General features: G+C 39.3%; 1 protein-coding gene across 1 annotated transcript; it reads right to left on the bottom strand.

The window, feature by feature from the left end:
* Nucleotides 1-35,696: 35,696 nt before the first annotated feature.
* On the bottom strand, nucleotides 35,697-67,820 carry DCT (dopachrome tautomerase; the record flags this gene model as incomplete). The annotated part of the gene is made up of 8 exons (XM_080661110.1): nucleotides 67,511-67,820; nucleotides 61,019-61,318; nucleotides 58,624-58,724; nucleotides 58,319-58,485; nucleotides 55,454-55,633; nucleotides 53,776-53,911; nucleotides 39,442-39,643; nucleotides 35,697-35,869 (listed from the first exon to the last, which is right to left on the bottom strand). The coding sequence occupies exons 1-8, from the start codon at nucleotides 67,803-67,805 to the stop codon at nucleotides 35,697-35,699; spliced, it is 1,554 nt and encodes a 517-aa protein (XP_080517236.1). The 5' UTR covers nucleotides 67,806-67,820.
* Between the last annotated feature and the right edge of the window lie 4,269 nt (nucleotides 67,821-72,089).

Genomic DNA, 72,089 nt, shown 5'->3' with positions numbered 1-72,089 from the left:
ACACTTGAGAAAATGTCCTAACACAAGAGGCCAATTTAGAGCCACAGCCTAACTGGTCCACTCAAGTGGGCCAAAGCTAGGCCCTGTGCTCCCCTGACAGAGAGAAGCAAAATAAACCAAACAGGGGCTTTATGAATACATTGACTATCCATGTGTTTCTTGGTTTTTTTGATGCATCTGGGGTTGGGAAAAGTAATGTTTTAAGACACCATAGTACACCAGTCACTGTTAATTAACCCATTGACAGTAATGACATGTAAATGGTATTTTTCAATCCCCTTCCTCATCAAAATTATAATTAGTTATTGATTTAGTCATCGCATTTAAGTAGAGCATATGCGGCACAATAGTATTAAGTATAATTGAGCACTTTTGCAAAACTGAAAGTATTTAGAAGCATCTATTGCTATAGTATGCCTAATGAAATATGAAACGTAGAATTCTGAGAGACTTTGTGGCATCTTTTCATTAACATTTTTATGAAATTAACATTTAACCTAATTCAGCGTTACATACTTCTAGAAAAACATTTCACTGCCAAACTTTGGCTTTCAGTCACCAATTTCACATAAAATATCTCTACAAAGGACCAATTTATGTTGCTCACGTCATTGTATGTTCAGAAATCAGTATTGTCTTTCTCTGAATAATTAAGGTGCAATACAAATTAAATCAACCTTGGTTTGACAGAATTTTGAGTAATAATTTGTTTTTATGGCTTTAAACTTCAAGTCTTTCCTTTTTTAAATGTGTCTGCATTGTCGTCTATGAAATAGATCAGAATACCTTGTTTTCCCTGTGTTTTTACCCAAAATGGTTTTGTGCATGTGTATGAGTACACATTATATTAATGAATTTGAACCCATGTTCTGTACACACTAAACACAGAGATAACATATAAACACCTGCTTCATTTATTTCAACACCTTAGTTATTAATAGTATTCATAATGGTTAGATGTAGTGATCTATCTGAGCCAGGCAGAGAGCTGAAATGACTATCAGTTAATGATGCCACAATATTAGTCACCTGCATGAATGTGGTCAAAATTATTCAAATTGTACTTTCTGGTTTTTATCATCATTCTAATATTTTATATGATTTCAGACTAATTTAACATGAGATTTAATCTAGTTACTCCATTTCAGAAGAACTTTGGAACCTCATCTCATCCCACCCCACCTCTGACCAAATTAATTTCTCTCATTTAAGCATTGTGATAGGGGAAGCAATGATGCTGCATTATTTTTCATGACCTGACTTCTTGGCTTTGATGTCTCCTAAGTTCTGTAATGACATCATAACCTCTGTTACAAGTAGAGAGGGATGGGCTCACTGAAGTCGGAACTAGAACTTATTGGGTGATGCTCATAACTGCAAACACTTAGCTTATTGAAGTGCCTCTATTTACATGTTTAGTTATAATATGTATTTTTCTAACAGAAATACACATCTGTAATTGGTGTATATTATACTTTGTATATGTTACAACAAAAGCTAAACAGAGGCTAAAGTCTTTAGCAGAGAAGAATGAATTACGAATTCATGAATTAGAGCTCTGCTATGGTTCTGTACTGAAGGACAGCCATGACAACCTTCTGTCATCTTAATGAAGGTCAAGTTGGCCCTTTGATTGTAGCCTTCCTCGAGCAACCTTAGCAATAGCAATCTGACTCCCTTACAGTGACTTACCCAGATAAGTATCTTGTATGACCTATTTTAATTGTAAGGGATAGAAAATACTACTTGTCTACACTGAGAAACACTATTATTCATTGACAAGCTGTATTAATTATAAAAGTAACATTCTATAACTCAAACTGAAAATATTATTGGTCTCAGAACCCTGATATTTAATTTATATTCCCTGCTGCAGACATTAGCCTACTTTAATACTTTAGCCATTATATACATGTTTTGGCTACACACTGAACACCAACTAAAGTCCCCAAGGAGGAATAAAACCTTAGCAAATTCCTGAGTTGTGATTCTTTTGTTACTTCTATTTGCAAGGCTAATTGTCAAGTGGTTTGATTAAAGGTGGAAGTGTTAGCAAATGCAAGTTTTGACTTATCTACAACTTGCAGAAATTCAAACTCATTTTCATTTACTTACAGTCACTAACAGACCTGACTTTTAACAAGACAAACAAACAAACAAATGGTAGTTTAGCTTTGCCAGCAGAGGAGTAAAGGAGACCATAACTTATAAATTTGCAATGTGTTCCTCCTCCGTGGAGACATTAGCCAGTGTTTAGTTTTAGGCCAAATTATACAAATAGAGTATTGATTTGTATGCATTCTAGAGCCTTGCTATATCATGATTTGCTACAACATGAGAACTCAGCCTAGCATGGGACCATGTGAATTTCATTCAAAGTTGAATAGTTCCTGGAACCTTTGACCTTGCCTTGCAAGGAGGTATGTCCATGAAAATAAACCTAATGATGGCTAATAGTGAGGTCTCTGCGTGCATATGCGTAATATATATGCAGGATAAATGTGTGCACCAATCAAACCTAAAATTTTATGTGACTGTCAAATGAATATTATTTGGGTTAAGATTTTTCATTTCTGATTTGGATAGAAAATTGCTATTAATCTTGTATTAAAATAGTTTTTAAAAATCTACCAGTGCCCTTTCTGCATTTTCTTAATTATTGTCATAGTCTAAATTACATAGCTTTTGAATTTTTTTTATTTGAGACCTTTCTAGAAGCTGTAATATTACAAAAGAAAAGAAGAGAAAAAGAACAAAGATTAAATCAGCACCGCTCACCTAAGTATACTTGGCATGTAAAATCATGAACTTTTAAAACTTTAGAATATTTACGGTTTGCCAAACATGTGAAAGATACTATATCTGTCTTCTTTTCTATTGGTTTCTTCTCTAAGGTAAATTTAGTGGCTTGAGAACTGATGTCAATACTTTATGAGGCCAGAAAAATTAGATAAAATTGAAAGAACCAACAGTAACATGTTAAAGAGTGATTTAACAAGTATTTATTAAACTCTGCACTAAACCTGCTCCAGGTGCTGATCCATGATTATCAAAACCACCAGCTGAAAATTATTCATTTTTACTACAGTTAACCATAATTATTATAGATACATCACTCATTTCAAGATGGTCTTTTAAATAAAGGAAACCATATAAATAAAGTTATTGAGAATACAACGTTTAACTGTAAGCAATATTATAATTTATGCACATTATGACTATGTTGGGCTTTATTGAGAAAAGTGATGTCTACAAAATAATTAAGGAATTTTAGGATAATTTCATCTATAAAAGCAGAATATACCATACTCCATTTGGAAATAAAATAAAAGAAACTTCATAGAAAGGAGAACCATCCAAATGGTTTTTTTTTTTTTAAAAAAAATAATAAAACCACAGACATTTTTTATCAGGTAACAACAATATTATTTTAATTTGCTCTTTGGATAAGTGGCTGAGATATACACAAAACATTTGCACAATTATGAAGATGAACATAGTACTGAAAGTGCTAGCCATAGCAATTAGACAATAAGAAGAAATAAAAGGTATCCAAATGGAAAAGAAGACATAAAATTGTCATTATTCGCAGATGACATGATACGGTACATAGCAAATCCTAAAGACTCCATCAAAAAATTATTAGACTTAATAAATGAATTCGGCAATGTAGCAGGATACAAAATTAATGCCAAGAAATCTATGGCATTTTTATATACCAATAGTGAACTTACAGAAAGATATATTAAAAACACAATCCCATTTACCATCACACCAAAAAAAGTAAAATACTTAGGAATAAACTTAAGGAGGTAAAAGACCTATACGCGGAAAACTACAGGACACTGAAAAAAGAGATAGAGGAAAACATAAACAGATGGAAGAATCAACATCATTAAAATGTCGATACTACCCAAAGCAATCTATAGATTCAATGCACTTCCCATTAAAATACCAATGGCATATTTCACAAACCTAGAACGAACTCTCCAAAAATTCATCTGGAATAAAAAAAGACCCCAAATAGCTGCAGCAATCCTGAGAAAGAAGAACAATGTAGGAGGGATCTCAATACCAGATATCAAGCTGTATTACAAAGCCACGGTTCTCAAAACTGCCTGGTAATGGCACAAGAACAAACATATCGACCAATAGAATAGAATAGAGAACCCAGAAATTGACCCAAACCACCATGCTCAATTAATATTTGACAAAGGAGGCAAGAACATACAATGGAGTCAAGATAGTCTCTTCAATAAATGGCATTGGGAAAATTGGACAGATACATGCAAAAAAATGAAACTAGACCACCAACATACACCATACACAAAAATAAAATCAAAATGGATACAGGACTTAAACATAAGATGGGAAACCATAAAAATATTAGAGGAATTCACAGGCAGCAAAATCTCAGACATATGCCAAAGTAATATCTTCACCGATACAGCTCCTAGGGCAATGGAAACTGAAGATAAAATAAACAAATGGGACCACATCAAAACAAAAAGCTTCTGCACAGCAAAAGAAACCATCAACAAAACAACAAAAAAGCCTACTACATGGGAGAACATATTTGCCAATGTTATCACTGATAAGGGTTTAATCTCCAACATTTACAGAGAACTCATACAACTTAACAAAAGGAAGATAAACAACCCAATCAAAAAATGGGCAACAGACCTAAATAGATACTTTTTGAAAGAGGACATAAGGAAGGCCAAGGAGAAACCAAGATGGTGGCGTGGGTAAACACCTAAACTGCTGCCTCACACAATAATTTCAAAACTACAACTAAAAAATAAAACGGACATCATCCAGAACCACAATTCTACAACGAGAAGAAAATAGAAAAGCACACTGAGACTCAGAGGAGCTGCAGAAGGCAGAGGTACCGAGGCGCGCGCGTGGAGAGGGCTGGCAACTGAGTACGCAGCTGGCTTTCTCAACCGGGAGGGAGACAAAAGCTCACGATGGCTCTGAACTCCAGTTCTGGTTGAGACTCTGGGGACCCAGACTCATTCGGGGAGAAACTGGACGGTCTGGCAGTGGGCGAAACTCAAGGGTGGCTTTCTCTCAGAGGTGCTTGCAGCGATTACCACAAGACACTGAGACCCAGGGGCCTCTTAGGGCAGGGCTGATGGGAAGCCATTGCTGTCTGCTCCACCCTGAGACTCCGCCCCATCCAAGCTGAGCACAGAGGCTTTTGCAAGTCTTGTCTCATAAGGGTGTCTCCAGCACAGAAGTTCTCCCAGCATAGACACAGCTGATCTTCACAGCCAATTGGCCTGGAGGTCAATTCCTCCCAGTGATACCAACAACAATCAAGGCTTAACTACAACAAGACTGTGCACACAGCCCACAAAGGGGTGCACCAAGAGTGTCCACCTCAGGTAACTGGGGAGGCTTGAGCCACTGGGCCCTACAGGACACCTAGCACACAAAGCCACTCTATCAACTCAGGGAAGCAGCCAAAATGCACAGACAAAGAAACAGGTCACAAATGAAAGAAATGGAGGAAAGCAAACAACAGGATATAGAGTTCAAAACCAGTTATAAGGTTTTTCAAGATTTTTCTAGAAAAGGCTGATAAATTTAGCGATACACTCAAGGATATGAAAAAGGACCAACTAGAAATTAAGCATACACTGACTGAAATAAAAAATAACATACAGAGATCCAACAGCAGACTAGAGGAACCCAAGAATCAAGTCAAAGATTTGAAATACAAAGAAGCAAAAAACACTCAACCGGAAAAGCAAAAAGAAAAAAGAATCCAAAAATATGAAGACAGTGTAAGGAGCCCCTGGGACAACTTCAAGCTTACCAACATCAGAATTATGGGGGTGCCAGAAGAAGAGAGAGAGCAAGATACTGAAAACCTATTTGAAGAAATAATGACAGAAAACTTCCCCCACCTGGTGAAAGAAATAGACTTACAAGTCCAGAAAGCACAGAGAACCCCAAACAAAAGGAATCCAAAGAGGACCACACCAAGACACATCATAATTAAAATGCCAAGAGCAAAAGACAGAGAGAATATTAAAAGCAGCAAGAGAAAATCAGTTAGTTACCTACAAGGGAGCACCCAAACGATTGTCAGCTGATTTCTCAACAGAAACTATGCGGGCCAGACGGGAGTGGCAAGAAATTTTCAAAGTGATGAATAGCAAGAACCTACAACCAAGATTACTCTACCCAGCAAAGCTATCATTCAGAATTGAAGGTCAGATAAAGAGCTTCACAGATAAGAAAAAGTTAAAGGAGTTCATCACCACCAAACCAGTATTATATGAAATGCTGAAAGGTATTCTTTAAGAAGAGGAAGAAGAAAAAGGTAAAGATAAAAATTATGAACAACAAATACATATCTATCAACAAGTGAATCTAAAAATCAAGTGAATAAAACATCTGATGAACACAATAAACTGGTGAATATAATAGAATCAGGGGCATAGAAAAGGAGTGGACTGACAATTCTCAGGGGGGAAAGGGGTGTGGGGGGTGCGGGAAGAGACTGGACAAAAATCTTACACCTATGGATGAGGACAGTGGGGTGGATGTAAGGGCAGAGGGTGGGGTGGGAACCGGGTAGAGGGGAGCTATGGGGCGGGGAAAGAGGAACAATTGTAATCTGAACAATAAAGATTTATTAAAAAAAAAAAAAGGAAGGCCAAGAGACATATGAAAACATGTTCAATGTCACTAATCATCCAAGAGATGCAAATCTAAATGACAATGCGGTACCATCTCACACCTGTCAGAATGGCTATCATCAACAAATCTACAAATGACAAGTGCTGGTGAGGATACAGAGAAAAAGGAACCCTCGTGCACTGCTGGTGGGAATGCAGACTGGTACAGCCACTGTGGAGAATAGTATGAAGTTTCCTCAAAAAACTAAAAATGGAACTCCCACTTGACCCAGTGATCCCACTTCTAGGAATATATCCCAAGAAACTAGAAACACCAATCAGAAAGGATATATGCACCCCTATGTTCATAGCAGCAAAATTTACAATAGCTAAGGTTTGAAAACAGCCTAAGTGCCCATCAGCAGATGAGTGGATTAAAAAACTGTGGTACATCTACGCAATTGAATACTATGCTGCTGTAAAAAAGAAGGAACTCTTACCATTTGCAACAGCATGGATGGAACTGCAGAGTATTATGCTAAGCAAAATAAGCCAGTCAGAGAAAGTTAAATATCACATGATCTCACTCATTTGTGGAATATAATGAACATAAACTGATGAACAAAAACAGATCCAGAGACAGAGAAGCATCGCTCAGACCATCAAACCTCAGAGGGAAGGTAGGGGAGGGTGAGAGGTCAACCAAAGGACTTGTATGCATACATATGAGCCTAACCAATGGACACAGACACCAGGAGGGTGAGGCCATGAGTGGGGGCGGGTGGGGAAAAATGGGGGGGGGTGATAAGGACACATATGTAATACCTTAATCAATAAAGAGAGAAAAAAAAATTTTTAAATAGAAGATGACCTTATGGTTTGATTCCTGGTCAGGGCACATACCCAGGTTGCAGGCTCAATCCCCAGTGTGGGACTTGCAGGAGGCAGCCAATCAATGATTCTCTCTCATCATTAATGTTTCTATCTCTCTCTTCTTCTCCCCTCCTCTCTGAAATCAATAAAAAATATATATTTAAAAAAATATGACCTTGATTTTTAAAATACCAAATTGTAAAATAGTGGTGATTAGACAGGAAGTGTTGTTTCACTCCCTGAGAGCTAAAAAGGTATAGGCACAAGTTTGTCTATTTTAATAGGAATTTGCAATTCATTTAGTGCAGATACATTTCCATTCCACAGACACATTTGCTAATATAAACATGTGGCCAAACATATCTTGTTGGCTCATAAATGGGGTGTATAACATAGCCAGGAGGAATTAAATGCCTGCCTTTGCAGCTTGCTTTAAGGGCTCATACTCTTGCTTCCCTTAAATCATAAAGAGCAAGAAGATGGGTATTTTATCTTGTGAGAGCTCAAGTCTGGAGAGGAACTGAAGGAAGACTAACAAACAGTATTCAGGGCAAACGGAAGAATATTTACCTTGCATAAAGCTGTTTGCTCTTCAATAAGGACAAGTGTCTGTGGATTTTTAAATATAAGTTTGACCTAGGCAATAATAGTCACATAGTCTTTCAAAAGATATAGTAATGAGCCATTAATCACGTCTAAACACAGTCTGGGCAGCAGAGCAAGACACCAAGATTCCTCTTCTCAGACAACTTCCATCCTAATAGGGGAGAGACAGACAACGCCAAGTCAGTAATAAGCAAACTGCTTTTGTTAGAAGAAGTCAAGAATCATATGACTTCACTCATATGTGGGATATAAAACTGAAAACAGCAAATGAACAAACAAAAATCAAGAACTCATAGACAGACAACAGTATGTCATTACTAGAAGGAAGTGGGGGGGTGGGGGGGTGCGGGGATGGGGACGGTCAGGGGAGTAGTGAAGAGTAGAGGAGATCCAGTGTATGGTGACAGAAGGAGATTTGACTTTGGGTGGTGGACACACAATGCAATATACAGATGATGCATCATAGAATTGTATACTTGAAACCTATATTATTATGTTGATTAATGTCAGCCCAATAAATTTAATAAAAATAAAACAAGCTGTCCAGCCCGTGTGGCTCAGTGTTTGAATGTCAACCCATGAACCTGGAGGTCATGGTTCGAGTCCCTGTCAGGGCACATGCCCATGTTGCGGGCTCGATCCCCAGTAGGGGATGTGCAGGTCGCAGCTAATCAATGATTCTCTCTCTCCCTCTCCCTTCTTCTCTGAAGTCAATAAAAAATACAATAAAATAAATAAAAATTACACAAGCTGATTTCAAAAAATAGGAGGTGCCATGAGGGAACTGAAACAGGAAATGGGATAAAGACAAAGGAGACTCTTTTGTTCTGTTTTCAATTCACTCATTTATGTCATTGTCCATGTAGTCAATAACTATTTTGAGAGCCAGTTTTAGAAGGCCTTATTTTAGAAGACCCTGGAGATTCATAAGAGAACAATGCGAGTGGCCCCCCACGTCCCACATGGTTCAGGGTTCAGGTTCAGGATTCGGGCTCTGGAGGATGCCGCACGCAAAAGAAAGAGACTAGACAAGAAAATACTAATTTGGGAATTGGGGGCCAGGTGGAAGCCCAAGAGAGGACTTCGCTTTGCTCTGGCCTTGCGATCCCTTTTATTCAGGTTTGGGATCCACCTATAGCCCTTAGGCAGGCAATTTCCAGTAACAGGCAAACTATTTTATCAGTAAGGATTTACATGAGACTAAAAGGTGGAAGTTGCTTCAGACAGTGGATGTATGGCTCTGACCCTTGCCAGAGCCTCAAGGTTGACCAGCCTTCGGGACTCCTTGTCCACCTCTTTCTGCTAGTGAAGGCAATGGGCAGCTTCCAACAGAACAAGACATGGAGTATCGCTGCTGCTGTTAGACTTACATTCTTTTTTTTTTTAATTTCTTTATTGATTAAGGTATCACATATTTGTCCTCATCCCACCATTCCCATCCCAAACCCCTCCCCACGCATGCCCCCACCCCCTTGTTGTCCGTGACCTCTGGTTAGGCTTATATGCATGCATACAAGTCCTTTGGTTGATCTCTCCCCCTTACCCCCACCCTCCCCTACCTTCCCTCTGAGGTTTGACAGTCTGATCGATGCTTCCCTGTCTCCGGGTCTGTTTTTGTTCATCAGTTTATGTTGTTCATTATTTCACCTAGATGAGTGAGATCATGTGATACTAGAAATACACTTATAAGAACCAAAAATGAGACAAGCAATAATGGTTATGCTGGGAGGCAAATGAAGCAGTCTGTAGTGAGTTTTTTTCTGGGCCAACAGTTCTTTTGAGTCCCAATTTCAATGTCAAACAGTTCCTTATGTGTACATGTCAGCAATGGTATTTCAGTTCTGTATGGTGGACAAATGGTGGTAATGCAGGTCCAACCCTCTCTGGTTTGGTCCTGAGCAACCTGCAGCGACGCACAGCTGCTGACTGCTAGTATGGCAAGGCGTCGTCAGCATCTTCCATCTCTGAACTGTTTCTCTTATGTCTTCATGGCTGGAGCAGTCCTGTCAATTCCTCTCTGTTGCAGGAATCCACATGGTCTTGGAGTTGTTTTCTGAAAATATACAAACATATTCTCGACCGTAAGTTAATAAAGGAATCTTTTCTATAAATTTGACTTGGGATCCTTTTTCATTTTTTGCCCAAACAATATTCCTTTGGCTTGTTTAGACACCATGTGTGTTTTTCATGGGTGTCTGCTGTTAGCATTACAAATGAAAGTTAATTTTCTAAAGTAAAAATTTTCTAGATGTAATTTTCTTACAGAATATTTTTCCTTACATGATATTCTTCTACTATCCCCTCAAGAAGGCAAAAAATACTTTCCACTAATATTTACAGGGTAAAATAAGATTGTTGTTAGAGTATTAAATTTGACAGTAAAATAGTAGTCAAGTTCTCAGACTAATTTAAATTGGCTAAGTGAAATAAGCGAATATTCTAGAAAAATTAATGGTACTGGACAAAAAGCTGTTCCTAAAGTGTTAACTAACATTTTTATTGGTAGTTCATCTCATGATAAAATTGCGTAACATGTAATGAACCTAAAGCAGTCATATTTTAGTGCAAAAAATTAAAATTTAAAAGCTATCAAGACTACATTATAAAATTTCCAAAAGCCTCCTAATATTTAGACTTACATTCTAATGGTAGAGACAGAAAAAAAAAAAGTGAATAGATACATCACATATTCATTGATTGTGCTAAGTGCTGTGAGGAAAATTCATAGGGAGATGTCACAGGGGATACTGGGCAGGGACCCCTTCTGAAAAAGGCCATAGTTGATCCATGTGGATGATTTGAAATTTTATTTTGTTTTATTTTTTAAAAAATTTTAAATTGATTTGAGAGAGAGAAACATTGAGTTGTTGTTCCACTTATTTACGCATTAATTGGTTGTTTCTTGTATGTGCCCTGACCAGGGATTGAACCCAGAACCTTGGTCTTATCAGGAGGACGCTCTAACCAACTGAGCTTCCTGGCCAGGGCCTGAAAATGTATTTTAAAGTGAAGCTAGCCAGATTAATGATGGATTGAATGTGGGGTTAAGGAGAACAAGAGGACTCTATAACACTCCTAGATTAAGGCTCATCAAAAGTTATGTGGCTAGTGTGGGTGAGCCAGGACTTAAATCCATATGTAAATGCTCCAAAAGATTAGTGATCCAGGAGAGTCTCCCCAGGGATAATCCAGCTGTGTTCTAGTGTCAGAAGGGAGACAGTCCTGTGCAGATCTGGAAATGGATATTTTCAGACAGAGAAAAACCGAATGCAAAGTCTCAGCTCAGGAGTAATCTTCGTGGACTGCAGTGTGGCTGGGGCCCAGTAAGTCAGTTGTGGGTGGTGGGAGATGGTGAAGGAGCTAAGCGGTGGCACCCACATTAAGTTCAATGGCTAAAGCCATGGTCTTTTACCACCCAGTGAAGCCAAAACCCTGAAAGAACCCATCCCTGTGAGCAACGCTGCTGGCCACATTTACTAGCATTTGAAACCACATTTTAGCAAGGAACTATGCTAATATCTTTATGAACATCATCTTATAGAATCTCTATGGTGTAGGAATAATAATACCCTTTTTATGCTGAGTAAAATGGAGCACAGTGAGATTAGTTAACTCACCTAGTCACACAGGCAAGGCTGTGATATGAACTGAGATCTGTAACAACTAAGCAGCAAAGTGGCAGTATATAAAGATAACTTTTGTCTTTCATTACAAATGCAATTGAATTATCCAAGGGTGTTCTGAGAATTGGCGCAAGTACATGAACAGGAATTCATAGATGTTTACTTGCACAGGGAGTATGTATTAAAATTTCATGCCAAGCCATAGTGCCATTTAGCTGCTTTCTGTTTTAATTTTTTGTTTTCAAAATTAAAATCCTAAGTAAATAAACTACCGATTCTGGATTCTTGCATAGTTTTGAACTTAAAACTGCTGTAAACCAAAATTTGATGTCTAGAACAGGAACATGTGTAGCAAATCTGCTTTCCCCTTGTTTGCATATCTGGCTTAAACATCATATTCACAGAAAGTAAATTACCCACAGTGCTTAGCCCAATTCTCCATGGCTCTTCCCATACATTAGCTTTGTCTATAATTTACCTATCTGGGTGGTCAATCTGATCCAAAATACAAATTCAAACAATACAACAATTAGTCAATTCAAGCAACCAGGTTGGCTGCTTGTTAATTAAATTGACTTTTACAACATCTTGCAAAGTCTATGACCTTGAAGACCATTCAAATGGAAGCCTTAGAGATGGTTTTTTCACTTAAATATAAGGCCAGACAGTGAGATACCCTTGTGCCTTTCTTCATGTAGTATTCCACCTAATTTATGCCTGATTAAAAGGCATGGGCCATTGCCCTCCTTACCTGAGTGAATCCAGGTTATTGATCACAGGTTTTATCTCTCTCAAAAAGGTTCTCTTTAGACACTTCAGAAAGGTAGGTGAATATCAAGTTAGGGAATATCTATTTCTCTTTCTTGATATAAAATGCCTTAAATTTACATAAAGCATTTCACCCTAAAAGGAGCTTTCATAATCATTTTCTTTCATAATCTTCATCCCACTTCCATGAAGTAGATAGGAATTATGGTCTCTAATTTGTAGTTCACAGAAGCTACCTAGTGAAGCCAAGGTCCCTCACTATGTTAATTCTCTCCCTTTCTCCTTCTCTTTCTCTCCCATCAGCTCACCCAAATCTTAAGGACTTTAATGTAAGTCATTCTGGTTCCTATAAACCCCTCACTAATTTATAGAAACAGCCCAATAGCTGGGCCACAGGTACCCAGTAACAATTTTTTTCAAGCCAAGTCCAGTAGAATGATACCCCAATAATCTTCTGATTTATTTCTAGCCCTGAATCATATACTGTGAATTAGCATATACTGAGTTCCTGCATGTGGAAAATTATATTAAGCCAAAGAAGTTTCACCCAACTGTTTTATTCAAAGCTTGTTAGTGACACAGTAATGATTTTATTGGTTTTTATTTGTTTAAACTATTGCATATGAATTAGCATATTAATGCTATTTTATATAGCCAAAGATAAATCCAGGTTCTGTGCATATATTTATTTTTAAATTGGAGGGTGTTTTCTTTTTAATGGAAAAGGGGAAACTTTACCTTGAGTAGTATGTTATTAGATAGAGAGAATGAGCCATGAGAAAGGTGCAACTAAATATATTTCTCTGGGATAAAATAAAAAAGACTTCTCCCCACATAGAAAATCTTTCTTTCTCTTGAGCAGTCCTATGATCTTTGCCCTCCTTGTGTCTCATGAGCAAGGAGGGTGACATAGGATGGCTTGGAGGAGGCAAAATGAAGAAAGACTAGAAACCAGGGCCATTTGAAACACATGATGTTTTCTACACTTATTTGATCATTTCCGAACCTTCACTGTGAAAGTATCCTCTCAAAGGAAAGACTCCCTGCACACAATCTATATATATAAAAAGCCAGGGTCCATAACGTCCAAAATGACCAAAGCCTCAACCAAACACTGGAAGTCAGTCCTGCAGTCAGTGCTGGGTCGGCGTGGTGGAAGTCAGTCCTTGCAACCCAGCACTGACTGCAACGCTGCGGGCACCTCAGCGATCCAGCACTGACTACCAAGGGGGCTGCGATCAGGCCTGGACAGAGGCCAGGAGAGGAACCTAGACTCAAGAAGTCTAGGTTCTAGTAATTGTGGAATATAGCATGAATTCAAAAACAGTTGACTGCATAATTGCTGTGATAAGGGTTGTGATAAAGGCTTCTACCCAGCATCATAGAAATAAAGAAAGAGGCAAAAAGGTGCTGTGGAAATAACTCTATTTTTTTTTTAATAAATAGAAAAGAAATGGAGTAATTATGATACATTGAATAAAAAAAATACTCTTCTTCACACACAAGGTATAAATAAGACACAATCTGTGTGTCCCAACTTGTCCTACAGTCCTCCTTATATCTGTTGTCCCAGAATAATTATTAATAGCACCACTTCCACTCTCTACATTTTCCCTGTTTTGAATGATAAATTATATGGTCACTATAGCTATGAATAATGGCTATTCACATGATCAATTTACACTCAAATGTATGTGACACCTTACAATTTTTCAAAATTCCCACCCAGGTAAAGAAGTACTGGGTCATGCTATTCATCACAAAACTACCTATTTATATCCACCCTGCCTACTTGTATTGAAAATCAGCTGGAATCAGAATCAATAATCAAAAAACAACTTGAATATTGTCAAGAATGCTATGCAATCCCAACTCACAAATACCCAGCTATAAACACTAGCCTGCTTTCATCTCAAAATGAACCACATTTGGAACTCGATCCCAGGTGAGTGACCCCTCCTGCTTTGCAGCAATTTTGGTTGGATATGTCAGTGAACAAAACCACTGACAATTGATACTGCCCCAGAAGTTGTATTTTGATTGCATTTGCTGCTGCTGGAAAGCTGTGACTTGAGGCATGTTTTTCTCATTTGCCAATCTTAGCAGTCTAATAACAACTATAATCATTTCCTTTTGTTTTCTGAGTCACAAGTAGGACCAATTTCTTGACCACTATGGATAGATTGCCCATCTATATCAGAGTTCTCAACCATTTTCCTTTCCTAACATGAAGAATATATAATGTTCCCATCAAGTAATATCTGTAGTTCCTTATGCATTAAATGTAACCCCATCCCTTTTTCCCCACTTAACTGAGCATACCAGAATGCAAGGAATCAGTGGGTATAAAACTGTCAGAGAACTAATGATGAATTCACTCTAAGTTATAGTCATTCACAAATTTTACTCATTCAATTGCTGTTTCTAACAAACTAATTTCAACACTTTCTAATCAATTCCTACATTGGATTTATAAAACTCTGTGCTGTTCCACTTAACATCTGGGAGAATGTGTTCCAAAGAGAACAAAGTGTGTTATAAAAGTGCCACCTGCTGATACTGTAGGGGAGGAAAAAGTTTTCTCTACCCTTCTAGGTTTCTTTGGCTGGTCTAATAATTAAATTGACATAAGGCAGATTAACAGGAGAAAAACAAATTTAATTATGTATGTACAGGAGCCCCACAAAGACAATGAGATTCCAGGATAAATTGGGCAAATGAGGCTTGTATGCTATCTTGAGCTAAAAGGAATGGGATAGGGGCCTGGAGCCTCAAAGGGGAGGAGGGTAATTCACAGCACATAGGAGAGCAGATGCTTGACAATTAGATGTTTGGCCTGTCATACAGACAGGTCATTCAGATAAAATGTTGTCTCTGGTAATAGCTCTCTTTCTGGACTGGGCTCCCTATATAAATTATATTAGGTAGTTAAGGAGAGATAAAAGCTTTTATTGAGTCTGCTGGGTCTTGATTGTCTTTCGTTCAAAATAGTCCACATGCCAAAGTGGCACATTTTGGGAAGGCTCATTCTGAATCTCTTCAATGCCCAACATATAATAAGATTCTTCTTAGACTGAAGGCCACTGACAGAAAGGAAAGTCACTCAGCCCTTTAAGGGTACTTCAGGCTCCCTTTTGCAGGAGCACCTATTACTAATGATATTCTTTAAGGGTGTTGACTGAATGTGTAGATTGCATTGTCTGCAGAATAGAGATAAGGTTTCTACTAGAATTAAAAATATTGTACAAGACTTGCAAAATCTAGCCAGTGATCTAAATTTGACTCATATATTTATACTATGGTATATGTTTAGGAAGATATATAACTGATTAAGACATGCTCCCTCTCAAAGAGAATATAATAACACATACTAAAAAATAATAACAAAAGCAACACCAATAATAACAATGCCTACAAACATTTTCCACATATTAATTCATATTCTAACACTAAAATATCCTTAAAATTAATAAGTACTATTATTGTTATTGTGAATAGACAGATGAGGAAACTGAGGCACAGGTAAGTTAACTCACCCAAGTCCCAAATAGCTAGAAATCAGCAGATATAGAAAAACGCTGAAATCACTATTCATAATAGCCAAGACATGGAAACAATCTAAGTCTCCATTAACATATAAATAAAGAAGATATAAACATGGGCATTATTCAGCCACGAGAAAGAAAGAAACTGTCATTTGTGACAACATGGATGGACACTGAGGGCATTATGCCAAGTGAAATAAGTCGGGCAGGGAAAGACAAAGAATGTATAATATGACATGTGGAATCTAAAAAAGTTTAATTCATAAAATAATGGTTACTCGAGGCTGGAGGTGGGAGAAAACTGGGGAGATGTTGGTCAAAGAGTACAAACTTCCAGTTATAAGGTGAATAAATTCTGGGAAGATAATGTGCATAATGATTATTGTTAATAATACTGTCTTATTATATACTTGAATGTTGCTAAGAGAGTAGATCTTAAATGTTCTCACCACAAAAATAGAAATGGTAGTTATGTGACCTGAAAGAGGTGTTAGCTAAGGCTTTGGTGGTAATCATTTTGCAATATGTAAATGTATTAAATCAATACATCATACACCTTAAATTTACACAATGTTATGTCAATCAAATATCAATAAAGCTGGGGGTGCGGGGGAGAAAAGGAAATTGTTGAAATTACCAGAGCTTGAAGCAGCATGGTTATGTGAAGAGGTACACAGCTCTGAATGAATGAAGGCAAAGTTCTCCTTGCTGTGCAGTAGCATAAAGAAAGGAGAGAGGCTACCTTTTGGAAATAATGAACTAGTGTAGGCTCCACTGCAGGCGAAACACATGAAAAATAGTCAATGATCACCTCATTTCCATACATGCTTTCACTCTGCCAAGTTTTAAAAATTGTGTTTCCTGTACATACCCTGGGGTGTGGGGAGAATGCATAGCTCTGGAAGGATATACATAAAGTCATATGTATATGCACATAAATATATATGGGTTAGAATAATTGATCAGATGGAGACCTAGAGGTCCTCCCACAACTCCCTATACACCAGAGAAACAAACAAGGCAAAATATTGACTAGCAGAGTTCTGGCTCAGTCTTCAGGTCTTGATGACATCAAGACAAACCACAGTGTCTTGTGCTGTTTATGAGGTCATCTAACCTCTTGGCTGAATTACAGCTTTATAATCATACTCTCCTATTTATTACCCTGCACTCAGCACTCCATTATCTAGAGTGCTGTCAGAAAATACCTTCCCAGCTGCTGAATCTCCCTAATCACAATTCTTCTCTAACCCAGCCCTGCTCTGGGCTACAGGGATGGGGGAAGGAACAGAGGGGAGAGGAGAGTTTTCCATGACAACTAGAAGAAGGTGCTTGACATTTCCTCCATGCTCTCAGTCTGTGCGACACTCCACACTTTGCCCTAAGCCTTTAGTAACCCAGTGTGAAGCATGGCAATTTCCTAAGCCATGGTCATTAAAGTAAATACCATTTCTCCCCATAAGGTTCTTTTAGCTGCTGTGTTCCTCGTGCTTGTTTTAGCTCATGATATTTCATGCCAACTATTTCAGAGACAGTGTTCAGAAATCACCCAGCAGCTGGACTGTGGCGTGCAGTGCTCCCATCCATCAGGGGAAGGAGTGGGCTGCAGGGACGTTGTGTTTTGTATTTGCTTTACATTCATTATGTGTTTCTTGCTGAGCCGGTCTTTTCCACAAATAGTGAAGACTGGGCTGACTAATGACTCCCTATTAACACCAACTCATGTTGGTAATTATGCATCTTCGGAAAGTACTTAATAAACACTATTAAAAGATTTCGCTTTACAGCGATGGCAATCAGGCCAGATGTGATATTGTGTGATTAGACAAAGGCAATCTTGAAAGGTTTCAAGGTAACATTTAAAAAGTAATCCTATATTAGGTTGCCTAGCAAGATGCCCATAAGTGCTTAAAACACATAAGAGGTTTGAATTCACATAAAGAATGTGTCACCAGATGGCGACAGTAATTACCCTGTCCCCAAACCCAAATTGTATTTACTCTGCCTTTTGCCTACAGTTTCCAATACGATAGCCAGCTTTTCTGTTAGAGCACACACTTCCTGTTTCCTGCTGTACACACCCATTCATGAATGTGTGCTTTTATTAACTGTGTAAGACAAGAATATTTCATTCATGTTATTACACCCACTGCCTCATATAGATCATAAAGGACAAGGATAAAATTTAATTTGCAGTAACTCTTTGGAGCCAGAGTAATAGTTGCGCAGGAGTTTTTTGTCAGAGTATCTCTGCTTTTCATCAAGTACTCAGCCACGAAATTCTTTTCGACTCTGGCAGAAGCAGCAGGGAAGACTTTGGGAGCTCTATAAAAGGCATTCTCCTAATCTTCAAACCATTGGAAGGACTCTTTAGCATCTGTTAAAATATTTTCTCCTTCTAATCTGCCTGAAACTAATAGAGAGAAAATTCTGAGATGTTTCTTAATTAAGCAATAAGAAATGCTGAGAGTGGTCTGTGCTGAATACATCACAATTGCAAAGCATGAAAATAAGCAAAAGATAACCTCAATCCTCAGGCATCTAATTTCCCTCTGAATGTGCCTTATTGCTATTATTAAGAAGACTTCTTATATCAAAAAGGAAGATCCAAATGTGGAGAAGTCCAAAGGCAAGGGAGGGTCATGGCCATGAGTGGTGCAGAAAAAAACACTAATAAAAAACAAAACAAAACAAAAAACAGAAAATTCTGACCTTTGGCCTGGAGAGGGGAGAAAAAAGGAATGCAGGAGATAGAGGGGTCCCTTGCTTTGGCCTCTTTATCATTTAGCCCCGTGGCTGCTGGGAGTGGCCTGCAGAGCTGCCTCCTTAACCAAGCAGGAAATACAATTGTAAGAAATTCTAGATGAGATCTAAGACACCTGGATTGGAGGTGGCTACAACTAAGGAGCATGAGCAGCTTCCCCTGAAGGAATTCCTGATGCAATTCCTAGATGTTCATTCAGCACGCAGCCAGCAAGGAAAACAGATCTGAGAGCACAAATCCCGCTCCCCAAACCCAGTTTGCAAAGCCCTCTTTAAAATCACGGGAAAGGGGAGTACCTAAACTCTTAAGCCTACTTTCTAGTTACTATTTTCAAACTAGGACGCAGTAGTGTTTGAAAGTCCTCACTAGTGTTAAAAAATGATTAAAGACTATGTAAGTGGTACAAACTTAACACTTCAGCAAATGGGCAGTATCTGTTAGAAAACTGCAAAATGGGACAAAAAAACAGGAAGCTTTTATAGGATAAAGAAAAAAGAACAAGAAAGAGAAAAATAGAAAATACCTATTGTCTGGAGCCACATAGTCAACCTTGTTTGGGATGAGAACAACCAGTTGGCTTCACTTTTAGAGACTGGCTCACTGGACAGCCTGCATTTCTAGTCAAGCAAAGCCTTTAAAGGGACACAAAAGTTTTGCTTTTTATAATTGCACTAGGGGCCTGGTGCACGAAATTCTTGCACTGGGGAGGGGTACCTCAGTCCAGCCTGCCCCCTCTCACATAATGGGAGCCCTCAGGGAATGTCCTACTGATGGCTTAGGCCCGCTCCCCATTGGGAGCGGACCTAAGCCGCAGTCTGGCCTCCCTTTGCGGGAGGCAACCGGGCTGATCAGGGGAAGGCGCCAGCCCCATCACGCCGCTGCTGCAGCCGCCAAGGTATTTTCATCAACACAGACTGCAGTCCCTTCACCATGAAAAAATGACAACTTTCTTTAGGCATTTTCAAGATGTGTCTTTCATAGGATATGACATTTCTTTCTTTCTTTTTCCTTTTATCCTCACCTGAGGATATGTTTCCATTGATTTTTTCCCCTTCCCTCCAATCCCAGGCTTGGCCCCTTCCCTAGCCTAAAGCCTCCGCCCCAGACTTTAGGCTTGGGAAGGGGGACCCCCAGCACCTCCGATCTAAAGCCTCTGCCCCAGGCTTTAGGCTTGGGAAGGGGTTCTCCCCACATGGCACCTCCAATCTAAAGCCTCCGCCCCAGGCTTTAGGCTTGGGAAGGGGGACCCCTCCAACCCTCCGATGGCTGCCTGGGAGTGACCTGGGTGCCAAGGAGGTTCCTGGGACCCAGGTATGTATGCAAATTAACTGTCATCTTTGTTGGGTTAATTTGCATACTCACTCTGATTGGCTGTGGGCGTAGCAGAGGTCCAGTCAATTTACATGTTTCTCTATTATTAGGTAAGATAAAAATTCATTTCTTTAATATGACTGTTCTTCTTTTTTTTCCCTTTTGATTCAAACCGGCCTCATCCAGCACCTCACTCACCCATCCTTCTCCCTTGCACATCCACTCCCTTAAGCATTGAGCTTTCAGGACGATGAGGTTCTGATCTAATGCTGGACGTTGGGTGACATTGAATGCCAGTGGTCTTGATCTGGCATCTAGAAGGGTTCTGGAATCTGGAGAAGGGCTGTGCGTAGATTAAATATGAGTCCAGAGACCAAAGATAATTTTAAAAGGCATTGGGGGTGAGAGGAGCCTGGCTAAAGAAACCAAGTTCTCCTTATTTCAGGACCCTTTGCTTTTTATTAACACAAATTGTCGTAAGCCAAGGTGGAGATATAGACTTCAAAGGGTAGAAGCATTGTCAGATTGGGGAATAGCCTACGGCTGTTCAGGTGTTTGGCCAGTAGGAGGCAATAACATGTAGATTGAGATGCCCTGAGCTGTCTGGCAGCAAACAATTATCCTTTTCAGGTTTGGGGAAATGCCTTCAGCCATTTCCAACAGCGATAACATATGTGACTCAGCCCTTGTTGAGTCCCCAAGTTCCATCAACCTTTTGATGAAACTTGCAATTATGACATGCTGGCATTGGCTTCCGGCACTGATCAGCATCAAATAATCTTGGGAGCAAAGCCTCTGGTCTGTGATCACAGAGACAAAGTTTCAGTTGAACTAGAGATGGCATCCAGGCCTCAGTTGTGTTTCAGCTCCAGGCCCAGAAAAATGGAGAAATAAGACAAACTGACTCTATGGCTGACAGCAGGACCAGAAGCAATGACCAGTGACCCCTACCCTAGAGCTGACCAATCAGTAGAGACTACAACGCTGACCATGACCCTGACTCCCTTAGTCACCATGATTGATGATTTTTCCCCTATATAACCCATCCCCTGCAAGCCAGCAGGGAGCCAGGCCTTTTGAGCATTAGCTCACCTGTGTCTCTGGGCATAGGTCACTTCCTGAAAATAAACCCTCTTTTTTTTTGCTGCAAACTCTTATTCATGTATTATTGGGCTGTGATGCACGCAGGCAAACAGACCCTTTTGTCTGGTAACATTTTGTTGACATGGTACCTGGGCTCCAGGAGCAGCTCTATCTTGGGCCTAGAAAGTTATTTCAACACTAGCAAATCTGGAGTTTGCCAGAGAAGCAATGCAACTCCAACTTGCTACCTCTCCATGCCATTGGCCCAAGAAGACTCTCTATCATGATTATTCAACTCTGAGATCCACAATAGGAATTCACACAGGAATAAGCTTTGACTCTGTTGTATACCTTTCTCGCCTCTGTGAAAAATTTACTCATGCCTTAGTTAACTTAATTTCATGGAAAGAATTGTTAAAATAGTTACAATAACAACAAAACCCTTTATCTGCTCTGCCATTTTCATTGTGATTTTCATCCTTCTGCGCATTTGGATGAAATAAGTGTACCATGCCACCTACACACTTCATGTTGCTTATCTTTTCACTTTTAATTGACATTTTATCCCACAAAGAAAGTAAAATCTGTTGGTTTGGAACTCTACATTAAATACTAGAATTAAGTGCCTAACTGATGTTTTTATACTTTGCCCTCAGTACAGTCAATCCTCATGATTTGAGTGTTTGCCAATGTGTCTACTAGTTAAAAATCATTTGTAACCCCGAATCAATACTCAGGCACTTCCACAGCCATTCAGACATGCATATGCACAGAGCGATAAAAAATATGAGTCATGTGATGCACATATTCCAGCTGAGGTCGAACAAGGCAATGCTTTGCTTTCTCATTTCAACTCCCCTACTGTAAACTTGTGTCCATTTTTCAGTCTATTTGTGCTTTTTGGGTGGTGATTTCACTTTTTTAAAAAATATATTTTATTGATTTTTTACAGCGAGGAAGGGAGAGGGATAGAGAGTTAGAAACATCGATGAGAGAGAAGCATCGATCAGCTGCCTCCTGCACACCCCCTACTGGGGATGTGCCTGCAACCAAGGTACATGCCCTTGATCAGAATCGAACCTGGGACCCTTCAGTCCCCAGGCAGATGTTCTATCCAGTGAGCCAAAACAGCTAGGGCTGATTTCACTTTTTAAAATGGCCCCTAAGCATAGTGCTGAGGCACTGTGTAGCATTCCAAAACTCAAGGTGCCTTACAGGGAAAATAAATGCATTAGGTAAGCTTTGTTCAGGCATGTCATAGTGTTCTTGGCTGTGACTTTAATGTTAATGAATCAACAATACATATTAAATAAGATGCCTTTAAACAGACACACATATAAAACAAAGTTATACATTGATTGGTTGATGAAAATGTTGAGGCTTGCAGGAACCTAACCCTGTATTTTTCCCTGGGGGAATGATTTAGTATTTGCTAATTCACTGCTGTGACTGTATAGAATGTAACTACCGTGACTAATAAGAATCAACTGTATCATCAAAATTGCTGACTTCACGTTCTCTACTCAGCTGGCTCTAACCAAAACTGATAGCATTTGTGATGGTTTGGTTGTGAAATTAAATCATGCCCCTTTTTTTTTTAATCTTCACCTGAGGATATTTAAGGAGAGAGGGAAAGACAGAGAGAAACATCAATCGGTTGCCTCCTGCACGAGCTCTGACCAGGGCCTGGGCTGGCGCTCTATCCAATGAGTCAAACCGGCCAGGGCAAATCATGTCCATTTGAAACAAAGTGTTTTTTATAGTCTCCTCTTTAGAATCTTATATTATAGATTTTTAAGTCTTTTAATTTCAGCCAACACTGGACCTCCCTCTAAGATCATGTTTCCCAACCTTCCTCTCCATTTATAAGGTTCTGGTGTCAATGGATGGGCTATGTGAGCCCAGAGGAGTCCTACTTTGTGGTTTTGACCAGCATTGGCCCTGTCCACAGCTCTGAGGGCTGAGAAAATCAATATCTTGGCTGTAAATTGGCTGTGATATCTCTCCTATAATTCTGCTCTAAGGCATGAGACATTGAAATGAGCTATCACAAGGAATATTTGGAAGCCTTCTAGATTTTGCTGGTCTGCTGACTCCACTGAGGCCCTATATGCCTTTGTAGAACAAAGTGAATTGCTCTCCTACCTCAGTCAGTACCCCCCGCAGGCACAGCTACATAACTTACCAGGCCTACAGCCAAATAAAAATGTGGGGTACAGCTTTATGGGTGGGTGACCTGACTTGCACAGGTCCGGTGATCAGAAAGGCCATGTGCTTGCTTTAATGCACTATTGAGGTCTCCACAATTGAGTGTGTATGTTTTCTTGGAGGCTCTACTGCTAATTATAAAAACCAATGTATTCCTAGGTTTCAATTAACCGCTAAGAAACTCAGAGCTAGATTTGGTGTCACATTCTGTAATTAAATTATGTCAGGAACAAGACATTATCAATTCCTCTGCTCCTTTTGCTCCATTTTTATCTTTTTGATATTTTAAATTATCCCCTGCTTTATATTTTATTTACTTTTGTCAGCCAAAGTTTCTGAAGATAAGCAAAGCAAAAATCCCATGGAAATGAAATGGCCCTCTAGTCCTTTTTATAATCACAAAACATAAACTTCAGATTCATTAGCTGAGATTCAATGAATGATTACTGAACCCTTGAGTGTCAGTCATTTTTGGTGTCTTCATATGTGTTACCTGACTCCTTGCAACCCACCTGTAGTGAAAGAGGTACTGACACCACTTTATAAAAGAAACTTAAGGTTCAGAGAACATATATAATTTATCCAAGTCTAGAACTAGCAAATATTAAAAAAGGAACTTAGACCCAGCTTTCTGATTCTTAGTTTAGTGTTCTTTCTGTTATAATATGCAGTTTCTCCTCTTTACCTTGGTAGATTTTTGATGATCACTTAATCCTAAACCCTTCAATTTTACAGATGGGCAAAATGGAGCTAGTAGAGGCCAGGTTGGTTACCCAAGACCATTCTGCCAGCAAATGGAAGATTTGGGATAAGGTGCCCCATCTCCTGTCTCTGGGCCCACAATCATGGCTCTCCCATGCTTTTTTTTCTTTAATCCTTCCCACCTTCCTTACCTTTAGGGTCATGTTGTGGATCTCATCATCTTCAATGCTTTGATGATCACTTCCTGCAAATGAGTTCCCAAACCAGTAACTCCAGCTTTGGAACTGCCTTTTGAATGCAGTTTGCATATTTAATTTTCTAAAGATTGCTAATTCAAAGAGTCAAAACTATTATTTATTCATTCAATTATTTAACCAATATTTGCTAAGTGGCTTTTATGTGCCAGTAGGGGAAATGTAGTTCATTTTGGTTAGGTTTAACAGTTTAAATAAATAGGCATTATTTCATTATGTTTTATGGCCCAATGAAAAAGAATATTTGAGACTGGGCTGCAGACTAAAATTAGTCTTGACCAAATACCATTCCTGACAGCAGACAATTCTAATTCTAATGCTAGTTAGTAAATATCCAAAGACCTAAGGCATTTAAGTTGGAAGCCCAACAACAAGCATGTATTTCCAGAAAGTAAAATAATATTCTAAAAATTTTAATTATGCCTCCCCATTTTCACAAAATCTCTGATTTTTATTTTAGGATTTTGGTTATCCTATTCTTGTCCTTTGCTATTAAACCCACAGTTAACCAGTTTACATTCCATTGAGGTTAAATCTACCCACAATTGATTTCCATCTCTGTCCCAAATATATACAATTTTGTGAAACTTATCACTAGTATTAATCTTTCCCTGTTTGCTCCATTTTTCAGTTACTTTTCTAAAACATTAAGGAGTAAGCATAACATTAAATACTCCAATAAGTACACAAATACTATGTGGGGGGGGGGAGGGGAAACCCTAACAACTCAGTTGAAACAGCAGTTGCCTGGCAGGTGGCACCCTATGCAGCATAGCTCACAATGCTTATTGGTTTGACAATACATGCAAATCCAATGTGCAATTCGCAAGGCAATCTACGGGTATCAATGCATAATTTTCAGAAGAATATTTCTATCAACAGTCACATATGTGAAAGACAACAGGTAAAATAAGCAAAGTCATAAAAAAAAAAAAAAAGACCTCAGAGAGGTTACAATTCTAGATTGAAGACCCAAAGTGTCTAGGCATGCCTTAAGTAGGGGGGTACACGGCTGAGCAGGGGAGAATCTCTTCACTTCTCTTGCTTGTTCTGTGAGGCAATAAATAGCTCCAGCTCCAGACTGAGAGAGGTGGAAAGTCAGTCAACCCTTTCCCTCCCAATTGTTCAAACCCCTTCTGTTTCTCTCTCAGAAACAAACTAAGAAGAGGGCAGGATCCAAGGTAAGTTTGCGGTAAATCGAGCCTGAGCCCACCATTGAAGTTCTTAATCTCTTAGAAAGAACTGGAAATTAGGAACATTTTCTCTGGCTTCACAGCACAGAAAAAATGAAATTGGTAATGAAGCAGAAGCACCATGTCAATTGCTTCGAATTCGCTCACATTTAACATTTCACACCCCATTTACACTTCCGTCCTCTCTCCACCAAATGAGAAAGGCAGTGGTGCCCTTTGGGGCGGAACAGGATGGTTGGCTTCCTGGAAAAGCCTCTCCCTGTCATTCCCTTTCTTCCCTTTTTTCCTCACTCTGTGGTGAGATGTCTTCATGCCAACTGAAGCCATCAGTGTCTCAGTGACACTCCTTCCCACCTGAGCATCAAGAAATCACACAGGGTCTCCCACTGAGAATAAAAGAGCATCGAACCCACAGCAGGGCCCTGCCTTGTTTTCCAGATATCCATGCACACTCTACAAAGCCTGGTTTTCAGTTTTCGAGCTACAATTGCTTCTCTTAATCAATAGGATTTAACCTGTAGCGTTGGTTTCACACACCAAGCATTCTAAAGAGATTTGACAGATACTGTTAACCTTTATTGGGCATCTTCTCTGTTCCAGGCTGTTATAGGCTGAATTACTAGTATGTCCCCCCAATCTGACTTTGGTTGTCCTCTCAAAATTCATATGTTGAAATCCCAATCCCCAGTACCTCAGAATGTAGCAATATTTATAGGTAGGACCTTTAAGTGGAGGTGATTGAGTTAAAATGAGGCTGTTCATGTGGGCCCTAATTCAATCTGACTGGTGCCCTTAGAAGAGGAAATTCGGGCACAGAGGAAGATACCAGGGGTGTGAATTATATATGTAATATAATCCAATTAATTCTTACAACAACCTGTGTGTATATGGAGCAGGAAGAACATTCTTAATATGTTTTTTGCAGACAAGGAAACTAAAGTCCAGAGCAGTAAAAAAATAGAAGCTTAAAAAAAAATGTAGGTGACAAGTGATTGAACTAGAATTTAAACACTGGTGCTCTGCGTCCACAGGCCATGGCCTGAACCACTAGACCCTACTGTCCTTCTATACCCAGAGGCACCCTTACTTATGCACCGATGCTTCTCTTGAAATCTTTAAGGAACAAAAAAAAAATTTCCTTCGACTCAATTGAAGGCAAGGATTGTGGTGTCTGAAAATCCTAATATATAAAAAGCCAGGGGCCGTCACAACCGAAACAATCAGATGGACGACTGAACAGGCTGCATGGGGCGACCAGGCCAGCAGGGGGGGCACTGGGGGGCGACCAGGCCAGCAGACAGAGACGGATAGGGGTTATCAGGCTGGCAGGGGGGGCAGTTAGGGGCAATCAGGCAGGCAGGTAGGTGAGCAGTTAGGAGTCAGTGGTCCAGGTGAGAGGGATGTCCGACTGCCAGTTTAGGCCCGATCCCCAGGAATCCTGGCAGTTGGACATCCCCCAAGGGTTTCCAATTGGAGAGAGTGCAGGCTGGGCTGAGGGGACCCTCCCCCCCATGCATGAATTTCGTGCACCAGGCCTCTAGTTAATAAATAAATCAGCTCTTCTGCTTCCTTACTTTATTTTTAAATTCCCTGAAGAGAAGTTTATCAGTTAGGATTCTTCATATTATAAGATAAACCCCAACCCAAACTGACCTAAATTTTTTTAAGTTCAAACTTTTCCTCATGGAGGCAAAATGGCTGCCATGATTCCAGACCTCACATCTATACACCATATCCCTCAGGGGTGAGAACATGTTTTTTGGCTTTATTTCCTAGAATCCTCAGTAAACATCCCTTTCCAATGTTTTGGCCTTCAGTTTTACATTGGAGCCAGGGGTATGAAATAGAGTAATTGGTTTAAGACAATTAGGTCCCCACCCAAATCACAGAGCTGAAGGTCTCAGAACGGAAATGAAGACTTCCTTGAGCCTTGCTGGAGGTTATCAGAGGCTGGGAGGAGGGGTAGATGGGGAGTTACTATTTAATGAGTATAGAGTTACTATTTGGGAAAAGTTCTGGAAATAGCTGGTGGTGATGGTGTGCAACATTGTGAATGTCATTAATGCCACTGAACTTGTTCACTTAAAATGACAAATTTTGCCCTGGCTGGGTGGCTCAGTTAGTTGGTGCTTCGTCCTCTACACCAAAGTTACAGGTTTGATCCCCATCAGGCGAGGCAACCGAGATCTCTCTCTCTCTCTCTCTCTCTCTCTCTCTCTCTCTCTCTCTCTCATCTATCTATCTATCTTTCTCTCTCAAAATCAATTTTTAAAAATATCCTCAAGTAAGGATATTTTTTAAAAAGACAAATTTTATGTTATATACCATGCCACAAAAAAATTACAGTAATTTAAAAAGTAAAAATTTTCAAAAATGTTCTGAACACATTTCATTTCTATGCCAGCTGAGGCCAGTATTTTATCCTCAAAATGCCCCTATGCCATTTAAAATAACCCTTGGGAGCCCTCCCTAATACCTGAACCAGTGCCAGGACCAACAGGCATGGAAAGAAACCTGCCAGATGTCAAGAGAGATCATGTTGAACACTGACTTGTGGCCGGGCTCAGGAAAGACTGTGTTATTCATGGGAGCCCAGCACTCTTATCTTACACTGCCAGGGAGTTCACACAGGGAGATCATTAAGGTGGCATCCTTGTTTTCTCCTGTGACTATGAATAGTAGGTACATAGGGAGAAATCCTAGCAAAGTCTCCCAGGGATACAGCGTTCTTCCCTCCGACAGCTGCAACAAAGGGGAGCAGATTGCTCTGTGATAAATGCCTCTCAGTTGCATTGTCCGCCCAGCAAGCGGAAAACCAGGTCCAAGGCAGCCATCTAGCTGCAAGGTGAGTTCACTCTGACTTCATGTTTTGAGGACCTTGTTTAAAAACAATACATTTGCATCCATGACACCCAGCGTCAACTTCAGAATGATCTTATCAAGCGTGCTTTTGTGCAGCTAAGCTGGAAAATGTGGGCTGTGACAGACTGAAGCAAAAAAGGAACACATTTGCATGTTACCGGGTTGGAAGAGCCCTTTGATTGTCGGTGAGGCCCGGTGATGCTGTCAAGCACTGGCAGGCAGCGCACCTGAGATGTGCTCCCCGCTGCTGACAGCGCACGGCTGAGAGTCAGCGCCGGATCAAAGAGTTGGGACTATCTCAAGTAAAAGCGTTAAAAACACAAAAAAGCCTGCATCTTGATAAGAGGACAGGCTGTGGAGAGAAGGGAACAGAAAGAAAACGACCTTGAGTCTGTAAAATGTTACAAGCCTCAGAATTGTAAAATGCCTGAAATGAAAAGAAAATGTGCTGCTCAAGTAAGTCTCAGAGCTGAAAAGGTTGGGCGTTGTGCACTTGCCACATTAAAGCAGAGAAAGAGGTTCATAGATAACCGGGAGTATTCTTACTTAGATTACATTTCCATTCAAGGCCCACCATTGCTTGCATTAAAAAGTCTGAGACTTAAGACACCAACTCGCGTGCATTGTAGCTGAACATGCCTCGTTGGTGTGAAATGCAAGGCTTTGACATATATTTTTCATAAGAGAAAACACTGGTTAGTGGCAATAGTCAAGACACAACTTGCTTTTTAAAGAAGCAAATACAAATATTGAACATGAGACATTACGTAAAAACAAATAATAGATGTGCGCTTTGAAAATTAAGTTTTCAGCAAGGCATTTCGTATGGTGACATATTTATCCGTAGGAAAAGTCATAATGCTCCTCTAGGGAAGACTGCTCCTTCCAGCATCATGCTGTTTCCCATCTGACTCCCCAATTTGTTCTTGGTTTTGGGGTGTTTTTTTCCTTTTTTCTCCTCTCCATAGGAACAGCTACTGTCCCTGTGTCTGGAATTCCCACTAGGAGAGGAAAGAATAATAGGCAGAGCCAGCTGGAAAATTTGAGCCCCAATTTTTTCACGTAAGCAAAACTTCTCAGAATAAGCAAATACTACATGCCCTGCTCACGTTTTGCCCCTTTAATCTTTTCCTGGGTATACATATAGAATAAGCATGTTAAACTCGCAGCCCACGGGCATGTGGCCCATAATGAATATTTGCGGCCCAGCCAATATAATGGTATGTAAGAAACGTTTTAATAAAAATTTTGTAACTTAAGTTTTACAATATCCTGTTATACATAATCCTATATAATAAAAGGCTAATATGCAAATCGACCAAACAGCAGAACAACCCGTCGCTATAATGAGCGCTGACCACCAGGGGGCAGACGCTCAACGCAGGAGCTCAATGCAGGCTGGGCTCATGGCTGGCAAGCGCAGTGGCTTTGGCGGGAGCCTCTCCCACCTCCGGCAGCGCTAAGGATGTCCAACTGATGGCTTAGGGCCGCTCCCCCCATGAGCCATCAGTCGGACATCCCCCAAGGGCTCCTGGACTGTGAAAGGGCGCAGGCCGGGCTGAGGGACCCCCTCCTCAAAGTGCACGATTTTCAAGCACCGGGCCTCTAGTTATTAATAATGACTAATTACTATAATCATGTTGCATTCATTTCCCTTACTTGCCTTATGCATAGGCGCACCATTTTTCTCCACTAATACTAGCAGCGAATATTTTAGCAGCCAATTGCCATGTCACTAGTCTTGTACTGACTTGTTTGGTGTGCGCAATAGGAAATATTTCACTTTTGGAGAACGAAAAAAATAGGTTTATTTGCATTATGCTTATTAATTTGTGCAGTTATTCAGTGTCTGGTAAGTTAATGTTCAAGAAAAAAACATTAATTTTTATTAAAATGTTCTATTATTTTATGTTAACGATTACTCACTTATTTCAGCCCTTTGTATTCAGCATGTCTCTATTGAAATAAACCTACGTTTCTATGAAAATTGAAGCTTTTGGTTTTTTTGCGGCCCACATAAACTTAAACCTTGTTTATTTGGCCCGTGTTAGCCTTTGAGTTTGACATGCTTATACTAGAAGGAAAGGCTTTACAAACACATTTAAAAAAATGTTGTCTTTATTACTTGAGTCCCTTTTTCAGTCACCTAATATCAACCACTGTAGGCACCCAAATAAGTATTTGCTCTTGGCACTATCAGGCCAATAGCCCAGTCATGAAAAGTGAATTTCCCACCGTGAAGGATGTTGCCTGACACTGAGCTCACCCATACCCATATTCAGGTATTTACATCTGGTTTCTATTCACTCATCCAGTATTTTTTCTAACATTTTTTTCAAAATTTACCAGCTTCTCTGTAACAGCTTTTAATTGGGGGGGAAAAAAACTGACAAAAAACATCTCCCCAATCTCCAGCTGCAGTATGATCATATAAATAATTTTAACTAAATTATACCCTATGTGTATTTGACAAGGATGGAAGAGTTTTGCCCAGTGGCCTGAAATGTCCCCCCAAATTTTTATGGCTTGCTGGTGAACATTTAATATTTTAAACTATATTGAGAAGGAAATTCTAAGAGCCTTAATTATATGGTGACTTTGCCTACATAGGGAATCATTTCCTTCTAAGTTTTGTGCTTATCTGTTCTGATTTCTGAATTTGTGGGAAATCTTCCAGCTTTTGGTTTTTTCTGACCCAGGCAATTAACCACAGTGGAGAAAACTAACCCTAAGAATTTTACCAGATTGTGCAATGTTCTAATAAAACACAAGAGGGCAGGTTTTGCTTTATTGTAAACCCAATTCAGCTATATGCAGTTAATCAGGAAGGTTACTGTGCTAATTACACATTCAAAAATGCTCAGTAACAGTGAATGAGTAATCAGAATGTGTATGCTGGCAGGAAATCTGTGGTATTTTAATAAAGAAGAACAAGTTTAAGCCTTTCTACGAGGCGTTATTTACAACACAGAGCACAATTATATGTGGGAGACACTGTGATGGTTTTAGCTTTTGTTTATAAACCTGCAAAAGAGCAGAGGGTGGCCAGAAGAAGAAAGGACCAAATCCAGCCATATTACATCCAAGAAGTCTGACTTGAATCAAGGTGGCAAATAACACAAGTGGGTTAACGATTTCTGCCAAATAGATATAGTCTTGGGGAAAATATATAGCGCATACAAGCCTTGAGTAGGGACCTTGTGCTCCTGTTTGCTTTGTTTACTTTTAGAAAACTTTGTTATGCTCACAATTACCTTACGTGTTGTTTGCAATATTTCACAAGTGTGTTTTCAGCTTGAACTGTCATTATAGCTAAAGTCAAAATATCATATAATCTTTAGAGAATTTCTAAAGAAACTCTTGAGCCCATTAGAATAAGAAAAGCACTGGTTTGCCTGGCTAGATAATTTGCCCACTTACTTCTTCATTGGCAAGGCTGTTAAGATATCAGGTGATAGGGGCCCTAAAATGGCACTGCAAGGACCCAACTTTCTATCCTTGTCCCTAGAAATAGTAGAATTAAGGCCTACTATCAGTGGGGAGAAGACATACCCAAGAAGAAAATATAGCTGAAAAGTGTACCTTTGTATTAGGTTGTTTGAAGTAAAATTTTGCCTACCATATGCCCTACTCAGAATCTAAAATATAGTTTATTTCATGGTTCAAGTTCACTTTTAGATTAATTTATTAATAGAACATTCAGGATGAGCAAGGCACTGTAGAAATGAGAAAAGTTCAACCTTGGGTTTTGCGATTGCATTGAGGAGAGTAATTATCTCCCAGTTTGGAATGAATTGACTCTATTCTTTTTTTTTTTTTTTTAATATATTTTATTGATTTTTTACAGAGAGGAAGGGAAAGGGATAGAGAGTTAGAAACATCAATGAGAGAGAAACTTTGATCAGCTGCCTCCTGCACACCCCCTACTGGGGATGTGCCTGCAACCAAGGTACATGCCCTTGACCAGAATCGAACCTGGGACCCTTCAGTCCACAGGCTGACGCTCTATCCACTGAGCCAAACCGGTTAGGGCTGAATTGGCTTTTTTATGTGTGTCAATTAACTGGCAACATTTTCTGATTACTTGAAGTGCTTTGATACAGTGACACTGGAGCCATACAGAAAGGTGTGCCACCTGACCTTAGGGAGCTTCAAGTCTAGATGTAGAAGTAAACAGGACATGACCATTACCTCACTGCTTCTAACTTCCTTCTTCTGGGACCTCCAACAAGTTGACTGACAGAGAAGGCTTTCTAGGAGGATCAGTGAGTTAGCAGCTACAGACCCCTCCTTCCTGGTCAGTGACTGGAAGTAGCCACTCTACCACACTCTCCCCCCCCCCCCCCCCCCCGCTCCCCAGGATCAGTCTTTAGACCATGGGGACATCAATTGTAACTCTTCACCTGGGGAAAGGGTGGTGCCTCATTTCTCTTACCTATGTAACAGAGAACCAGGAAGTCTCAATTGCTTAGAAACTCAAAAGTAGAAACATCAGTTTAAGAATTTATTTCCCAAAATAAAGTAACTATTATGTATTTTATATTTGTTTTTAAAGAGTGAAGTAGTTATTATGTATTATATAGACTCATGTTCATATATATATACATATATATGGGAATTGATGCTCACAAATTATTATTGTTAAAAAACAATAGCCCCGTTAGATGACAATAATCTGCAAAACATTTATTTTTATTTTCTTCTTTAATAAGTTTTTTACTTCTTATTAATGTGAGATTAAAATTATTCATTAGAATTATTATAATTAACAATGTTACTAGTAAATCCTAAGCAAGACACAAATTAATGTCAAAGAATTTTAGAATTAGAGGAGAATTTCATTCACAAAGGAAAGATGGCATTGGATTTCATTTCACTTCTGTGTATTAGATTTATAAAAACATTTCTTTTGAAATCATAATTCTTATACATATAATTTTTCTCATACTGAGGATATAGCATATAAAGTTATCTATTCATTTTCTTCAAGGTTGAATTTTCCCCCTATCATTGAGAAGTATAACCCTACAATGCTCATTGATATTTTCTGAGTTTATTTGCATAACATTCAATGTACATAAATACTAACTCTTTTATTCTACAGGTTTGTTCTACTTTTAAATTTTTAAAAGAAATTCATCATTGATTTATTGTAATATTAGAAACTGTTAGAAAATGTTATTCCTCTTAAAAGAATTATAAAATTAGGAAATTATTTCTTTCAGGAAGACATTATAAAATATAATATTTATAAGTTTCAGCACTACAGATAAAGTAGTTAAGTATAAATGACTATCCTTTACTCCTACCACAGATAGATCTTGCTTTAAACAAATCTTATGAGAATATGATGTATGAAAATTCTGATATACCTGAAAGAGAAGCTAGAGGTGGTTATTTGCTTTATAGAATTATTCATAATAGTTCATCTATAAAAACTAATTCCCTGGTGCTTTTAACATATAAATGATTTATACACAACTTTTCTGCAACATCCTATCATGAACAGCTTTATCTTCATTTTAAAATACAGTATATCTCCTTTGGTATAAAATGGATGTAAAAATGTGTTCAACCCTGAGTCGGGAGCATACACTTTCCAGAGTGGAGAATGTTAATGAAACATTGTTAAATTTTCCATATGCTGTTAAAGGCAGGAATTCAGATGCAGCTGTGGCTAACAAACTCTCAGCAGTCCTTCACCCCATGAAGGACTCTGGGTTATCTTGATTCTTATTTGCTGAGCCTACTCTTAAATATACTTGTGGCTTTATGAGACTCAAATTCAGTTCAGATTGAGCTTTGTCTATTTCTCTGGCTTTCCCAATTTTATTCCAGTGGGCAACACTGGGTGTTGGTGAATCTTGTACCCTCTAGGCCCCCATCTGTAGAAGGCAGCTCTAGGATCCTCTTAATACCCATTCTTAAGACACATCAATTCCAGAGAGAGGTGCTGAAATGAGCAGACAGACGGGCCACCCTCTAGAACTTTGGCCTCACCCCTGATACACAAGTAACAGATATGAGCAGATGAAATTCCACTTGAACTCTCAATAGCTATTAACTTTTGGAAGTGAAGATCATATTGCTAAATTTAAACATTTTAGTGAAAAAATGCCTCATTCTTATCTCTCATGATCTGATGTTTACTAAATGGAACAACCATTTAATTCTGGATTGTTATATTCTGTATACATGGTTTGCTTTTAAATGATGAGACTTAATTGATTAACATTCATAAGTAACATCAGTATAGTGCAGCATTAATTAATACAAAGTCAACTCTTAAAAATAAGCCAAATGCATTTTACATGAGTAATTTTTCATCTGAGGCTACCTAGTAAAGAAATTGGTTCAGGATCAGTCAAATGAGACTGGGAGCAATGGAATTCTGATCAAATTGTCTCATATTCTGGATTATATCCTCACCAGCCTTCTCCAGTCAGCCTTTCCTGGAAAGAGGGATTCTATTTTTGGTAATGGGTTTGAAATTATACGTTAGTTAACTAGAAAGCTCTATAATTTAATCCTTCATCTACTTATTTATCACTGTACGATTCATATTTATCCAGCTATTGAATCTTGTGATATGTCTACTGTTAAGAACTTCAGACTTTTGATAAATTCTGCAAAGTCTAATTTATAAAAGAACCGAATTAATCATTCACTCATTTATTCTCTATCCTACTTAGAAAATAAGGCCTATTTTCATCCTCAGATCCATTTTAAAGGCTGAAGAGGAAAAGAAGAAAAATAAGCCTCAGAGAACAATCAGAAAGGCACCTAAAAGCATAGATATTTATAGTTCAAAGGGAGCTTAGAGACCATTGTAGCACCTGCCACACCCTACCCCACCCTGTTACAAATGGTGACACTTGGGCTAAGAAAGATTGAACCATAATCTTGCCCAAGTTGCAAATTTCACTAACCATAAAATTACAATAAATCTACACTATCATTTTTTTTTATATTCTCAAAACACTGAGGAGGCTAAATCAATATGGGGAACTATTATGAGATAGCACAAATCTTCAGCTCTACCTTTGTTTGATGGTAGAGATAACCTCAAGCACTTTAGCTTGAGTCTGTTACACAGAAAAGCAAACCAGAAACTACAGCTAAGCATCTTCTGTGTTTGGGATCATCATCACAACAGAATGAGCTGTGCCAAAGATCTTTAGCTAAAGGAAGAACAGTGAGGATTAGTTTATTGTCAGGGTCTCAGCAACAGTGTGGCTGGCCCCTTCTCTAGGGTAAGGTGTGAGCATCCTAAGCTTCTTCTGTGTATCTCTTATTGTTCAAATGTGTCTCCATTAAGGGTGCATATCCTTTGCGAAGTCTTCTGTACTGAAGGAAAGCCAGCACGACAAAAAGACCTACCAAAACCACCAGCATTCCCATAACCACTGGGAGAGTCGTGGACCAACTTGGAGTTTCTTCAACTGAAATAAAAGCAGAAGAAAAAAGTCTGTGACTGGGATTTTCATCAGCTGAACACTCTTCACAAAGGAAAAAATAAACCAATTTGCCTTTTACATGCATTTTTGTTGATAAAGCAAAACAACACTAGCTAGAATAAAATGTATCTTCTCCTTCCTCACCAACTATTTATCATATCCATAATTGTTTTCTTTCTTAAGGAAGCAGGAAATGTCATTCCATTATTTAAATACAGTTTATTGCATCTTTAAAAATTTCTTACAATAAATACTTATACAAAATAAACCCTCCAAGGAAGTATAAATAACTACTTCTGTGAGTTAGAAACTCATTTGTAAAAGTGCGTGCTAAAATGGTATCTGGTGAACTGCAAAATATGCAACCCTCAGGTGAAGAATTTTTGCCATTGTCTCTACCTTCTTTATGGGATGATAAATGATCAAGACAGATCAGATGGGTTATTATAACAGGAGACATTCAGTAGCAGGAACAGATAAAATTGGTACCCATTTAGATAGTTGTGAATAAAATCTGAATCTTCTACATGAGAAATCTAATCCTCTACTCAAATGTATTTTATAATCACTCTTCCACAAAATTAATGGGTATTATTTCTAGTATATTTATACCTACTTGTCATTTTTTTTTTTAAGTATCTTAGCCTGGACAGCTGTTCTTAAATTCAGTTTCTCTACAATAGGTTCTTGTTCTATATCCTATACTTATCTAAATGTAGATTCTCCTTCTTGTTCTTTTCTTTCAGTCCCACAGAGGGCTCCAACTCATCCTGATGGGATTCCCCCAAAAGGATTTTAATTTGTCTCCTTTTGCTCTAAATGAGCAGCATCTTTTGCCAATCTCAGTTTCTTAAAACAGAGATTTTGAGTCTGCATTTCTTGGTTCAGGAACCAAAAATGATTGTCTTTTGTTATTGTCCAAACTGCCCTGCCTAGCTTTTTAAAAAATTAATATTATTTTTTAATTATGGTAAAATACACATAACATCTATTTTACCCTCTTAACCATGTTTATGTATATAGTTCTGTGACATTAAGAACATTCACACTGTTGTGCAATTACCACCACCATCCATCCACAGAACTTTTCTCATCTTGTAGAACAGAAATGGTAACCCACCCATCTCCTACCCCCCAGCCCACATTCTGGTGACCACCATTCTATTTTCTATCTCTATGAATTTAACTACTCTTGATACCTCAAAGAAGTGGAATCATACAGTTTTGGGCCTTTTGTGACTGCTTTATTTAACTTGGCATACTGTCTTCAAGATTCATTCTTGTTGTACCACATAACAGGATTTCCTTTCTTTTTAAGGTTGAATAATACTCCATTGTATGCATATACCACCTCTATTTATACATTCATCCATCAGTGAATACTTGGGTTGCCTCCACCTTATGTCTACTGTGAATAAAGTTGCTATGAACAAGTTGTACAAATATCTGTTTGATTACTTGCTTTCAGTTCATTGGGATATATATCCAGAACCTGATTTGCTGGCTCATATGGTAATTCTATGTTTAATTTTTTTTAGGAACTTCCAAATTGTTTTTCCACAGAGGCTATGCCATTTTACATTTTGAACATCAGTGCACAAGGCTTCCAATTTCTCCACACCTTCATCAACACTTGTTATTTTCTACTTTTTTTTGGTAATAGCCATCCTAATGGGTACAAAATGGTACCTAATTGTGGTTTCTGCCTAGTTTTTAAAGTCCTACATAATCAGGTCCTTTTCAGAGATCCAACTTTGTTTTGTTTTTTTAACTATTCAATGCCCATTTTTTCTTTTTTAAATTAAATTTATTGGGGTAACATTGGTTAATAAAATTATATAGGTTGCAGGTGTACATCACATATCCAACTTGAATTCACAATAATCTTCTACTGAAGCCTTCTACTACAACCAGGATTTCTTCTCACAGTCCTCTATGTGGACTACCTGTGCCTTTCACAGTCCTGTGCCCTGCCCTTCTTCAATTTAAAATGTTGTCTTCTTTCCTCCTCAGCTACCTAAGATCTATCATCTCTTCGAATCTAGCTCAAAACCTACCTCTTTTCCCAAATCCCTCACTCCCTTCTCTGACTTCTGGTTATAGTTATGTTACTGCAGAAGCAACTGTAAACTTATTTGTCAGACCAGTAAATGAGCATGAGTTTGTGTCTTCTAGTGAATCAATGGTTTCGGGGCATATTTAGACTCTCAGTCTATACCTCTTAACTGGCTGATTTCAGAGCAGGAAACATGGTCAAAATGCACATTGCAAACTTTTTGGTTATTTTATGTCCCAGAGAAAAGGAAAAGAAGTTTCAAAGAGATGCCCTCAGTTGCCCACAGAAATGAAATTTCAAATCAGTAAGGAGAAGGAGCAGGAGTAGATGCAAATTAGAAGGAAAAGCAGGGTACAGATTCTGGGGACTGAAAGACTCTGAAGTCAGAGACAAAGGTGAGCTCAAAAACTGTCCTAATTACTCTGTAGGTGGAGACTTAGTGAAGATGAAAAGCTACTGGCAGAGGGGATGTGTGTTTTTTGACTTCTTAACAAATTAAGGTATTTGTTATTATTTTAGCTTTCTTTCTTAACCTGTTCTAAGATTGTTTTTAATGAGGTATAATGGACATACAGCACATTATTAGTTTTAGGTGTACAACATAATGATTCAATATTTGTATATATTGCAAACTAAGATTCTTTAAATAGCACACAGAGCTATATTGGGGCCCAGGAAAAAAAAAAAGTGCCCCTATATGAACTTATCAAAATATCCTTCTATATTTTGAACCAAGTAGGAAAAGCAAATAAAAAATCAACAATCTAAAAACATGTCTTTAAAAAAAAAACATTAATTTATAAAATATACACATGAAGTCCCATGTAGCCCAATCTGTTATCAGACGATGGTCAGCTTCACCAACCCCTCCCAGCAAGGGTGGTATGGGATAATTGGAAAAAATGGTCCAGTTACAAAATATTTCAGGAATATAAAACAAACAACAGCCTATCTTTATTTAAAATTTTGATAGTGAACTCATCAAAACATTTTTTGCATTAATTGTTTTAAAATATTGCATGATATTATTACATATCTACATTACTAACATGTTTGGCCTCACCTGAAACTTTGTGGTCCAAACAAGTGCTGCTCTTGCCTCACTCTAAACCCAGCCTTGCTTTCCAGTAATGATCTCCTGGGAGTCCCTCTCCACATGAGGCTAGTGAATTTTGACTTTAATAATTAGACAGTTCAAACCATGGCCAGCTTTCGTTTAACTCAGACAAAATTGTCAAATCAAGTGTAAGAGTAGATATTTCCTCTGTGGAATAAGGTTTGTTCACAACTTTCAGTTTTCTAAAATAACAGTCATCCAACCTGTCCCTTTTCTGATGTTTAATTAGTAGTTCAAAGGCTAATTTTACTAAATATATGTATCCTAGAAAATTGCCAATAAAGTTAATTTGCTTCGATTTAAGGTCTTGGTTTACGTTTTTTTAAAAAAGAAAGAAAGCTCCTTTAAAAGATGAATCACCCATTTAGAAGTTGTATTAGTTACCTGGCAGATCAATGGCATAGCTGTAGCCAAGCTGGTCTGCAGTTAAAAAGAATTCCTGATTAGTCACCGAAGGGAAGAAAGGAACCATGTTGTACATCCGATTGTGACCAATGGGTGCCAGCTCCTGAGGCCAAGCATCTGCGGAAGGATTAAATCTTCGCATCCACTCATCAAAAATGGCATCAGTAAAGGCATGGAGGACCTACAGGACATTGAACATAACCTTTAATGTTTATCAGACTATTTCAGTTAGATCAACCTAATTGGAGCTTTCTCTACTATGGAACGTGGGTCTTCTTGACATGAGCAACTCTGTATACCCAATCTAATATCAGTCGCATGCCTACTGGCATTTTCAGTTAAGTTTTCAAGAATGTATGATGTATCTCTCCAAACAGGATTACAAACCCATTTGTCAAGTGAACAAATGAAGGTTCTGTTGAGATTTAACACTGGTTTGGGAACATTTGAGGCCTTCAACAAGTGTAGGTTAATGACTAGTTCAGAAAAAGGGCAAGGATGATGAGATACATAGCCTAGTCAAATTTCAGGTGCTTTTGCTTTAACAGGAGAGATAGAAGAGGTTGCATTTACCAGTATTATAATACAAATGGACAATTAAAAATGTATCTGAAATGGGTTTTCAAATTTTTCTCACCAGGAGTACCCTTCTGTGTACTCACTTGAGAACCCTCTCATTGGAATTTTGAGTATTATGCAAGCAAAAGAAAGTCTAAAAATGTTGTAATGTGCATAGTGCTTATTTTAATTTCCTCAAGGAAGCTGTTAAAGTTCTTAAATACAGAAATTATTACATGTTTTAAAATAGTCACAGCAAAATTTCCACATGTATAGCCCTGATTTCACAACAGAATATAAATGTGAGTTCAGCTTAGGCTTTATGCCTGGTCGTTAGAGTTCCTCTTTCATTTCTAGACTATAACTTCAAGGAGCTCAGAGACACTGTCTGCTTTTCCTTCCATTGTGTCCCCAGTGCCTGTCACCCCAGGGCCTATCACATGGGAGAGGAAGGTACTTATTTCAATAATACTTAATAATAAATTTATTCATCCATTCATCATTGTTACTTCTATCCCAAATATAGCACTGGTCAAATTATACTATAATGTTATTTATTTACCTATTTCCCCTAACAAGACCCCTAACTCCTAAATGTCAGAGATAAGGTCTCTTTGCCTTTGAAGCTTCAAGCTTAGCAAGCAACCTGGACAAAGCTGATGCTGAAGAAATATATGTTGGCTGACAGTGTCGTGCAAAGTAGTTATATTTTCTGTACAATCGACCCAAACAGGCACCTTTCTAGCTGGTCTGCAAAGTCATTCCTTCTGTTTTCTGGCATCAGAGTCTCTCAGGCACGAAGGAACTCAATAGTCCCTGTCCAGGCACATCTTCCCTGCTTGCCCACAGTCAGAATTCTTTGCTCTTTGCACTTCTTAAACCGCTTTAAATGCGTTGCCCGTCTGGCTTGTATTACTATTGTTTATTCAGTAGATAACATTTTCATATCTTACCCGAGGTTCCTTGCAGTTTAGTTGCCCCGGTCAGGTAACAATGGAGGCTTTCTACATTGTCTCAAGTAGTTGCATTCGGGATAGTAACAGAAATCAAGTTATTTACTGAAGGGAATTTGTTGTCATGAGTAAATTTTTAAAGTTTATGGCAGAGACAATCATCTTAAAAACCAAAATATCAAATTATAAGGCCTGGGATTTTAGAGAGATAAAGGATTTTTTAATTCTAAAGTCTTGGCTTTGAGTAACAAAATTTAAATCCCAAAAGAATAAAGGCATCCCTAGCTGGTTTGGCTCAGTAGGTAGAGCGTAAGCCTGCGGACTGAAGGGCCCCCAGTTCGATTCTAGTCCATGGCACATGCCTGCATTGCGGGCTCGATCCCCAGTAAGGGGCATGCAAGAGGCAGCCAATCAATGATTCTCATCATTGATATTTCTCTCTCTCTCTCCCTCTCCCTTCCTTGCTGAAATCAATAAAAAAAGAATAAAGAATAAAGGCATAGTTTATTGCAAAAAGCAACAACTTTGGAAGAATACTCGATAATGCAAGTGATCAGTGTTTCTAACAAGTAGCGTTCAAAAAGAGTCATCTTTGAGAAGGGTCATCATCCCTGGGAAAGGAGCTAAGCGTTTGTCGTTGGTGTATGTCCCTGAAAAAGGTACCACATGCCCTATGTCATGGGAAGTCCAGAGAAGGTTAGGCATTTCCCAGAGAGGGAAGGTGTGGCCTGGGGAGACTGGACACCTCAAATGCAAGTTTTGCCTCAAGTATGGAGCCCAAGCACTACAGTGGGACTGTCTAAGGGTGGCAAGCACTGTTGGTTGCTTACTCAATGTCCATTCCCCTCTTTCTCCTTAGTGAACTTTCTTTGCATTTTGAGTGAACGACTATGCCAAACTATCCATGAGATTTAACTAGAAGTCGTTGGATGGGACTTCTAGGGAAGCTCTTTAAAGGTGATTGTTTCACTCTAAAAGTGTCCCTTTCTCTCTTTCTATTTCTTCTTGCTGCCTCTTGGAATGTGGATGTGGCTGCAGCAGCCTTCAAGCAAAGACGAGCCAACCAGCAAAGTTAAGAAGCCACTCACCAAGGACGAAAAAGACAGCGTCCGTGATGACTGGACTGCTTGCCCCTGGAACTCTTCCACATAAAGAAAAAAATAAACTTCTTTTTGGTTTAAGTTTCTGTAATTTGGGTTTCCTGTTCTAAGCAGTTGAGACAAATCCTAAGTGATACATGGGAAAAGTACCTAGGGCTATATCAGAATGTATTTTCCAAAGAAGTCCACACAATATTTCTTGAACTGTAAGATACTGTCTGCATTGAAGTCAGAAATCAAATTGTGATTAGAAAAAAAGACAAGAGACTCTCGGGACATAAAAAGCTCCAGATTTAGTGCTGCAAGACACAAATAACTTTTGGAAAGCACCAGAATTCGCCCAGTGCAAAGTGTAAATAATAAAGGAGGGGACAAGGCTCTTAAAGCAATTCACAATGTGAAGAGATAAAAGAACAGGAAAAAGTAATAGGGAGAGATTATAGGTCTCAGAAGGGCTATAAAACATTATACAATAATGCTCTTGTAGAAACTCTATACAGAGAACCCAATTTATGCAGTTAAAAAGGGTAGCGTGTGCCAAGAAAATGCAAAGAATGCAATAAGCAAAATTCTGGAAGCAATAACATATCCATAGGCTAGAAAGAGAAGTAATGCAACCTGTAGAATAGATACAGGAAGGGAAAAAACCACCCAATTTTAACGTGGAGGCACTATTGAAGAAAATGTGATTGCATGGGCTTTTAAGGTAAAAAAAATTTTTAATGTAACCCTTGCAGAAGAAATCAACTAATCAACAAATATTGTACTTACAGGCATAAAGAAACTTAACAAATTACAGAAAAAAATGCATATCTTCAAGATCAGTGGGGGATGAAATTACTATCAAACTTAACCTTAACTAAGATGGTTGCAAGTTCAGAACCTTGCCACACTGGTGACATGACAAGAGTATTTGTATGTGGAGGAACAGTACCATAAGAACCAGGGGCTGGTTGCAAAGACATCTGTGCGTTACCAAAGACCAGCACACAGTGTTCAGCATTTGGATTCACGTGTGCTATCGAGAGACGACATTCGATTCAGAGTGGCTCTTACTGTAGTAACATGCTAATGCTCTGGCCCTCTGAGAATTTATGTGCGAGTGCTTAAGTCCCAAGAGAGACCACAGTTCCATATGGGAAATTCCAATTTAGAACTTAAGGTAGATGACATAATAAAAACATTGGGTCTGAATTTCTACATATGAGGATTCCTAATGATAATTCCTAAAAAACATATTTAATCATGCTTGTTATTTTATAGTGATATTTATTTATTCTTGCCTTGTTCTACCAAGGATTTGAAGCAGTATATAATCGGGATGTTGTGTTTGCATTTTCCTAAATAAGCCATATGCAATAGGCATTGGATAGTTAAATCATACCCAAGCTTCTACTTCCCTCTGCCACAGGGAGATGTGTACTCCATACACAGTGGTCTTGGAGAGAGAGATAGGAAGCCATAATAAAAAATTTTTTGAATAATAGTCTTCTAGGCAGTGCACAGCCAAAATGATGTATTTCCCATTTTACTAGACAGTAGGTCCTCAAAAATGTTGTTTTATTCATTTTCTTATAACATTGATAAAAAGAAGAAAGAAAAACAAAACAAAATTATTCCCAGCCAGGGCCACTGTCTGTGTGCAGTTTGCACGTTCTCCCCATGTGGGGTTTTTTTGAGGAACTTCAGTTTCCTACAACATCCCAAAAATGTGCCTGGTAAGTGAAGAGGGGTGTCTACATTGTGCCCGTCTGAGAGAGTGTGGGTCTGTGCATGAGTGTGCCCTGTGATGGAAGGGCGTCCTGTCCAGGGTAAGCGCTTGCCCTGTGCCCTGAGCTGCTGGGATAGGCCCCACCCACCTGAGAGCCTGAACTGGAACAAGCAAGTTGGAGAATAATTATCTTAACTTCGTTTTACTCATCTTTCTCAAATGTATGAATAGCTCACAATTATTTCAATATTTAATGTTAGGAGTGTTGGGGGTCTTTATTTAGAAATTTGGTGATGTTTTTGTGACCAGAAATATGCCATAGGAGCTGAACTCTTGTTTCTATCCGTTAGCCTACATTAAAATTGGTTTTGTTACAACGTCATTTCACTTAAAGTCACACTTTCTAAGAACCCATTGATGACATTAAGTGAGGACGTACTGTAATTTTCTTTCTATCCTTCCCTATGCACCTTTCAGACAGAGCATCCTGAGCAGACAGAATAGGAGGTGTTTTTCAGGCATTTGGAGGAGTTATATAGTTAGGGAAAGCACACTTTCTGTATAGATTTGTTTAATAACATTGCATTCAAAATATACATATCCTATATAATAAAGATGTAATATGCAAATGGTCATTACGCCGTGAAGCGTAATGACCAACCGACTGGGTCACGGATCAGCAAGAGGGTGGGGCAGCGAGCTACAAGCAGGCGGTGGAGAGCTACAGGAGGGGGCAGGGCAGCAAGCTATGGGGAGGTGGGGGGGGGGCAGGAGGGAGCTACAGGAGGGTGGGGCAGTGGGCAGAGAGCTACTGGAGGGTAGCAGTGAGCTACTGGCAAGCTACTGGCGCATGGATTCATGCGCAGGGCTACTAGTGTATATATAAAATATATACAAGATATAATAGCATGCATACTAAAAGAAATATCAACAGCATTAAAATTCAGTTGCTAAATCCTGCAGGAAGGAAGCTTGTAGTTTAAGGGTTAAACTTTAAGCCGGTGTAAGCAGGACTACAAGAAGGTTCTGCTATTAGTATGTCAACTTTCAAAAGCAGTGACCAGCACAGCTGGCATGGCTCAGTGGTTGAGTATCAACCTACAAACCAGGAGTGACAGTTCAATTCCCAGTCAGAGGCATGCAGGAGGCAGCTAATCAATGATTCTCTCTCATTATTGATGTTTCTATATTCTCTTCCTCTCCCTTTCTCTCTGAAATCAATTAAAATACATGTTTTAATAAGTGAACAGTTCAGCATTCCTCATAAACAGACAATACAGGTTGAAGAAAGAGCCAAGGTGATGTTAGAAGAGATTCTAGATAACTGAGATACTCCCAGGCCATTCATGGCTAAGGAATCACCAAAGTTCTAGGAGAGAGTAACTCAAAAATCAATGGTAGACCATCTTAGATTTGTATATCAATTATTGTTTGCCATTATACTACTTAATTTCAACAATAATGCAGTGTATATAGTTCATCTCTTTGTACAGGTTTAGTTTTTCTCAATAGAGTATGGATTTATCCTTATGAAGTCTAGAGTTGAAGAGTACCCCTTTTTTTTTAACTCTTCATAAAACCAATGCCCTATCAAGCAATATTATTCAAAACTGTCCTTTACCAATTAGTGTTAATTCCTATTAACATGATCTAACAAGACTACATTTCCTCAGCTATAATGAAAGCAATTATGAAGGGATCAAATTTAGAATTGTCTAAAATGATAAAAGGCAAAATTATATAGCTAGAAACACGACATGGGGAAAGGTTCAAGTACGAAACTTTTCTTGTGTTCTCTGCATGGCCACTTACTGGTTCATATGACCTTATACTCAAGTCTTAGCCCCTGAACTTTCTTTTCCCCACATGTTCACATTTTTGTGAAGTTAAAAGATTATGTTTGCATAACATCTTGTATAGAGACACATTAATAGATACTCAATAGCATAACATTGTCCTAACAAAAATTTATTGAGCATCTTACTAAATGCCAGGCACTGTTCTGGAGCTTAGATATGGTATCAATGATCACATTAGCTCCTCGTAAGCTAGTGAAAGCTGAAAAACACATTTTATATGAACCGTGTTAGGTTTTCATGCAAAGTAAGATATCAAAAGCACATGTTGTATTTTGTTACTAACTTACATAGAGATCTCTTTTACTAATTCTCTTATGAAACTAGGTTGTTTTTTCTCTTCCCAGAAGTCATTATCCTAACAAACAGACAGCTCATGGAAATGCAAATGATTCTTTAAATATATTTTAAAAGGTGCTGAACATCATTTATAAGAGAAAGAAAAAGTAAACTTACTGAAGTACCATTTTCACTTATCAGATTGGCAAAGATTACAAAGTATAATAACACACTATACTAATGAAAGAGAGCAGAAAATCTGTCACTCTGCTACATAGCTGGTAGAAGGGAAAATCAGTTAACCTTCTAAAAGGCAATTTGGCAGTATCTATAAAAATTTCAAAGACATTAATTTTTGACCCAGGGATTCTAGTCTCTCAACTTACCCTAAATATTCACTTATTGCAGCATTGTTTGTAAAGCAAAATATTACAAATCACACAAATGCCCATCAACAGGAGACTGATTAAAAATTTCAGGGTAAGTCCATTCTATAGAATACCATGCATCCTTAAAAAAAATGAAAAGAAATAAGAAAACCTGATATGGAGTTAAAAAAAAAAACTGGTATGGAGTGATTTAGAATAGGAAAATATAAATGAAGTCACAGAAGTGTCTATGGTATGCTACATATAAGTAAAAAAGTAGTAAGAAATCTATAAACATATGTGTCCATATTAATAAAACAATAAATCAAATCAGGGAGAACAGAGGAAATGATCTTGGATAGCAGGGAGATACTTGTGGACAGTTTCTTCAAACTGTGCCTTTACATTGCAACCACTTATGTGCATTATCTATTTTAAAATTTAAAAAAATTTAGAAAACTATATAATTACCTAAAATGTGTGCATTATAATTGCAAACATAAAAGAATATAAAATAAAATAAGTAAAAAAGTTGAGAGGGAATTATGGACATTTTAAAACCTTTTTGACAATATTTCTGCAACTGTAAATCATTAAAAATCATGAAATCATTAAAAATTTTAATTGACATAAAAAATTCTTGTTACTCAAAGTACTAGTCTAATTATGACTTTTTTATATATATATTTTATTGATATTTCACAGAGAGGAAGGGAGAGGGATAGCTAGAAACATCGATGAGAGAGAAACATCGATCAGCTGCCTCCTGCACACCTCCCACTGAGGATGTGCCCGCAACCAAGGTACATGCCCCTGACCGGAATCGAACGGAATCGAACCCGGGACCCTTCAGTCCGCAGGCCGACGCTCTATCCACTGAGCCAAACCGGTTTCGGCCTAATTATGACTTTTTAAAGAAAGATAAATAAAATAGATCTATTTTTATAAGTGCTTCACTCTTGGGGAGAGAAAAGCATTGTCCTATGTACTCCTTTTTTAAAATTGCAACTGAAATCATTTTGACTCAGAGATATTTTATACTTGTTCTTTTTACTAATTATTAATATTACTAATTTTACTGCAGCCTAGAATAGTAGAGTCAAAAGGGGTCTTACAGGATTAACCTAGTGTAATCCACCAGATCTTTGTTTTCAGAAACTCGTTTTCTCTTTTCTTGCTTTAGATTCCTAAATTCCTACTTTATTCAATTGACTGTCAATGTTAGGAAATGCCAGTGGTATCAAGGCTATTTGTATGTCTTATTACCTTTAAAATTTCAGTGTAAAAGGTAGAGAACAAATATGAGCTGTTCAGTGGGTATTAGCCATGCAACCTGCTCATCCCCCAGCCACTGAGGAATAGAAAGGATCAGAACTTGCCAGTGTACTTTCTAAAAGGAAAACAGCCCTAGCTGGTTTGGCTCAATGGATAGAGTGTCGGCCTGCGGACTGAAGGGTCCCAGGTTCAATTCTGGCCAAAGGCACATGCCCGGGTTGTGGGGAGGCAGCTGGTCAATGATTCTCTCTCTCATCATTGATGTTTCTATCTATCTCTCCCTCTCCCTTCCTCTCTGAAATCAATAAAGATATATTTTAAAAATAAATAAATAGATAGATAGATAGATAGATAATAAATAAATAAATAAATAAATAAATAAATAAATAAATAAAATAACACATGTACACTCTCAGAACAGTATTCTTAGATATTGAGGAGAGGATTACCAGTCTCTAACATAGCTACTTTCGTGGCAGCTAACTCAACTATTTAACTACAGTCTATTAGATTTCCTCCTTTTTTTTCCTAGGTTATATCTATATTTAATAGAAGACAGCACCACTTATGTGTGACCTAATCTTATTTTCCATGATAAATGTGTGCATTTCCTTCATTTATTTTAGAAATTATTAGAATTTCAGACATTAGTTCAGAGATTTTTTTTCTGATTTTATTATTATACCTTCTTTTACTCATTACTGTGATTACATATAATTTTATACCTCTCTTGCTTGGAGAGATTTCACACAAAATAATTTTAATAAATACATTCAATATATTTGCATGAATTGCCTCATGAATTTGAAATTCCAGAAGCTATAGCTCTGTTCACTTAAATGCTTTAACCTGGCTCTCAATATGTGAAGAATCATTTAAAGCCAAATTGGTTTTAAAATGAAACTCTTTGTAAATAGACTACACTATTTGTGAGTTCTGGAACTAGTGCTAAAACATTATTCCTATGGTGCCTTCAAAGAAAGGCTGGGGCTTTTGGTTTATTTATATGCACATAACATATCCCAAAGAAAATAAAAAATTTAAATATTAAAGGCATTAAAAGTAATTAAGACAATGATGATTAAACATCTAGTATCTTTGAACTACATGTAAGTCATGGAATTCCTCATCCATAAAGTCATAAGGTGGACTTCCAGCTAGAACAGGAAGAGATATCTGACTAAAGAGATATCCCTATTGTAGAAAAGGGACCTTGGTCCTTTTCTAGCAGGGGTTAGCAAATTAAAGCCTGTTACCAAATAGGGTTTAGCACCCATTTTTATAAATAAAGCTTTATTAGAACACCACCCTCATTTGTTCATACATTGTCTATGGCTGCTTTCATGCTACAGTGGCAGAGTTGAGTAGCTGCAACAAAGATTGTTCAGCCTGCAAAGTCTAAAATACTTGTTATCTGGCCACTCGGAGAAAAATGTTGCCAAGCTGTGCACACTTACTGGGCTTCCTCAAAAGGAGGAAATAAGACACGGCAGTCCTTGAGACTTAGGATGCTGAAAATCAAATTGCTAGGATCATCATTATTCCCTTCAGTAGGAGAGAAAGATTTGGGGCATAATTCTCTATTTGTCAGAGGATTCTGCTTTTCCACTCATCATATTTTGGAGTCCTGGATAAGGAGTATTATGCCATTTTTTCTTATGAATATAAATGGTGTGTACAAATGATACACAATTGAAAGTATATGTTTTAGGCCATAAAAAAAGAGTGAAATATTACCATTGCAACAGCATGGATGGACTTAGTGGATAATGTGCTAAGTGAAATAAGTCAGGCAGAGAAAGACAAATACCATATGATTTCACTTATGTGAACAATCTAAAGAACAAAATACATGAACAAACAAAACAGAAACAGACTCATAGATACAGAAAACAAACCGATGGTTGCCAGAAGAGAGAGGGGTTGGAGGGCTGGGTGAAAAAGGTGAAGGGATTAAGAAGTACAAATTGGTAGTTACAGAATAGTCATGGGGATGTAAAGTACAGCATAGGGAATAGAGTCAATAATACTGTGATAACTATGTATGGTGCCAGGTGGGTGGGTACTTGAAATATCAGGGATGTATCACTTTGTAAAATATATGATTGTCTACCTACTATGCTGTTCATCTGAAACTAATATAAAATAACATTGAATGTCAGCTGCAATTGAAAAATTAAATTAAAAGAAAGAATATGTATGTTTTTTATTTTGCCATTGATTTTTTTTAATTTCTTTATTAAGGTATTACATATGTGTCCTTACCGCCCCCCTCCTACTCATGCCCTCACCCCCCTGTTGTCTGTGTCCATTAGTTAGGCTTATATGCATGCATACAAGTCCTTTGGTTGATCTCTCCCCCTTACCCCCACCCTCCCCTACCTTCCCTCTGAGGTTTGACGGTCTGATCAATGCTTCTCTGTCTCTGGATCTGTTTTTGTTCATCAGTTTATGTTGTTAATTATATTCCGTAAATGAGTGAGATCATGTGATATTTATCTTTCTCTGACTGGCTTATTTCACTTATCGTAATGCTCTCCAGTTCCATCCATGCTGTTGCAAATGGTAAGAGTTCCTTCCTTCTTTTTTACAGCAGTGTAGTATTCAATTGCGTAGATGTACCACAGTTTTTTAATCCACTCATCTGCTGATGGGCACTTAGGCTGTTTCCAAATCTTAGCTATGGTGAATTGTGCTGCTATGAACATAGGGGTGCATATATCCTTTCTGATTGGTGTTTCTAGTATATTGGTATATATTCCTAGAAGTGGGATCACTGAGTCAAATGGGAGTTCCATTTTTAGTTTTTTGAGGAAACTCCATACTGTTCTCCACAGTGGCTGAACCAGTCAGAATATGTATGTTTTAATAAAAACTTATTTAGAGATATATAGTATAGATAAATAGAAGTATAGCTATATAGCAAAGAAGGTAGGCACCAGAAATGCATGGTGAAGCTGATGGCTGAGGTGATAGCCAAAATAATGGAGTGAAATACCAAGTTAGAACAAGGCAGACATCTTACAGAAGAGCAAAGATGGCTGGGGAGACCTAACAGGTAAGCTCTCCCTCACCCCCCTTATTAGAGGTTGGGACCAATAGTCCACATCTGTGACAACCTCTTCGTTTATTGCTACCACACAGATAGGAGAAACATTTTTTAGAAAGAAGGAACAGCTCCATCAATTGCTCCCATCTCGGGATTTCTTACAGCTCTCTCTTACCATGCTTTTATCTATCTAGGAGTCCAGAACACTCCCTCAGCCTTCATACCACCAGGCAAGCTGAGAGTCGTGGCAGCTATACCTTTACCCTCCCTCTTCGAATCTCCTTTTTCTTCTGTACTCTGGATGGAGTAAAAATAATAATCATCTTTGAAATACCTCTGACTTTGTCTTGTCAGTAAATCGCCTTAAGGCACAACTGTCTGCTAAAGAGAACAAGAAGAATCTTAATTAAGGTTTGGAAATTCAAATGCAATACACAGTTTTCTAATTCTTTCCCACCAACTACTATAAAACACATTGATATTTTTGAGATATTCATGTTGCACTTGAGAGTTTCTATACTGCCTTCATAGTACCCTAATTTATTATGAGTTGCTTTAAGGAACACTTTTACCCAACACCAGGCAGAGGCTCTACATAGTTCAGTGAAGCTCCCACACTGCACAAGGCAGGACTGAGTGAAACGGATTTGATTTGTAATCCTGTGCACTTTTGATTTAGTCATGTGGCCTCCCAGGAGTCCAGAAAAATAAACTGCTGTACACTGATGGTTTCAGGATGCACTTTGCTATGGACTAAATTGTGACCCCACCCTCCCCCAAATCCATATGTTGAAGCCTTAATCTCCAATGTGACTGTATTTGGATATGGGGCCTATAGGGTAGTAATTAAGGTTAAATGAGGTCATAAAGGTGAGACCCTAAGATGATAGGATTAGCGTTCTTCTAAGAGGATATACCAGGAGCCCACTCCCTTTCTCTTTCTGCCATGTAAGAACACAGCAAGAAGACAGAGGTCTTTCACCAGGAATCCAATAAGCCAGTGCTTTTATCTTGGACTTCCCAGTCCCCAGAACTGTGAGATACACATTTCGGTTGTTTAAGCCAGTGGTCGGCAAACTCATTAGTCAACAGAGCCAAATATCAACAGTACAACGATTGAAATTTCTTTTGAGAGCCAAATTTTTTAAACTTAAATTTCTTCTAATGCCACTTCTTCAAAATAGACTCGCCCAGGCCGTGGTATTTTGTGGAAGAGCCACACTCAAGGGGCCAAAGAGCCGCAGTGGCTCACGTGCCGCAGTTTGCTGACCACGGGTAAGCCATCCCAGCTGTGCTATTTTTCTGTGGCATCCTAGCAGACTAAAACACATCGCTAAGATTAACATTAAGGTGAGAAAAATTCTGGGGAGAAAAAGAACATATAGTGTTTGTTTGCTGCAGTACAATCTAATCTGAATAATAATATAAACTCAAAATACTGGCAAAATAAAAAAGGACCAGTAGTGAAATTTCTTCTTTAATTTCTCTGAAACCATCTATGCAAGACAGGTAAGTAAGCCAGGACAAGTGGAACAGGGAAACAGACAGACAGTTAGAAGGCCAAGCAGTTTACAGCTATCTAGAAAATCACAAAACCCTATCTTCTGTAACCATGGACACTTAAGAGTAAATGGTTTACACTTCTCCTTCCCAACCAGAGGGCAAATAGCTTAAATCACCCTACTCAGGAAGATAGATAACAGAAACCCAATTAATGCCATTTGTTCCAACACACCCAATGATGGATCAAGTTAAGGGAATAAATCTCCTTTTGGTACATCAGCATAAAGCTGATGAATATTCTGCTGAGATCCTCCCCTAAGATTTCCTTAAACTCCCTTTAAAGCCCTCAAGACGAAGGACCCAGGGCACATTCTCACTCCCAGGAAAAACACCCATACCTTTCTTGCCCCCAGGTATTCATCTCCTAAACTCTAAGGCTCCCCATGAGACTTGCAAACAGGAGAGCAATAGGCAGCGGCAGCTCAACCCAGGCTAACCCCCTGAAGCTGTCCCCAAGGCCCACTTTTCTCTGACTTTGTAGTGAGTCAAAGCAGCCCACCTCACCTCACCTCTTTTTCATGAAATTTCTGGGGAGCCAAAGCAGCCCTGCCTTGCTTTCCTGTTGTTCCTTCTATTGTAAGCTCGTCCTTGCTTTATTGTCCCCAGCTTTAATGAATGCATTCTCAAAATCACCTGGACTCGTGTTATAAAATCTTTCCTAAACTAAATCAAGAACCCACAAGCTACAGGCCAGCCAGAGGCAGACCTGATGCAGACCCAATTTCTATCTAGTAACAACAGGACCAAATAATATACCTTGAAGTTTGCAATCGACCCAGCTCAGTTGGTCATTTCAGCTCTACCAGGTTCTTTTATACTATATCAGAAGCCTCCTGCAATTGGGGGTGTGCAGTGACCATATGTCCCCCATCTTAAGTAGATTTGCTACTAGGTGGTGTGTAACAATGAAAGCAAGTATAAGACCAAATTCTAGTAAACCTACAAACACTTATTAGCAAGTAGACACAGAAATAAATGAAAGAGCCTGTTCTTGTACACCCAGGGAAATCCATGCTCTCCTCTTGCATGGAAGATTCACTCCAAAGTGGACACAATAATATCTGACAGCTGGAGCAGCCAATTCTCAATCAGAATGCTTTGCGAAGTGAGGTGACCAGAACCAAACACCAGTTAGAGCTTTGGACTTTGTGTGCTGCTTCAAAGGTGCCAGATTGCTGGACTTCATGCAAGGGTCATGGTGTGTGCAAAGTCCTTGCAGCCCACCATTTATCTTCAATACCACTAATTTCACCAATTAGAAATCATTTCTAGTTATGCTGATTTATGGTATAAATTATGCTAAATTATGACATAATAGTTAATATCATTAGGCTAATTTCTGAATCTACCTCTGGATGGTAAACTCCTATCTAGGATCATTCTAAAGCTAAACATCTCCAAAGCACAAGTTTCTGATAATGGGACTTCAAATGCTCTCTAACCACACCAATGGTGCAGATTAAAATTAATTTACATAGGCATGCATCCCATTGTTTACACAGAGAATAAAACACATACCAAACTTCAATCTTATTGAAAAGCAAATAAATCCAATATATTATGTAGAAAATCTTTCATCTATGCTGTGGCTTTGAACTTACCACAAATATGGGATCATTGGCTGCAGAATGTGGCAAAGCATTTGTCCCATTCAGGAAGGAATGAACCAAATTATGAAGACTCATCACTTGGGAGTCCAGGGTTCCATCTGCTTTATCAAACCCCTCCAGGGCATTCCTGAGAGGAATTGGTATGTCAGCAACAACAGTCACGAATTGATAAAGGTTTTTCATTTGCCCCAGCCTACTTAATCATCTTCTAATTTGAGATTGGGTAGGGAAATGGGGAGTTCTGCCATGGCTCATTAACTAAGAAATAGCCTTAACCGTTAATGATGATCTCCTCTAAGGGGAGGGAACTCTTATTCAGCGCTGGTTCTTCACCTGCTCAGTTGGGTTATATCTCTTTAGTGTCTGTATGACAATTATTTACCTTCACATCTGTCTCCCAGACCAGACAATGAACTCCTAGAGAGCAGTTTTTTGAGTTTTATTAATAGGACTCAGTACCACGCCCAGCACATGGTTTTTGAATCAACATATACTCTTCTATTCCAATTTCTCAACTAAATAGACCTGAAGCTTGACTGTAATATATATTCAGTGTTCTAAACATATCCCCAAATTTCCCTTTCCTTTTTTTTTTTCTTCCAACCTCCCCATTTTCAGTGTCCATACCCAATTCCGTGATCCTCACATTTAAGCGTACAACAGAATCACTGGAGAAAAACACTTATTTCATGTCCCACTTCCAGAGTTTCTGATTCAGTAGGTTCAGGGGGGGTCCTAACAATTTGTATGTCTAGTCAGTTCCTAGATGATGCCAATTATGGTTGTCTGGGCACTGCACTTTGAGAACCACTCCCTTAAATCTATATGGAATTCAATCTGTGTCAAAAGCATTTGTATCACAATGGAAAACTAATGCATGTTTATTTTCAAAACAATCTTAAAAGTTGCCCTTTATGTCACCTTTGACACTATCCTGAGGACTGTGCCAGCCAATCACAAACCCTGAGAACTGTTGCACTTAGCACAACCTCTGCATTTAAGTTCAGTCTACCCACGCCCTGACCCCAAATAACCCAGCAGTTACATAATTTATACACAGGTAAGAGAGAAAACCAAGTCTGGGAGAAGAATATGAATCTATCCAACATTTCTTTTTAGTCTCATTTATCTTTGTTTAAAATATTACTTATATACATACACATTTCTCATAATTCTTAAAGTTTGTTTAGAGGGAGAGAATTATTAGCTGACCTTTAAATTTCAAGCAGGGTAATGTCATTGCTATGTTGTAATTTGAGTTACATGAAGCCTGTAATTCCCCCTCTGAGATATCAGACCCCTATTTTAAGTTCTATGGCAGACAGATTTAAAAAAACAAAACAGAAAAGTATAAGAAAGATCATGAGCAAAATTATTTTGGCAAATATTTTTAAAATACTATATTTGATGAGGTTCCCTGGTTCTGAAGACTATACCTATATGTGTATATAAAATAGAAATATTAAAATATTGTTCTAAATAGCTAAATTATTAAAACTGCACTATTAATTATAGTGGGTGGATGATGACTTTTCTAACACTAATTCCTGGTTACCCCCTTTTATCAAGCCCTCTCCATTACTTAGCTTTGTCTCCTAACACCTGGATTTCCTTTCAATTCATTTCAACCAGACATGAAAAACTAAGTGCTGGACTTCAGAGCACATACCTGAAGCTGAAAGTAGAGTTCTGGAAGAAAGGAGGATTGTCAAACTTCTTGAGAGACAGACAATCTTCTATGTCTTTTAAGGATGGCAATTTCTCACCGTTTCTTCCCGCTTGATTTCTTCTCAACAAACCTTCATAGGTTCCATTACACAGGGTGACCCGGCGGTTGTAGTCATCTAAGCTAAGATTTGTACGGGGATTAAAAAGAATATGTCTTAATGTGTCGATAGTATCATAACTTTGGGCCAATCAAACCAACCAGGGTCATACAATAAAATGTATTACATTTATCTTATATGGTAAAAGTACTGCCTTCAAAAGTAATTATGTATTAAAGACTTTCAAAAACATAGATGCGAATACTATGCTGCCATAAAAAAGAAGGAATTATTACCATTTGTAAGCACCTGGATGGAATTAGAGAACATTATGCTAAGTGAAATAAGCCAGTCAATGAAAGAAAAATACCACATGATCTCACTCATTTGTGGATAATAAAAAACATTATAAACTGATGAACAAAAAGATAGATACAGAGGCAGTTAAGCATCAAACAGGCTGTCAAATTACCGCGGGAAGGTTAGGGAGAGGTGGGGGAAATAAGAGATCAACCGAAGGACTTGCAGGCATGCATATAAGAATAACCAATGGATGCAGGACATTGGGGGGTGAGGGCATGTATGGGAGTGGGGTGGGGGGGCAATGGTAAGATATGTACACATATAATACCTTAATAAAAAAAAATAAAAATAAAAAAAAATAAAAATAATTCGAGATGCTAAAAAAAAACATAGATGCAAAACTATGATATGTGAATAGATATGCATAATCATTATACTTACTATTCCACTGGAGAGACTGTAAGAGAGTGTACAGATAAGATGTTGATTCCTATTATGTGCATTTGAATCTTGAGTGACTGAAGAGAGAAGAGGGTGACCAGTACTATACAAGCTAAGCCAGTTGGGCAGAAGGGCCTATGTACTAGTAAAGCTAGGAAAGCATTTAGGCAAACTGAAGGCAAATGGAGGTGGTCAGAGTAAAAACACAGAGAGGAGGTATTACGGCAAGCACTGTATTAGCAAATGCTCTAAGGCAGTGGGGATGGTCATCTCATGAACATGGAGGCTGCGAAAGTTCCATGCCCCCAAAAGAGTATATTCCCCATGCCTGTTGTAGTCTGACATTCCACCATCAGAATGCCATCCTACTGAGAGAAATAAAAATTTAGAGCTGTTTCTGTGTGGGTTTTAATGGATAGTACCAGGGATGTGAGAGTAGAATCAGCGCACAGGAGGATGAAAGAGGCCAGTTCCCTAAAACTAGGCAGGGGGAAAATACAAAGCAGGCCTCCAAGGCAGCATTTCCAAGTGTGTTCCAGTGAGATGGTCTGTGAAATAAGGGTGCCAGGGTCACATAAGTGTAGGCCCCTCTTGAAGAGTAATAATACGCTTATAGAAGAAAAGCCCTGAGACATTCTGAAACTAAAAAAACTTTTTTCGTCAGCATTCCCTAAATTTATAGAAATCTCTCTCACATACCACCTATTAATACCTCAAGGCATTATAAGAAACGATGCTTTATGAAATTATGCTAAGTCACATAAAAAGCACTTGTTAACACTCCCATGTGGTGTGGAGCACTGTTCAGAGGGCTGTAGCAAAAGCTTAGGATAGAGCGATGGGATCCTGCAAGCTAGACTTCCACCCCTGAAAGTATGCACATGCCTCGGCTCGGGGGTGTTGACATTGAAGCTTTGTGCCCTGGAACAATCAAAAGACACGGGAAAGGGGAGCTAGATCAGCAGGATTAAAAACGAGATTTTGTAAGAAGCAAATGAATAAAGGAAGTCCTCTTGGGAAATTTTTTTCTGAGATCTGTGCCAGGAAAGAAAAACAAATTCAAGGACTCACTGAGAACAGACTTCTTCCTGGGCTGCAGGCTGCTTACCTTCTTCTGTGTTCTTTAGTACTTAGAGCCTGTCCTCCCCCTAACCCATCCCCCATCCCTCTCAACTCCTAGCACCCTATGGTCCAGCCACACCACACTGCTTCCAAAGACTTTCTAGCTTCATATACGATATTCCCTCCACCTAGGACACACTTCTCACCCTCCTCTACTTGGTTGAGATCTGTACCTCCTTAAAGTCTCAGAATAATCATCTCTACCTCTTAGATTCTTTCCTCTCCTTGGCTTTGCACATACATTTATTATGATACTTTCCACCTTGTATTGTAATTTGTTTACAAGCATTCCACCTTTGTAAATATAAAACAATATTTTTAAAAAGCTATATTTTATTCATCCTTATATTCCCAGCATTATTACAATGCTTAGAATATGACTGGTGCTAAAATAGTTGATCTCAAAATGATGGCCAAGCACATGCAGCTCACAAATGTGACTTTCATAACTTTTTTTTTTAAATCCTCATCCAAGAATATGCTTTTTTATTGATTTTAAAGAGGGAGGAATGGAGGGGGCAGTGAGAAGAAGAGAGAGAGGGAGAGGGAGAGAGAGAGAGAGAGAGAGAGAGAGAGAGAGAGAGAGAGAGAGAGAGACATTGATTGGTTGCCTCCCTCATGTGCCCCTATCGGGTATTGAACCCACAACCTGGGTATGCAACCTTTCAGTGCATGGCCCTACACTCTAACTAACTAAGCCTCACTGGCCAGGGCCATGCCTCCATATTTTATGAAAGAGTTTAGAATTTTTAAAAATCCTACCTCCCTCAGGAAAGTCATTTGCAGAAACATGTAAACAGAACCCAACATGCACTAGAAACAGAAATAAAAAGTGACTCGCCATCTCTCAGATAGAAGAAAACCCAGTGTCTGGATTTCCACTCCAGACCAGATGTGATTACCTATCACAGACAATTTCCCAGCTGGAGAACCTTGAGTTCTGACTAATCAGCATCGGGTCATCTTGTCTTGCTGCCCCAAGCAGTTGGTCTGTACACACGTCACATTCATTCCTCCCAGTGGCAAAGTTCCAGTAGGGCAAAGCGAAGGACTCATTGCCAATAAGTCGCTAAAAGCAAAGAATATGCCTTGTCACTTAATCCATGCCATCAGATAGAACAGGAAAGCATATAATGCAAAGAATGTTATGGGTCTTCACCAAATGTATAACAAAATGTAAAGAACCAAAAGTATAGTTTTCACCAACCTGGAGATCTCTTTCCAGCCACAACAAATGGTACCGATGCCAGGTGACAAAGGCAGGTCCTTGGTGTGAGAAATCAATGGCCTTGTAGGGGCGGCCTGGTCCTAAAACAATTGGGAAACTAATTAGAGACTACAGAACAGAGTTTTTTAAAAAGTTAAACCTTACCTAGGATGTGTCTGCAAAGCCAATAAATCCATGGTGTTTTAGTCCAAAATAATTGTTTTTGTCATTTATCTTTCTGAAAGCAACAACAAAATAATTTCAGAATCAACTGGCACTTTTAGGGTGAATTCTTCAACTCTCAAAAGTTTGAATGTCAATGGAGACCCAGAGAAATTCAGATCACTTTCAGCTTTAAAAGTCCATGTTATATATTTAATGAAATCAGAGTCTCCAAAGGAATAGATCATTAAGACCTAAATGAAATATATTTTTAAAAGATATTTTCTAACCGATACCTTACAAATATATACATTTATAAGGGAGGGATTAATTAAGAATAAACCATATTCTAATGCACTCAGTCTAATTCAGCATTTATATAACCAAAAAGAACTTTCACGGATTTTGCCTTAGCCATCAATCAGTTAGAACTACTGGCTGACAAGTGTGGTCGCCAACACTAGAAGAGAGAAAAATATGTTCAAACCAATTTGGCTGGCCGCTGGAAGTGCCAGTTTTACTGAAAAGTTGTGGGCCATTTAATGACCTCCCTGATGCCTGTTCCATCCTTCTTCCCCCTTTCATAACAGCTTTTGATGGTTATGTAGAAACTTTAGCTAACTTTAGTTCTTTTTCAAAGTACCTATAATAACTTCAGAGAGCTGAACAGACATGAATATAAATTTAATTCCTAAATATGACCAGAAACTATAGTTTTTCTTTTACTCTTGAGAGACTAGCCTCTCATAAAGCAAAAATTTCTCAGAGTCAGGACAGGAAGGCTATAAAGGTTTACAGCCAGAAGAGCCTCCTTATCTATCGATAAAGACAGATGCGTACTTGAGAGGCAAGTGTTTTAAAGACACATGGAGGTAAGGACTGCAGTTGCTGCTGTTGGCTATGCAGCCCTTTTTAAATGTTTTAATCCAGAAAAAGTTTAAAGTTCTCAAAACAGAATGATGAGGGAGAATAATATTGTATGTCAACTGTAATGGAAAATCTTGTTTTAATTCAAAAAATTAATTAAAGTTAAAATTAAAAAATGATGAGGGAAAATCAAGTGATGGGGAACCAGTGATAAACACAAGAACAGACAATTCCAAATAATAAGGGGACTATTCAAAGTGAGCTTCATGTCCTCATTAACCGTCACCCCAGTGGGAATAATAGCAGGTATAACCAAGGGTTCAGAACTGCACTGAGCAGACCCTGGAATGGACTCAAGCCCCTCTGGAACAAACTAGGGTTTATGGCTTTCACCTGAGTCAAAAAGGAGTGAGGATGGAGTAGAATCTACTAGATTAATGAACTTCCTCCCATTCCAAGTCCTACCCAGTCCCCAATTTTTAGGATCCAGAAGGGCAAGGCACCGTTTTCTCAAGCATCAAACATAACTGTAGTCCAATAACTGAGCCAGAAGGAACACTACATTGCTGTGGCTATGCTTTTTCTTGACAATACAACTCCAGAAAAACCCTGAGGATCCCAGCAGGGCATGGGCACCATAGATGATGACCTGGGAGTCTAAAGACTAATACATGTGAGTTTACTGGTAACGACACGCTTCCAACACACACTCTAATTCTGCCCAAAGAAGTGTCATGTGGTTTAGCATGTATTTAGTTGACTCCTCTAATTTGAAAAAAGGGTCAGAGAGGGCTCCCATGGCCAGATTTAAAAATGTTTTCTGCTGGAATCAAAAGAAATTTGCCTTGCCCTGGCTGGTGTGGCTCAATTGGTTGAGCTTCATCCCATGCACTGACAGTTGGCCAGTTCAAGTCCTGGTCAGGGCTCATGCCTTGGTTTTTGGCTCTATCCCCAGTTGGGGGCGTGCAGGAGGTAGCTGGTCAATGTTTCTCTCACATCGATGTTTCTCTCTCCTTTCCTCTCTCTCTAAATTCAATAAAACTATTTTTTAAAGGAATTTGCCTTCAGTTCACCATCTCTTGCCTTTGAGAATTAATAGCTTTGTAGACAAGAGTTGGACTTCGAACTCAAAACACAAACTACAGGAGAGAACTTTTTCAAATGTCTGCAGCTGATGTGCAGGAAGAAACTGCTCCAGCCTAACTTTAGGCAGCATTTGACAGTTCTCTGACTTTTGCACATACCTACCCCTTCCTTCAGGTTGTGCTCTTGTTAATTAACTTGTCTGAAATTACTTTCCATCCAATTACCCCACCCCCAAACACAAACCTATGAAAATATACCTTAATCTAAGGGGGAAACCCACCTAATAATGTATCTCTAACAGAATAATAATGAAGCCACACAAAGAAATCATAAATGCTGCAGTTGGCGATCTGTGGCTGGGTCCCGTTGGGCCCAAGCAGGCCCAGCCAGTGTTGCGTGGTGATCACGTAGTCAGGGTGTGTGGTGTTCTTCGCGAGGTCTAAGGCACCCAAGAACTGCTCCCTCTCCTGAGGGGTCAAAAAATGAATGTTCTTTCGAACAACTGGTGGTTTCTTCTGATCGCAGTTGGGGCCAGTCCAGCCAAACTTGCAGTCTCCACAGTTAAAGCCAGCAAAGTTTCCTAGAGTATTTGGGATGGGGGAGGAAGGTGGGGAAGGGAGAGATGGAAGAAGTAAGTTTATGTCCTTTGGAAGAAATTTCTGAAGTTAACAGTTGAACTTTGGGGTAGAGTGGATGAGAAGATGACGGTGCTTGCAAGGGGGAAAAGAAAGCCAATTTCCTTCCCTTACTCTCTTGAAATGTTTGTATCTCAAAGTGAACTGGACACTAGAGAGTTCCCTAGAAACTTTTCCTGCAAAGAAACAGGATATCAAATGTATTACATGCTGTTATGGACTCAACTGTCTCTCCCCCCAAACTAATATGTTGCAGTCCTAACCCCTAGGACCTCAGGATATGACTGTATTTGGAGACAGGGTTTTTAAAGAGTTAATTAAGTTAAAATGAGGTCATTTGGGTGGCCCCTAATCTGGTATGACTGGTGTCCTTATAAGAAGAGGAAAGTTAAACCCTGAGAGTTGCACAGAGAGTGAAGACACAGGTAGAAGACAGCCAAACCTGCCAACATCTTGATCTTGGACTTCAGGCCTCCAGAACTATGAGAAAATGAATTTCTGTCAGCTAGTCTGTGGTGCTTTGTTAGAGTAGCACTAGCAATCTAAGCGCATGTTGTCATCCATACTCTCCTTCCTCTCATGGGTCATGCAGGGTGTCCCTTCCTAGTCCTCTCTATCTCCCTACCTGAGACTGAGCGGCAGCCTCGATGTCCACCTGCTGAGCCCTGCTACCCTGTGGCATACACTAAAAGGCTGACACAAGACAATTCATTGATTTAGAGGAGAGATTATACACTAAGCCAGCCATGGGCAAACTACGGCCCCCGGGGCCGGATCCGGCCCATTCGGCTCTTCTATCCGGCCCGCGGAGCTGAAAGAGCGGAGGGTTCTCTTGCTCTCCCCTCCGCTCCTTCACCAGCAGCAGTGTTAACATGGCAACGTCAGGAAACACGGCCGCAGCTCCTTCTTCTGAGTGGGTGGATTTATATCCGCCCATTCAGTAAAAGGAACAACCTCTCAATCTTCCAGAGGCTCCTTGTAATGCCCGCGGACGCGTCCCCCAACATCACCCTGGGAATGCGTAGACACGTTATCGTGGTGATGTAGGGAGACACGCCCCTGGAGAGCACAGTATCAGAGCATTAGCTAAAAGGAGACCAACAACACTGTTCCACTGAAGTTGATGTTTTAAAGACCAAAAACCTTTCAACCCAGTCTACATTGCCATCTACATCTACATCCCGGGCATAATTTGGAAGTTGCACTAAAGAAAATGTTTAATTTACTGTTTACACATTTTGTTCTTTTCTATTTGTTTTAGTTTTAAATTATTTTATTATATTTAAGTTTAATTTGAAAGGCTTTTGTACCTTTCCTTTGTTAGGCAATTTTATTTTGCCTTTGCCATCTTCAATATAAGGTATGTGATTGTGCTATGATTCCTCCATTTTTTGAAGTTTCAAATTATAATAATTAGTGTTTACATTCTTCTTGTTAAAATGTTTGAAATGAATAAAACTATTGAAATAAAAAAAAAAGACCATACCCTTTTATGTAATGATGTTTACTTTGAATTTATATTAGTTCACACAAACACTCCATCCATGCTTTTGTTCCGGCCCTCCGGTCCAGTTTAAGAACCCATTGTGGCCCTCGAGTCAAAAAGTTTGCCCAGCCCTGCACTAAGCGAAAGGTGAAACCAAAACATATAAGCTGATTTCCAAGAATTCAGGTGAAATCTAACATTAAGAAAGTTGGTTCATTTCACAAAGGAGACAGAGTTAAGGCAAAATCAATGGTGACTGGCAGGTCATAAAGGTGAATTAGCTGCCATGGTATCAAATCACTGCAGGTTCCCTATGTTTGCACAAATGCCTCTGCTCTATCAACCCAGGGAATGAGAACTAGGCAACCAATCGATGTGTCTCTCTCACATTGATGTTTCTCTCTGTTTCTTACCCTCCCTTCCACTCTCTCTAAAAATCAATGGAAAAAATATCCTCAGGAGAGGATGAACAAAAAAAAATTGTACATCAACTATTATTGAAAAATAAAAAAAAATAAAAATTCATTTTACACCATGTCTCAGAGAAAATACTCCAAAGCTCTGCAGATCCTTTTCATTTTTTAGCTTCTAAACCTGGTCTCAAAAATCTGTTAAAATGCTGACGACAACTGAAAAGTGCAACAATTTAAAAATTTAAATGTAGCACCCAAATGTTTATTTCTTTAATTTAGACTTCCTAGTAGTTCCTTACATCAATTTAACATGTTATTTTCCCCCTTAATCCACCATAGCAACAGTAAAAAAATATAGGGCCCTTTTAGAAATGAAGAGAGAAAAAAATAAAGGATCCCTAGATATCAATCTATCTAGCACTGAGTATGTCCTTGAGCAAAAAAATAAATTTAAAAAGACAAAGCCCAATATCTACTTAGGACTGGGATAAAATGGAAAGAGACTAAGGGCAACCAAACAATGCACGTTCCTACACGAACTACATCAGCTCAACCTCAGAAAGCTATTAGACTAAATAAGCTTAAAGACCACCGATTAGTGAATTTATAAGGACCTCTAAATAGCCTATTCCTTTTAATTAGAGATTCTATTATTTTAATAACAATACTTTATACTCACATAGGGCCTTTCATCTACAGAGCTCAAAAGAATTTTACAGGTGTGGTTTCATCATTATCCCCATTTCAGAGATTGGAAAATGGAGGCACTTAGTCACTTGTACAAACAAGAAGTTCTCAGACAACTATTCAAAAACTATTTGGTATGCATGTTTTTCAAATGTCTAAAGACACAGCTGCAACAGGTTAGTCTCAGAAATGCCATCTGGCAGGTATGACTTATAAAGTGAATGGCTAAGTCTCCTGAAATTCAGCTCTTCCTAGCAATTAAGTTCAATAATGTTTGTTTTCAATTTATCCCCACAGAGAATAGAGAAATTAGAAATTCTCTCTAGAGAATTTGAGCACATAATTTAGAGTCTCTCCCCCCACCCCCAGAGTTTGCATTTATTTTAATAATATAGGCTAAAATATTTTACCAACTTCAAGATCATAGAAACTATAGTGTGTTAATTTTTATTTTCATTTTTATTTTTTTGTGTGGTAAGAACACTTAAATTTTTAAGTGTACAATACATTATTGTAGGTACAAAGCTATACAGAACTGTCAAAGTTATTTTGCTCAATCTGATTAATTTAGATAACTCATGTAAGTGAAATCATGCAGTTTTTGTCTTTCTGTGACTGATTTATTTCTTTAGCAAAATATCCTCCAGGTTCATCCATGTGCTTACATATTACAGAATTTTCTTCCTTTTTCGGCTGAATAGTATTCAATTGCACATATATACCACTTGGCTAGGATGTGGAGAAATTGGAAACCTTGTGCACTATTGGTGGGAACGCAAAATGGGGCAACTGCTTATGGATAACAGTATGAATGTTCTTCAAAACTTAAAAATAGAATTATTATATGATCCAGCAATCCCACTTTGGGTATTTATCCAAAGGAATTGAAATTGAGATCTTGAAGAGATATTAGTAACCCCATATTCATTCCCAATAGCTAAGATGTAGAAACAACCTATATGTCCAGCAATAGATGAATGGTGTGCTTATTTTTCCACTGATTTAACAAAGTTTGAGGTCATCAGTAGTCTATTGGCCAGAAGCTAATCTATACTTCTTTTTTTTTTTAATCCTCACCTGAGGATATTTTTCCATTGATTTTTTAGAGAGAGGGGAGGAGAAAGGGAAACACAGAAATATTGATGTGAGAGAAACACATCAATTGCTTGCCTCCTGCATGCACCCCGACCAGGGCCCCAGTTAGACACCTGAGGTACGTACCCCTAAGTGGAATCAAACCTGGGACTCTTAAGTCCACAGGCCAACACTCTATCCACTGAGCCAAACCGACTAAGGCTATATACTTCTTTAAATTTTGGGTGACCCCAGGTGAATCCCAGAGTCCTATTTGCAAAGTAATTATGAGGCTACCAGAGAAGAGGGCTTTGGAGCACTCAAGATTAGTTTTAAATTGTGAAGACTGTTTCCTAAACCATGGAAAAGCTACCCTAGGAAGGCAAGCAACTCACTCTTTAGGGAGAATACACGGAAAGACATGTGTCTTGCTTTGGGACATATGACACATCACAGTGATTACTGTGTCTACTAACTAACTTCCCAGCTCAGTCACTAAGGACTTAGTCTGGTGCCCTGAGACCCAAAGAAAAAGAGCATAGCCAATGTAAGTGGAGCCATCCAAAGTGGGGATAGAAAGAACTATGGTCCTGTATGAGTTTGGATAAATCAACTCATGGAATAGGGGGGTAAGGCCATAACCTGGTAGTGGATCTCAGAAGCAGCCATGGGCGTGACAATGGCTAGAGTTGGAGACCATACACCATATACCTTGAGGAAGACCTGCTTCCTTTGACTGGCTTATGGACATGAGAGGTCCTTACAGTCTGGACTTACCAGACAGGCCTTGTTTCTGGCTCTCTGCCTCATAGGTATGTTTATCCTCCTCAGAGCAGGGGATCCCTTTTATGTTTTGAATGTAGACCACTATGACCCCAAGTTTCTGACACTTCTAGAGAAATATTTATAAGCATTCCCTCAGGAAAGAGAAATTGTAATTATCCCTTCTATTTTGCCACTCTCTGTTCTTCCCATCCCCACCTTTAAAAAAAGACAAACACAAAAAAACTTGTTACACAGGTCAAAAAGATAAAGTAGATGGTGATAAGAAGAACGGACATTTATATATGATTTCTTAATACCTTCTGTCTCAGAGATTTCCAACCTGTGTGCTTGCGGAACTCTAACATTGATTGACTCGGAAATAAGTGTTCTGGAAGAAATTTTGATTCAGTCCATACAAAGAAATTACTGTGGTGTGTGGTTTCCAATCACCCAAGTAATATGAAACCTGCTGTTTCTCATTAGACTGAAAAGCCATGAGAATCTACGAGATAATGTCTATAGAAGCAAATGCTCAATTGGTTTAGAAAAATGGATAGTAATATTCAATAAGCTATTAAAAACTCGTGGCCACAATTAATACTCAAGGCAAAATTAATAATTTCTTTGAGTCATAGAATTAACAATATGACTACAAAATGATTATAAAGCCAGAATTATTTTTAAAGTTTAAAAATACCAACATCATTCCTACTTTAATATCACAATCCTTTGTACATTCTCTTAGTTTACTTTTTACAACCTTACATAGTTCAATTATCTATATTTTCCAGGGTTTTGGTATCATATAAAAATATAATAAAACATAATTTAAAAAGGAAAACCCCTTATGCAGCTGGACACTGCAGGACAGTGTCGAAGGGCTTGGCTCAAGTTGCATTTATGTTTTCTGTGTTTCAAATGCCCTGCCCGCCTTTGAGAGTTTGTCACGGCTGTCACAGCTGCTGAGCATGGAGGGAGCCCAGTGAGGAGGACCTGAGAAGGCTCAGAAGAGCCAGAGGCATAAGAAGTGCACAGAGATTTGGAAGAAACGGGTCATAACAGAGAACAAGACCAAAAAGAGGGACACTGCACAACTCTGAAATGCCCACATGGAACCCAGAAAAGAGAGAAAAGCCATTGCTCTCTGATAACAATCCTCCCTTCCCAGAACAGAAACAGCTTGGGCCTGCCACATCTCCCCAGCTTTGGCAAAGTTATGACCCACCCAGGCAGAACATCCCCCTGCATGAGACCTGTCAAAACCATTCAAAACTCGGACACGAAGACGACAGAACACCTGCCTTCCACGCCCGTCTTTCAGATGCCAACCTCACCCACCCCTCTCTTCAACAAGTGCAAACCCATTTCGGGAGAAGCATTGAATCCATCGTGAAAGGACTTGCTCTGGCTTTCAAAGCTGAGTCCTGAGCCCTGTAGCTTCCAACAGACAAGCCAATGGTATGTTGGCATGAGTTCATATAGCCAGCTTGGCTCGTGTAATATTTATTTAGATTCCATAACTGCATGTACCAGAGGGCGTGAAGAATATAAGCAAGACATTAGCCTTCCTCAATTTGCTCCCTACGAGAAACAAACTTGGATTGCCTTTCAAAGCCTGGTCTAGCAGGCTCTTAGAAGGGGCTCCTTTCCCAACTGGGCCCTCCCCACTTAGTTAGGAGCAGGCCAGGTCTCCTCCAGGGGGTCTGCCTCACCTGTGCACTTGCAGGTCCGGTTGAAGAACTTCCGTGGCCACCGTTCTCGGTCATCCTGGTTTCTCAGGACATAAGGACCACTCCAGGGCCTGGTGTCGGCTTGCACCTCCGTGCACTGGCCCCGGCCCTCTTGAGAGCCACAGACGTTGGCCGGCTCCACACCCAGCGGCGGGCAGCACACCTTGGCCACCAGGCTGTCCACCGTCATGCAGACCCGAGGGAACTGCGCCCAAGCTCCGGGCAGCATTCCACAGCCCAGCCAACTGAGCAGAAGCCCCCACCAAAGAGAGCGCATGGCTTTATAATCGGGGAACTTTCTCTCTCCTCCTATATAATGCTTTCTTCTTGTCTTCCACGCGAGCTCTTGAGCATTCACTCCGTTCTTTTAATTTTTGTTTGTTTGTTTTTGTATATTTTTGTTTTGCGGTCTGTTCTGCTCCTCTTTAAAAAATACCCACAAAATCACAGAACCCACGCATGTGCACGTGTGTACATGCACATGCACAGACTATTTTATGTGATCCAAACAACTCAAACAAATTTAATTTTATAGAAGCGCCTCTAACAGCCAGATTTAATGAGGGTAGCGCTTCTCACCATCTTCCCCGTTAAATCAGGCTTTGTCTAATTGAGTTAATTTGCAGAGCACTCCAGTCATACTACTTATTATGCTGGTATTTTTAAAACCCCTCCTTTACTCCTTAGCCCATGACTTTAATTGCCTTGAACTCAGTTCAAAAGCCAAACACCGGGCTGCCTTTATTCTGTCTGGATTGCCAGCCACCGGGCCTCGTGGGGTTTGTGTAAGGGCTGGGAGAAGCCATCATTAGGGGGATTAGTGTTAGAGAAAGCCTCATGGTTAGCACATGACCCAAAGTGCACAATGAAGTAGATAAAGTTTCTGGCTCTGTTTCAAGAGGGTAAAACCATCTTCATTATCTGGGCTCATGTGCTTCAGCCAAGCTTGTGACCTCAGACTTCCCAGGGAGTCAATAGATTCAGTGAGCTCGTTGTCAAAGGCCCTTTACAGACAAGTGTGCGTTGCTAACTACATTCACTCCTGACTGCTCCCTGACGTGCTAGGAAGACCGCTACAGGAGGTCACACAGCTTCAGAAATAAAGAAACATTTATTTAGGGATGGCATACAAGGAATTGCTTTGTTCCACAATTAGGGACCCTCTTCCTTCTAAATAATAAGGTACTATTCTCCTATTCAGTACATCCAGCCTGCAGATTTTTTTCTTAATTACATGAAGTACCAGCCACAAGAAATTCAAAATTGTCATTATCTAATTGTAAGGAAGGGCTTGCCAGTGACATCCTTTGATTTATGCTAAGTTAAGCATTGTCGATCTAGAAGGCAATGCCTCCCCTAGTGCTTCTGGGGCACCAGGGGCAGGGGGTTTGTCCAGATTCGTCAGAGCATCCATTCACTTCTTCACAGTGAAAACAGGACTGTCTGACTTCCAAAAGGGTCCATTCAGACTGCTGATGGTCCAAACAGTTCCTAAGAATACTTTATATTAGGGCACAAAAATACAGAATGTTATTTCCAGAGCAATTTCCTAAGGTTAAAAAATTTTCTATAGCTGTTCCCATCCCATGTACTTCTATCTCACCCCATGGTATTAAGTTGTTGTGACTAACTAAATGACAGTTTTCAACCCTGACTGTACACCAAAGCCAGCCTGTACCCCAAGCCCAATGAAGCAGAAGCTCTGAGAGTGTGACCCAGACTTCAGTCTTTTTCATAAGTTCTCTAGGCCATTCCAATGTGCACTCAGAGTTAAGAATCACTGGGTCAGAATAAGACCCAGCTCCAATGGAAATGTTGAGAGTCAGCTAAAAGATTCCACGTGCCAGTATGTTAGGTTCCCTTGGCTGCCTAACAAAGTACAGTCTGGGTGGCTTAAAATAACTGAAATGTATTCTCTCACAGTTCTGAGGACCAGAAATTCAAAACCAATGTGTCTATGGGACTGTGCTCTCTCTAAAGCTCTGGAGGGGCATCCGTCTTGCCTCTTCTAGCTTCTGGAAGCTGCCACCATTCCTCAGCATCACTCCAATCTCTGCCATGGCCACATGGCCTCCTCTCTTCTGTCTGTGTCTCTCCTCTCAGTGTCTCTTATGAAAATACTTGTCATTGGTTTTAGGACCCAGCTGGATCATCCAGGATGATCTCATCTTGAGATCTTACATCTACAAAGACCCTTTATCATTTAAGTTCCCATTCACAGTTTCTGAGGCATGTAATGGCTTCTTGGAAGCCCTATTCAACACACTATGTCATGGAGGTGAAGCTTGAACAATACTTGAATTTCAGTATCTCAGATTTGGAAGGATATTTTGGAGCTCATTCATCCCATGTGTATTTATTGACCCTCTTTATGACAACCTTGTCTCACTTCGGGATTTAACTTATGTTTTGTGATGCCCTGGTTCCATAAATATTAGATTCAAAGTATGTGAATACTGACATTGATGGAGTCAATGATTCTTATGTCAGAATGCCCCCAGATCTAAGTCATGGGATCTCATTTCTTTCATAACAGCACTTGCTAAATAACTCCCCTGGTCTGTGGCTTTAAATGCAGGCTATCATGACTCCCCAAACTATATCTCTGGCCCTGACCTCAGCTGTGAGCTCTAGATTCATATACCTAACTTCCTCCTTGACCTCTCATTTAGAGATCTAGAAAATTCTCACTTAACATGTTCAAAGCAGAACTTTTGCTTTCTCTTCCCAGATTTGTTTCTCCATGAGTCTTCTCCACCTTGATAAAGAATGTCCCCACAATCCTGTAATTGGTCCTTGATTCTTCTCTTTTTCACCTCCCCTTGCACTTGGAGTAAAATCTAAGGTCCTTTTCATGCACTACTCAAAGTGTGGTTTACAGATCCACAGACATGTGTTCCTGGTCTGCATCAAGGTATCTTATATAATAAAAGTCTAATATGCTAAGTGTCTGGTTGTCCAGTTGGCTGTTCAACCAATCAAAGCATAACATGCTAATGATATGCTAAGGCCGCTCAACTGCTCGCTATAACATGCACTGATCACCAGGGGGCAGTCGACTGGTTGACCAGTCACTATGATGTTCACTGACCACCAGGGGGAAGACGCTCCAACCTGTAGGTTAGCTTGCTGCTGGGGTCCGGCCTATCGGGACTGAGCAAGATGGGCCGGACATGCCCTATAGCCCTCCCACAGTCCCTTCCCGGCTAGCCAACCTCCCACTTCCCTCCCCAGCCTTGATTGTGCACCAGTGGGGTCCCTCAGCCTGGCCTGCACCCTCTCACAATCTGGGACCCTCAGGGGATGTTAGAGAGCCGGTTTCGGCCTGACAGCCAAACGACCAGTAGCTATGACACACACTGACTACCAGGGGGCAGATGCTCGATGCAGGAGCTGCCCCCTGGTAGTCAGTGCACTCCCACAGGGGGAGCGCTGCTCAGCCAGAAGCCAGGCTCATGGCTGGAGAGTACAGCAGCAGTGGCGGGAACCACTCTGTGGCAGCGCTAGGGATGTCCAACTGACAGCTTAGGCCCGCTCCCTCTAGGAGGGACATCCCTCGAGGGATCCTGGACTACGAGAGGGCACAGGCCAGGCTGAGGGACCCCGTCCCCCAGTGAATGAATTTTGTGCACTGGGCCTCTAGTATACAATAAGGAGAGAAATTAAGAGTCAGCATTTAGAAACTGTCATAATAATTTGACATTGCCACAATGTCAAGCACATGATCTGTGAACTCATTGCATTGAAGACAGGGTACAGTTGGGATTGGGAGGTGTCAAACTTGCATGGTGATGATCTTGTAGCACATGCTGCAAACTAACCATGTTGGATCACATGTTGGTCTGTGGCTGAATTTTTTTTTAAATTTTTAAAGCTCTTTACCATAGGTAGTTTGATAAATGCTGTGTAAGATCCTCTGTGATCTGTCCCTCACCCACCTTGCTCTCCCTCTTGTTCTGCAGTAGCAGAGCACAGTAACCACTCTGTTATTCAAAATGTCTTCATTTCTTTTTTTTTTTTAATTGATTTCAGAGAGAAGGGAGAGGGAGAGATAGAAACATCAATGATGAGTGAGAATAATTGATTGGCTGCCTCTTGCATGTCCCACACTGAGCCCAAACCAGGGCACGTGCCCTTGACCGAAATCAAACCCAGAACCCTTCAGTCTGCAGGGTGACACTCTATCCACTGAACCGAACCAGCTAGGGCAAACATGTGTTCATTTCCACCCTGGCTTTTGTACTGCCTTTTCCTCTGCCTGAAACATTCATGCTCAGAATCCTCCTTGTCACTCAGGTTTCAACTCATATATTAGCTCCTAATTGGTCGTCCCAGACCACTCCCTTTACTGTGTCTACACAGTCACCTACTCTCTACCATATTGCATTATTTGTTCTTCATAGCCCGTACCTCTATTTAAAATTATCTTATTTAGCCAAAACCGGTTTGGCTCAGTGGATAGAGCGTCAGCTTGCGGACTGAAAGATCCCAGGTTTGATTCTGGTCAAGGGCATGTACCTTAGTTGCGGGCATGTCCCCAGTAGGGGGTGTGCAGGAGGCA

The sequence above is a fragment of the Plecotus auritus genome, assembly GCF_963455305.1.
Source record: "Plecotus auritus genome assembly, chromosome: 3".
In the NCBI taxonomy this organism is placed as follows: Eukaryota; Metazoa; Chordata; class Mammalia; order Chiroptera; family Vespertilionidae; genus Plecotus; species Plecotus auritus.
The sequence above is the reverse complement of the archived record's forward strand: the minus strand, read 5'-3'. Positions and strand labels throughout refer to the sequence as shown.